The sequence below is a fragment of the Liolophura sinensis genome, chromosome 11 (genome assembly GCF_032854445.1).
Source record: "Liolophura sinensis isolate JHLJ2023 chromosome 11, CUHK_Ljap_v2, whole genome shotgun sequence".
In the NCBI taxonomy this organism is placed as follows: Eukaryota; Metazoa; Mollusca; class Polyplacophora; order Chitonida; family Chitonidae; genus Liolophura; species Liolophura sinensis.
The window spans coordinates 18,540,434-18,612,522 of NC_088305.1; the positions used below are offsets into that span (position 1 = coordinate 18,540,434).

At 39.1% G+C, this 72,089-nt stretch overlaps 2 protein-coding genes across 2 annotated transcripts; both read left to right on the forward strand.

Moving 5' to 3' along the window:
• The first annotated feature begins 49 nt into the window (after nucleotides 1-49).
• Nucleotides 50-934, forward strand: LOC135478139 (uncharacterized). Its single transcript, XM_064758410.1, has one exon. The coding sequence runs from the start codon at nucleotides 50-52 to the stop codon at nucleotides 932-934; it is 885 nt and encodes a 294-aa protein (XP_064614480.1).
• Nucleotides 935-31,939: 31,005 nt separating this feature from the next.
• On the forward strand, nucleotides 31,940-35,376 carry LOC135477929 (heart- and neural crest derivatives-expressed protein 2-like). Its single transcript, XM_064758152.1, has 2 exons — nucleotides 31,940-32,111; nucleotides 34,014-35,376. The coding sequence occupies exon 2, from the start codon at nucleotides 34,258-34,260 to the stop codon at nucleotides 34,885-34,887; it is 630 nt and encodes a 209-aa protein (XP_064614222.1). The 5' UTR covers nucleotides 31,940-32,111; nucleotides 34,014-34,257; the 3' UTR covers nucleotides 34,888-35,376.
• The last annotated feature ends 36,713 nt before the right edge of the window (nucleotides 35,377-72,089 follow it).

The window sequence follows — 72,089 nt, forward strand, 5'->3', positions numbered from 1 at the left end:
AGGTGACCAAATTTTGTAACTGGACTTTAAACTTAACATCTCGTCCATAATGAGCAACGAAGATATGTCTATGGCTCCGGCCGGTTGGTCTAGCGATGTTTTCACGAACTACGATGACTTACAGCTAGGCGGTTTCGATTTGGACCTTGGATTTCAGGAAGGTATACCGGATGTATTTCACGACACTGTCCCCAACCTAGCAGTGGACTTTCACACGTACCCGCCCTCCCATGAGTCTGTAGACCTGATGACTTTGTCGTCAGCTGCAGCCTCAGACCTTTGCGATATCAGCCATTCTCACGCCAGTTCTATTAGTCCATTCCAAGACAGCAGCGTTTCCAGCGTACCGAGTTCATCGTCAAGTCCCGTGCAGTTTGAATCGTGGCCACTGGACAGCAGTCCTGTCAACGTCTTACCGCAGGGCTACCAACATCCCCAGTTTTATGAGACGAACTTCGTAAACGGTAGAAAGCGACGGGCTTGCGACGAACCGTGCCGGTTACCCCAGATGCCCGGCAATGTTGCTGTGCAAGCTGTTAACTTTCCCGTCTTTTCTACCGATGTCGCCAGTAAACCTAAGCGGAAAAGGGTCCAAAACGCACGCCAGAGGAAAGCAGCGAATGTACGGGAGAGAAAAAGGATGTTTCACCTCAACGAAGCCTTCGACAGCTTGAAAACCAAAGTACCCACCTTCAACTACGAGAAACGTCTGTCGAGAATCGAAACGCTTCGGCTGGCGATGACTTACATTTCCTTCATGTCGGACCTACTAGCAGGCAAGAAACCCAGCGAGATCTCGTTGAAGCCCGACGGCATGCTCAGCTCTGACAATTCCTTCACACTGGAAGACTTAGAAAACCTGAAACAATCTATTGCATCTTCGTACAATTCCGATGGCACGGAAAGTTCCGAATGTGGCTCGTCCAGTTCTTGATGATCACGTGAGCACGTAGTTGGTTTAAGCATCATAAGTGCATCAAAGACATTTACTGTTTTTATACACAACACATTCAGTCATAAAGCTTTGAACGTCGCCTCAGGCGAAATTATTCTCTCGTTTTTGTGTCAAGTATTATGCAAATTTAGTCATCGCACATTTATGTGTTTGTCTGAACGTAGCGTCATTATGCACACTTGTATAACCGATATCCGGTGAAATGATTTATGTGAGAGATTTGTTAAGAATTTACATGTTTTTATCAAGCAAGCCTTACAAGTAGCAATGCATGTATCTGTATATAAAGACTATAATTTTGTACAAAGTATATACTGAGACTTTATGACAAAGAGTTTGTATATTTATTATGTGAAATTTTGTACAGTTTGGTTATTATTATTTATAAAAAGCTTCTTCGAATGAAAGTTTTCGACTTGTCTCAGTTTCTTATTGCCTTTCACGTGTTTCCAGGAAAGAAGATTTGGTATACCTTATCTTCTGACCAGTTAGTTTAGTAAATGACAGAATTATTGTGTGCTTTAGATTTGCGTACATGCGGACTGATGCACTGGTTTACGGACTGGTTTATTTACAGCTATTTAACTTATAGGTTTTGTACATATTAGGATGATTGCTTGGTTTGGTTGATTTGCATGCAGTTATGGTGACTGATGCACCGATCGACTCATTTCACTACCATTATACCCACCTGTTGACTGAGTAAAGAATAGAAGGATTGGACGGTTTGATTGATTTGCGCTCATGCGGATTGATAAACTCACAAATTCATTTTAATGTTATTTCATTGACCAGTTGATTGAGCAAATATCAGAATGACATGATGGTTGATATGCACACCCTCAGACTGATAAAATTATCAGCTCATATTAAATGTTTCTTGAAGAGCCGCCCAGGTTTTCAAGCTTTCGTGATTGGCAATTTGAACGACCGCATTTCAGCGGTTGTGTGTGGACATTTGCTAACTATAACATACACTGTCGTCGCTAATCTGGTTTTGCTATATATATATATATATATATATATATATATATATATATATATATATACACATGGCCTAATCATGCACTGATTTTATTGCCATTTTTTTTTTAACTTTTGTGACTTGTCGGTTTATGAATCTTCCTATAGTAAAATCGATAGATAAGAAAAAATTTGCGAAAATTCGAGGAACAGATCCTAACTTGCGTAACCTTCAGCCAAAAAGTTAGACTTGTTAGTTTTTTTGTCTGTTTGTTCCACTGTAAAAGACAACAAAGCGGAAAAAACTGGATACAGCCTATACGGTCTGTATGTGACCCGTTTGTCTCTTTCGTTTAATGGTGATATGACTTTGTCCCCTTTCCAAAGGACTTCTCTGATGCACACACGCATTTGCACGTAGCACGGGACCACGTGGCACAATTTTGTATATGGGAAAGATCTCCAGAAGTTTGTCCATTCAGCCTATTAAGCACGACGTTAAACCCCAAGCACTCATTCACCCACTCACTCCATTCACCCTATCTATCTTTTGGGATGTTTAAAGAAAGTTCGCATTGAGCCTATTCAACTAAGTATATTTATTTACTTATTTATTTATTTCATCGGTGTTTTACGCTGTACTCAAGAATATTTCATTTATACGACGGCGGACGGAGGAAACCGGGCAAAGCCCGGGAGCAACCCACGACCACGATTCTATCAGCACCTGAAACATTAAATTTCACCCCCATCAGACAACATTCTCCTATTGTCACTGGACAGCAGCGATCACGTGAAGACGTGTATATTCACATTTCTTGCAGTCGATACCATGTGTCTGTTGACCAGGTTATCTCCCTTGGTTTCAGTGTGATAACAGTGCCATTAAGTAATAAAATAAATCGGATTCGTGTTTGGAACAAGAGAAAAAATATTGCTTGTCGTTTATCTGTCTTGCAACACCTACATTTGCACGTTTAGAATTTCGAATTTGTATCCGGCATATTTGAAAACTCTGAAATGATATCAATGTACCAGGAACAAATACTGCTATACCACGCTTATCAGCTTATTGTATTGGGATGACTTGAGTTGGATTTGAAGCTATTGTCAAATTGCATGATCTACAACTATATAGTCCCAATGGCCAGCCTGGTTCAAATTTACATTTAAGACTTCCATAACTCCGGTTTCGGCATTTAAGAGCTCCACGTGTATGCTGAGAATAAACGTGACCAAGCTGTGTATTATAAACATGGACGCCATATCGTATATATATGTGTGTAGAAAAAAAACGATTAATTAACCCAAATAAATTTTTGCCAGTCCCAGGAACATTCAGGTAGTCTTACTCTTTTCTTTGTTATATACTGACATTTTATTCAGTATACATGCACAGATTTATCCTGGCGGAAGGGGATGTGGCCAAGTGCTTTTAAGGGTTGGCGTCTTTCGCTAGAACACTCGGCGTGGGTGTGCACACCTGACCTCGGCCAAGCAGCCTGCGGATTAACTCGCTCCCAATATTCGTAAAATCCTAGTGACATTATTGAAAACGAGCGATTATTCCTGTACGGCCATTGATGAATACATGTTGTCTTTCATCAGTATGGCGTGCATATCCATGCTTCACACGTGGAAAGAGGGCCAGTAACTTGCGCAAGGTCGATGGTTTGCCCCCAGGCACTCTGGATTCCTCCAGAATAAAAACTGACTGCCGTCGTATAAGACAAAAGTTCTTGAGGATATGGTGTCAAAGTAAATAAATGCATTGGATAGGTTTGCAGGCATTGCCTTTTCCAATCACAACTTCGTTCCTATCGGCCAGTTAAAATTTTACCTGTAAGCACATGTAACTTAACGCATCGATGAAGGTATGGTAGCCGTATAGCCCCTTCTCGTTAATTGCCGAAGGCTAAGTACTTGCATATTAACGTGGCATTACAGTGGGTACTCCAGTTTCGACGTTATGAATACATGTAATAATACTTTGGGTTTTCAGTTATATGACGACGAGGAGTCATTATTGACGTTACAGCGTCAAGGTGATGCATAAATTTGCTTACTATGTTCTCAATAAAGTCTTGGCGTTCTGCATTAAGGGGATAGTGCGTTGACCGCTTGACCCAGTATCAGTACAATGGTGGGGACGCTTTCTTGCCTTCGGTAAGGCGTCTCAGTGAAGCAGCACTAGAGCGGTGGAAATCCGTCCTGCAACAAGGAGGCACATTGTATGCATTCTAAGGCCACCTTCGTCGCCAATTGAGTGAAAAATTACGACAGTTAAGTAAGACGTTAAACCCCATGCACTCAATCTCTCTCAATAAAGTCTCTCACTATATACTTTGAAAACAACAACAACAAAACAGGGAACTTATGAGGTCAAACAAATATACGAGGGATCAAATATTTGTAATTTTTGTTGTTATATCACTTATACCATTAATAAAATCGATTACCAACTTCGTGGTCCTGGGGCCTTCTGGGTCTTATCTATGTACACAGAATGTTGGCCCCGAGATGAAGCCGCAGACCAGATCAAGCCATCCAAGTTTGATCCATGCATAGGCTGCTCGCAGCTTTTCGTCTTTTTTGTCTCTTTCAATAAAGAGGCGATAAATCAAATTTCGTTTATTTCTGTTTGCGTCCTAAATCTTGTACAAGTCGAAAGCATAAAAGTTTTCTAAATGAGACAAAACTTTTGTCGCTGGACCAGAAATTTGCGACGGCTGAAAATTGTAGACAGTTGTCGTGGGATAAGAAGAAAACGTGAAAAGCAACCACCTGATATAATTAACATCTTGAATGTGACTTTTTCTGATATTGTCGCCCATCTAGCACTCCTATAGCGTGGACTTGTGTGAAGACACGTGCCGAATCTCTCATTTTTTTTCAAAGATAAATCTGGGGATCTCTCTTTTGGCAGGACCGCCTTTCAAATAACAAAAATGAGTTCTTTTTGGGGCATCTGAAGCTTAGAGATTCGGCGAAGCGCGGTGAATTTGAGAGTCAATGGGGCTCAAGTTTTGACCATTCGGTGTATCAATGGGTGGCACAATTGTCCCCTCCCTTGCACTCGTGTTTAACCCCCACTCTTTTATCTGGCTCTTTGTGCGATCAAGTATGGCCTATGATGGCGTCGAGTAAAAAGAAATTCACAAAAAAATGCGCAATCTGCAAAGGTGTCTTTTGCTGCACGGTTACATTTAGATGGACAGCTTTCCCTCGGTCTTTGTCCAGACGTCAGTGGACTGTCTTTGTGTTGTAAAGAGTTCGTGGATATTGTATGCATGCAGAGTCATCCAGAATGCAGCAAAATGACATTAGGTACATCAGCACATCATTCGGGCGAGGATCTTTTTCAAATATGTGGCGATAAAATACAGGGAGAAATGTTAACACACTGTGATTGGTCCTCTGACGGATTTTTTTGCACCTTATTATGTAAATGTTTAAATTAAGAAAACATTTCGCCACAAGGGTGTTCCAGCACTTTAATATTTGACTGGTATACTCAAGAATATATCACTTATACGACGGCTGACAGCATTATTATGGAAGCAAACTGGACAGAGCATGAGGGAAACCCGCGACCATCTGCTGGTTGCTGGTAGACGCTAAGTAACTGATATTCTACAGATGTGATATGCAATTTTCATCCAGTCGTATACAGTTGCGGCTTGCAGAGAAGCATGCATCGTTTTCTGTTATAGCCTTATTTGTCTACTACTGTAGTGTCTTTTGGATGCGTGCACACCAGAAAGTGTGACGCGCCCTACAAGAAAGAACAAATGACTACAGGTCATTGAACCGCTTTGTTAAAGGAGGAAACGGGTTTTATCAGTTCCCCGTTGAAAGAACTATTACGTTCTTCTCCCCATAGCCCAGTACAGTACATGTACATGACTATACAGGCTTATACCCTTCATATTCCACGAAAATAGTCATTTATAGTCGTGTATCACCAGAGGCCGTATACGAATCATCGGGTATGGCAGCGATATACCCGGTGCTGATATGAACAACGTTTATAAACTGCTATCGAGCTACCTCTATGCATTGGCATACTGATATGTTACTGCATGGTGTGCATTTCCACTCGTGACGTAAACAACTATAAATATGAACGCCATACTAAGGAAGTGGTCTTAAAAAAACGATTCCAAAAATCGGGTGTATCGTCGACAGTTTATTGTCTCATCTAGCAACCCTCAATTTATTTATAATTTGGTGAATGATCTCAACACTATATGCATCCTAAATCTAATAAAGTATAAATCTAAACTATGCTGTTTTCAATAAATTATACTTATACTCTGAACGCGTATATTCTGTGTGTTATATACACAGCGTGTTTTAAGGTCGGTGTTACTGTCACTCCCGATATATGTCGGTTTATTTCTCTGACTTTATCATAACTGGCCGTATCGTGTTGGGATTACACGAAGTAGTTTAAGCTTGACATTTTCATAAAGCCCTTTTTCATAAAGAATACTCATACAATCTCAGAAGGCACAAACACCTATAACACATAAAAGATTGAAAGATGTGGGTGTTTTTATATATGTAAGTCGTAGATGAAATGTAGCCTTTACGTCCCCTGAAACATTAATTATATTCAAAACGCATCGCCTTGCCAGGGTTTGGTATAGCACGAAGGCGTGCTTACACTGAATAATATGAGAATGTATTGCTATAGAAGTGGGTTTGGTGAATTTTAATACTTTTGATATAGTTTGATGGACCACAGTTGTCAAAAATCGTCCGGAAGATCCACAAAGCCTGTACAATTCTGCTCGCGTGTGCAATGAACTTTGATCTATCTGCGGTCAAAACACCTGGCAAATTAAGGATGCAAGTGAATAAATATTTGAAGTCAGGTACGTCTTCATTCATGGGCCAAGCCAGCAGTGAATAGATGGCCACCACGTTATGGCACAAACATCCTGTACAAATAGAGAAGAGGTTTGAAAAGCCAAAAGTGAAAATTATCCTCAATGAATGTTAACGTCGAAGTTGCTCTCGAAAACACCTAACCACATTCCTTTCAACGCTGTGTGAAAGGAGTCCATCATGAGGCATTGTCGAAAACTGGGACGTTTTCACTTAACCTGATTCCCTGACAAGACGCGGGGGTTCCGCATGATTAGACTGCATTATAACGCGCTCAGGTAAATTTTAAGGACACCTTTACCAAAGTATATAAAGTTAGCAGTTGTTCATAAAACGTCACTGACAAAAAACCATTGCGGTCGGTACCAGGTATCAGAGTAATTAATTCTGCGGACATATATGTTACATGGCTAAAATGACTTTGATTTAATCGAATGCCTTTGTTTAAGTAACTCTGCACCAGCAACGTCTAATAAATGGACATTTACACCACGGCATTTTTTATCTTCCCTGATTCTGCTTAAGCCATGGTACTAGGGGGTATGTCATTTTATACTGTTTAAGCGTTTATATGAACAGTTAGAATAAAATCCTAGCTGAGGTAAACTATCAATAGAGGCCGTATTTCACCGGCTATATGTGTGATCATTTGCCAGCTATCACAGTGTCGTCGCTGCTCTGTTGTTTCCCTTCACGCTGGACGTCTTTAATTATATTTCTAGAAAGTGTCATATTTATCTTAAGGTCGATTTATGCCTTACTCAAAATACTTCACTTTTGGCATTCTGATGGGAAGAAACCGCGGCCGGGGAGGTCCACGATGAAAATGGTTTATTGTAGATCAATACTGTACCTTGGCCATCCCTGATTTCTTTAGCCACACGTACTACATGGGCCATAATTTCATGATGAGGACTGTAAGTTACACACCGGGCTTGCGCTCCGGTTTTCCATCACGCATAACCATGCATGACCGCCATGTATGAAAGGTGAATGTGCCAGACTCTTGAGTATAAGGTGTTTAAACAGGAATTAATAAACCATAACTAACCAATATGTATTATTACACATTTACAAGTCTGCAATTAACATTTAGTCATATGATTAAAATATGAATTTTAAATCCCTCCAAATTTGCCTTAAAAGTCAATCTAAGACTTTGATGACACAGAGCATCGTCGTTTTGCGCTTACTATGTTACAGCTATGCTAATAGTCATGATGCGTTACAGATGGAACAAAACTTATTCTACAAACAGACGAATATCACAGTTTACTATACTTTCAATTTTTTCGGTTAATATGCAGGTCATAACTCACGCTACCGGTATGTAAAACTAAATTTTACAATACGTCGAGTACATTTTTTCTGCTATACGGCATTGCCCTGCCATTGTGTTTCTCCAGTGGTATATAATGTATCTAAATCTTGTTGTTTTTTTTTTTTTTTGCCTCTGTATCCCCAAAAAGGGCGATTATTCGTTAACTGTCACAAACGACACAGGTTAAGAAGTTAGCTTTCAAATATGTTCAGAAGACTTCCATTGTGTTACATCCGGTGAATTTTTCTGCATTTGAGCTCACACTCTTCAGAATTAAGTCATATTGCGGGGTTTGAATTTTAAATTACACGTGTTTTTTGTCCGTCTGTCCGCCAGTGTAGGTGTCCTCTTCCTTCAAATTTTTATTCAGTATTTAAAGAAGTCAAATACCTGACCACAAAACTCAAACCCAGATGTGACACGTGCGCAGAGAATACATCAATGGTAAATGTAGGACGTAACATATGTAGAAAAGGTTCTTCAGCATTTGCTTTCAAGTCCATCGTATGCAGTCCAGTATACTGAGAATAGGTGAAGTGTCCTGTAGAATACCCTCGGCCAGATACTTAAGATGCGGCAAAACTTTGACGGCATCTGCTCGCAATAACACATGAAGACACGGTAAACGTACAGACAACAACTCCTCGATGTCACAAGACTGAAAAAATTGATAAGTACGACATAAAACCACAAGCATACATACCCATATGCACTATCCCATGCATTTAGTTGCATATATGATTGTTCTTTAAGGTTACGCTGAATAATAATAACGTTCAGGTTTCTGAGAATGGGTAGTATGTCACAATTGATGGGCAGTATGCTAGCCCAGCACAATGACGAAGAAGCGTCTCACCATGCAGTGCGGTCGCTGTGAGTTCAAGTCCAGATTCATGCGTAAATCACCAGTCAAATAATCCACGGTTTGGCAGCAACCTGCGGATAGTCGTGGGCTTCTGTCAGATTTTATCCTGTTCCCTCCGACCATAATGCATGTGATTAATTCCGCAATAAAAAATAACTGCATTGTACAGATATTATAAGATGCAACATTAATCATTAAAATGATACGGAATAAACAAAAATTGAAGCCTTATATATAATTGTTATACTCAATTACTCACATTCTGCGCTATTTTGACTTTCTTGAAAATGTACTTGATTTCCATGAATACATTGTGTATGAGTAAGTATGCTGGATAACGATAACGTAACTCCTATAAATTATTCTACTTCGGATCGACTACGGATTAAATAGTGGTTCGATAACCTCCTCAAATACACTATGATAAATTTAATTATTTGATTGACGTTTTACGCCGCACTCAAGAATATTTCACTTACACGGCGGCATTCGGCAGTATTGTGACAGGAAACCGGCCAGATTCCGGGGGAAACCCACGACCATCCGCTTGTTGTTGACAGACCTTCCCATGTAAGGCCAGAGCATTAGAACAAACTACTCATAGAATGTATTAAATGTGTATATCCTGTCCTACAATATCTTCAGATGGCAGGTTCTCGTCGTGTTGCAGGTTCTCGTGGTGTTGCAGGTTCTCGTGGTGATGCAGGTTCTCGTGGTGTTGCAGGTTCTCGTGGTGTGCCATACGTTGCATCATCTTGTGGCATTTGTTAGACCCTGAATGTTATCTCTTTACATCTTATGCATTGTTTTCATCGGAGTTTTGTGACCTACATTATAATAAACCTTCATTTTTTTTTCTTTTCCAAATTCTGCTTGAGCAATGACGCTGAGAGCCTTTCGTGTTTCTATACTAGTTAGTCAATTGCATGAATGGGTGGGATAAAACTCTAACTGACGTAAACTGACAAGAGGCCGGATTTCATCTGTGTTACCATTTACATTGTGCAACTTATATTAGATCTATTTATTCTTGAGTGCGGCGTAAAACACCAGTCAAATAAAAAAATAAATAAATAAATAAATAAATAAATAAATACTTATATTACATCGTTCTTACTAATCTGACTTTGTTTTCATGAGCCGCCGGGTAGTATACGTTAAATTATAACCAATTAAATATACACCCGCATGCATTATGAATTCTGTTACATTGCGAACATGGAACGCCCAGTATGACTAACGATTAGTATATGTCCGTTATATAGGAGGTTTAGATAAATGAACTGCTTGCCTGAAGTGACCGTTATATCCATGTAAATTATATTGGTTGTTTGCCTGAAGTGACCGTAATATCAGCGTGAATTATATTGGTTGTGAGATTAACAGTGTCAATGCCTTCATTCTTAAGCATACACAAAAGCTGCATGACACAGTCTTTTAATTTAAGGCTGACAAAATAGAAATTGATTAAAGACGATATTGTCTTTTCTTCTGATTTATTAACATCGGCCGAATAAACTGTCTGAGATGCCGTCATTGTGTTCTCTTTGTGTCGCCCACAGCTGGAGCAGATTGATAGCTAATTGAGATCCCTTCCTATGGTTTGTTCTCTTGTCCACTTCTCCGCTCACCACTATTATTGCACTGCCAACATATCGCCTGCCAAATGATGTCTTCCTTTCCCAAAGAGCAGGGGCATTTCTATGGCCACGCGTCCACAGCCCGGCCAATGACGGAAAAAGAAAGCCTGTATCCATTCTATAAACACTCAGAGCAGGACATATGAAGCACTACTTCTCCCAGCGAAATGGCCCATAATGGGTTGACACTTGCGCTTCCAGTCGCAGATTTCAAAGTCTCCTCTTCCTTTGTGATTCGGTATAAGATTATACCGTCTTTTCACTCACGTCCGATATTCATATTGAATGTATCAACATTAAATCAGAAGAAGGAATAGAAAGACGAGATCATTGGATGAGACGCACAGCGGTTGGACCTGACGCTCGTGGGCTGTCTATAGAAGTGATACAGTCTTTTTTTTATAAAACCTCCACAACAGCATATTGAATCTGATGTCATCGACGTCCGCTGATATCAAAAAAGGCTTTAATGAATCCGGCAGTCGCTAAATTATTCGGTTATCTTTAAAAAGCGTTTATTACAGTTTGAGTGGCTCGATCTGTAGGAAAACACGGCTGAGATTGACCCGTCTAATTAGGGAAAACGAGTTGATTAATTTAGGCTCGTGCCCGACCGTAACCTCCATGCTCGCGGAAACAATCGATTTCCGGTCCTCGATAGCCGTTTATTTTCTGCTCTCTATTGAGATACGTTCTCTTCACCCCCACCCACTTGCCCCGCTCCCCACATACTTGAGCCGTCCTTACGCACATTTGCACAGTCCACCGGTTAATTTGCCGACAAACGGATGGTTAGTCTCAGTTATTACTTCCTTTGACACAAAACCCAGACTTGACGACCCGCTTCATGGGCACGTCTTATACTAGACCCAGCCGAAGCAAACATTGCAGACTCCAAGTACCTGCACGTGCAAGTTCAAACCAGTTAGAATCTCGTCTTCAACAAAATACTGTATAATTGGAAAATCTGACGCATGAAATCTTTGTTGGAGCATTTTTTTTTTTTTTTTTAAAATACGGTCAAACGGTCATCGTGCTTGAGCTAAATACTCTTCAGACGATACGAACAACTACTGCATAGTGAGTAAAACCAAAGAAGCGACAACGGTTTTGTCTATGTAGTTAGCAACACACGTGACTCCTGAAATAGACTTTTGCTCAAACTGAGTACATGAATAAATGCATCAACTTAGATACCCTCTAACACCTTTGATTAAGATGAATTATAAGTTTTATCTATTTATGTATTTTATTGATGTTTTACGCCGTACTCAAGAATATTTCACTTATACGACGGCGGCCAGCATTATGGTGGGAGGAAACCGAGCAGAGCCAGGGGGAAACCCACGAACATCCGCAGGCTGCTGACAGACCTTCCCACTTAATGCCGGAGAGGAAGCCAGCATGAAATTATAAGTTTTTAAATACAGACATAGTAATGGCAATTTATTAGACCTCACTGGTCTACAGAATTACTCATAATGTTGTTTTGTCACATTTAACGAAAATAACACGAAAACAATACACACGGACAAGGCTTTGCGCATACTTGTAGTCCATCAACAAGGGCTCTGGTTTATGTAGTTATACGATATATCCAACGCACTACAGCAATGCGAGCTCTTTTAAATCATTATCGGGATTTGCATGTCATTTCACGACAATATCCCCGTCGTGTCCTGCTGTGTGCAATAAACGTCGTCATGTTTGATGTATCGTTATATACAGGTATATATGATTTACTGTTATTTCCAAACGGATACTAATAATATAGCTGTACATGTTAAAAAAACAGCACATTGCACATTTGGGAAGGTTTGTGGAAAGCTTTATAGGTACAGGGGCCAAAATAAGCAGCAGTGTCTTAAAGAATATCAATTCACTTAAGTGCAACTACATGTACTGAATTGAACAGAAGGTCTGTGTTTGTTTCCTATGCACTGGTACCTATACTTTCGAAATCGTCTATATGCATAGTTTCTGCAGTAGTTGGACCTTAGGTTTTAGCTTCAGACCATTACTGTGAAAACCAACGATTATTCGTCGGGAATAAGACCTAAGAAAAACTTCTTGCTAAGTTATCTTTCCATTATAATTTTTTTTTCTTGTACAATCCCCAAATGAGCAAAAAATACAACTACACAATACCCAGATTGTGAGGTGAATATTTTGTGTGTGTGTACACATATATTGAATAAGAATTTTATACGTTCCTTGCAGGCACATTTTGATGTTCGTGGCCACTTTAATGTATTTTTCACGTGTATAATATCAAATATATGCAATCTTACAAAAAAATACATTAAAATGATTTTTAATCAGAATATTATGGTTTTAATGTAACTTTTGATTCCATCGGTTTCTTTTTGAAGAAATTTTTTTTCGAACCAAAATATTTTCACTAAAGAATGTGTGCAAAATGACATGTAATTCACTGGTGCTGGTGTCAGTTCTACGGACGCCCCACTCTTCCCTTATCCTATTTTCAAACTTCAGTGTGGTTGGAATCCTGAATAGATTGAAAAAAAACACCAACTTTCCCAGGACCTTCTAAGATTTACAGGCACACATCTTGTGGTAAGAACTTCAAATAGCTCCTCACTCCACCTGAAGACAGTGACTGAATACAACGATGACGCAACGGGGCGGTACTTTTGTCATAAGCTTGGGTCACACAACACAGTCAAACTCGTAGACTTTAGCACGGATTAGCTCGCCGGTTATAAATTCTCTCCACTTGAAGAGATCAACAGGTACGGTCATCAAACCCTCCTTATAATTGTGTTTCAACTTAATTGTTTGCCTATCACCTGGGTTTTCTCTTTTTTCTTCTAAAAGTAAGAAGATTCCTGCTCCGCCCTGTAACTGGTTTCAAGCGCTCAAGGACCTTTGCTTTTGTCGCCTCGATATACAGTCGATATTGTCCGGGAACATTTTAAGTGCCGATCTTTTGAAGAGACGGAATTAGGCGGGGAAGACAGCGTTAAGCGTAGGACAAAGCAGCGATAGATTACACATGCGCAAATCGTTCATGTGGGTCCAAGACTTGAGTTTTGATTTGCGCAAGACCTCCGGTGGCGGTTTGTGTTGAACGTTCTTTTGGAAATTGGTTTTACGATCGATTGCTGACTCGCTACGTCCATTTTGGTTAGCGTTTTGATTTAGGAATGTATGTTTTGAAGCCTAGATCCGAACTGAATAGTGCTGGGGCACTGATTGGGTAATAATTCCTACCAGACATTGTCTGTTGTTTATACACTGTAAATTTCTGCACTGTAACTTAAAATATATTTTATGCATCGGATAGAACTGAAAACCTTTTTGTCCCCTTCCCCTCTACCACATGGCGATTACCAAGAAAAATAAATGCTAAGACCGCACTGCAGCAACAACAGCTCAAAAAATGGTGGTTATTGCGGGATGATATCTGTATAAAGATCTTGCATGGTACCGCGCGAGAGTTTGGAGATGTGTATTTTAGGGGTTGGAACTCACAAACTGTCTGGTCCTCGGAATAAGCGTGCATATACATGACAGCATTTCTCCCTTTCATAAAGAAAACTTTATTATGGCAACCATGACGAAGTGCTGAATCTGTACCAGCCCATGTGGCTGCAGTCCACAATTAAATCCTCATTTACTTACATGTTAACGTTTGTCCTCAAAGCATTGTCCCTAAATCTGCGAGCCATGAACTCTTCGGGCTTGATAACCATCGTCCCCTAAGACAACTCCATCCAAACTTTTGATAGAGGTTGACACATGACATTTTTCACAAACAGCTGATAGGGGTCAATCTTACTCAGGTAGACAGAGGCCGGTGAATCAGGACTTTTCACTACTTTTGCCTAGTGTGCATCCGCCTCCATTTCGTGAAAAACATTAAAATTTAAACCAAGATTGAAACTTTGAAGCCTGCTCTGTAAAATTTAACAAGCAGAAAAATTGAAAAAGGACAATCCAATGGACCAAAAGAGAATATATCTAAAATACCAGTGAATCGCATTCGTAATCCATGCAGCCGGAAGCATTAATTGTGGACTGCAGTCTTTTGATAGGAATCCAGTATGGCTGACTGGTTATTGTTTTGATAGAATGATGACGTTACGCACTGAAAATTACGTGACTAGGACACAGCAATAGGTACAGCCTATATAAGCGCCATTAACACTGAGCTTCTCCACATTTGCTTGTGTGTTTTTTTTCTCAATTTTACTTAAGGTCATGGAACTATAGAGGATGTCATAAGGTAAGAATGGCGCATAATGTCAAAACAGACATTTGTATGCCAGTCATCAATATTAAAGTACTGTCCGGAAGTAAAAATTTTGGACGAAATCATGAAAAGAGAAGCAAACTACAGTTTTCAGCGAGGATGGAACAACACAACGAATGCCATATAGAACGCTATAACTCTGTAACGCTATATAGTTTATTTATGAATGTGCGGATCTCGGTTGCGCTTTGACTGCTTATATATCTAACGTCTGATATCATGGCAACTTTCACAAAACTCCGTACGAAATTTTTCAGGCCTTGTTTAGGTTATAGTGCCACATGGCGACGTTATTTACACGATAATTTGCAAAAAATTGATTTACGAAGTTTTTTGAAAATGAGCCCTGGTCCGTAAAGCCTGTCCCACAAGCCACACATTTGACTGCATTTGAGTCAGTGACAAATCAGTACACGTATTTACAGGTACAATTTTTAATGGTCTTACTTCTGGAGCGTGTGTCTTCTGTCCCTTCTTTAAAGTTGAACTCATTGAGGCGTTACCTTTGTTCATCAACCACGGCCTCTATCATGCTGGCATTTATTGTGGTATTTTATCATGACTCTAGACAGACCTATATACACTGTTAGTTGCACGCGACCTAATCTCGTTTTCATCTTTACGCTTTTTGCGTTCCATCTTAACACCCAGTTTTATGAGATCATTCATCTATATGTCAGCGCTGAACAATAATCAAATAAATAAATAAATCTTGGTGTCAAAAATATTCATAACAAAATTAAATGGGGAAAACGGTATACGTCTTGTGGATCAGATTTCAAACGGTGGCGTTAATTTTGCTGATTTTTTTTTAAAAAGCAGATAAATTATATGATCTTAAATATAACTAAAGGCCTGATTTCTTCGTGAACTGCGATCACGGCCTTGTAGTGTCAGACAGACAGGGTCAAGGATAGGTAAATTGCCAAAACCTTTTGTTATTTATAGCTTCGCGCAAATGAACACCTGAGTCTTGCAGATTTCTCGATAACCTTCCGATCTCTGCGGATGAATTCGCCATTACGAAAACGGTGATTCGTCTTACACGTACCCGAAAAGTTTTGTAAAAGTTGTTTGTCGGAGTATCATTTGTAACCCACATTGTAATCTTCAAAAATAATGCTACCTTTAACCTCACAAGGTGTTACAAATGCCTCACGAGGTTTTACAAAAGCCTCACGAGGTGCAATGTTTATCTCCGAGCTGTGTCCGACTCGGTCCGACTTCATCGCCCCATAAATCTCGCAACATAAATCTCCCCCATAAATCTCGCCATTACATATATGAACTTGGAGCGCCCGCCTCGAAGTGGAAAGATCCCTACTTCAGTGGCGCAGCATTTGCTGGCATGGACACGCCCTGCCACAATGACCTAGTTCCTTTCGTCTTCCTACATAATATTTTTGTGAACATGACTCTCTCTAGTGTGACCGTTTGCGAAGGTAAAACACCGCTAGTCTTCCACCACTCCCTCCATCCACAAAACTCATTCCCAGCATTACAAGTATAGATTACACCATCACATCACGTTAAGTAACTACAGTATATTTCTTTAATACAGTCGCTTGTATTCAGTTGCCTGTAAAATCAGTCATGCTTTCTACCAAAATTGACTTTATCCAGTGATACGTAACAACACAAGCTTTACACATGGGTATGTTCGGAGTTCATATTCTTTGACAGAAAACAAAAAGTTAGAACACATTTCTAAGTCATAATGTTAAACTACATAAGCTCAGATTGGAAACTCCGTAATATACAGGTTCAACATATCAAAGAGTAGAGCTTGAAGTGTCATTCACGAAAGGCAAACTGGGTAGCGTAATTGACTGATTTTACAGACATCTGAATACAGGCGCCTGGATAAAAGAAACAGACTATAACAAGTTTATGAGATCAATAAACTCGTTGAAAAAATGCCAATACATACAAAACTGATATACGAATAAGTTATTATTATAAGTGATACATTTGGTGTAAATTTCAAACAGTAACAGGCTACAGGGGATTTGACTAAAATATTGTCGCCTTTCTTGATCTTACTATAACTCACGCCTTGAACGAGCAAATAGACAGTAATGTCCCGAGAGGCGCTAAGAGGGAGTGGAAGGCATGGGATTAAGACTGTGCTAATCTCATTTGCTGGTGGCGCCTTTAATTCAGCACAGTGTGCTGAGATTACACTGTTCATTGTCGCGCAATAGGTCAGGTGTCAATGTGTCCTTATTTCAGGTGATGTTGACAATAGTTGCACACCGACATTCGGTTTTTAAACATGTTGAATTCATTGAAGGGCGGGGTAAGAGTTATAGATGCGATTAACAAAGGAGCTCGAGAAACTTAGCAAACAATTCTATGTGAAGAATTGACCTGGACGCCCCAGGCATTTTGGGAACGCAATCAAGCTTTAATCAATTGATTCCGTAACAGTGCGAACGTAAGTATACACACCTAATGGCGAAGTACCGCTCATTTTAGCAGGGCATCATTCCTACATCTTAATTCCCTCTAAATTCTTCTGTCGATATGCGTCATAAGAAAAGATACACAGTTTCATTAAAGCCGTTTAAAGACATGTTGCTAAGATACATGATTTTCCGAGAAAAAATAATAGGCTTGCAACATAATATATACTCTTACGTAAACAGTTTAATGACAGTTTCCGGCCTTGTTTAAATACATTTTTTAGATTCAACCGTTGCCGGGAAGACAAAATGGTTAACTATAAGAATTAATTCCTCGTGACATTTTAACTTAGATCATAAGGAAAAGGCAATTTTAGACAAACAGTAGTGACAAATAGTTGTTTTAATACAATGCTCTTTTGCTTTGCGAAGATTATCGCCAACTTCTTTTTTTTTCAAAGCTTAGAATTTTCGATATCGATTTTCTTCGGGGTCATATGAAATGTGTACATTCATGTCACATTGTGATATTGTGACCTCTCCAGTCCTTCTCTTCAGCATTCATATAGACAGTATCAGAATGTGAAGTCACGTAAATGATGGCTGGCTGTCGCACTAGCAGTATAGGGCAATAGGATACAATTTTTGTACAGTGATGGTGCCGGGAATCTGAATAGATGGCTTAATATCTCTTAAAACTAGCACGTGGTGCATGGTGCAATGAATAGGTGACGTAATAATGTGAAAATCTGGCATGAAAGATTGTCACGCTGACCATTTGATGACACAAAGATTTGCCATGCCATTTTGGTGCGGACGGTCTGTCGCTTTCTGATTGTTTCAACCTCGAAGAGTTAAGTAAGGCGTCTATCTACATGTTTCTCTAAGCTGTGTTCATTCCCCCATCCCGGCAACTGAACTTATCCCTTCTCCCTTGTGGCGATATCATTTAGCACGAATTAAATATATTTTAAGAGTATTCCGACTGTGCACTTTAGCTGAAATATCACCGACGTGGCGTTAAGTAATTAACAGTCGGATTCATTCAAGAACTCGCTGCGGTCATGATGTCTCAATTGACGGATGATGTATATATTTATTTATTTATTTATTTATTAATGTTAATGCCAATCCCAATGTAATGAGTTTGGTATAATGAAAATAAATAAAGACTGTACTATTAAAGCTGGCTATAAACTTCACTCACATGATGAACACTGTGTTTTATTTATTTATTTCTGTATTTATTTATGTGATTGGTTTCATAGGACATATTCAAGAATATTTCACTTATATAACAACAGCGGACAGCATTATGGTGGGAGACAACCGTGCAGACCCCGGGGGAAGCCCGCGACCATCAGACCTTCCCACGTCCGCAGGAGAGGACGCCAGCATAGGGTGGACTTGAACTCCCAGCGACCGCACTGGTGAGAGCACTGGCCTGATACTTGAACTCATCAGCTCTATTATGCAGACACGTCAGTAACAAAGTCCAATCTTCTTTTAACACCCATACAAAAATCAGATACACATACACTGGCTATTTTGCAAATTTTTGCATTTATTTGGAAAACAACATACTGCACTTCGCAAAATCCCATCAATACATCCGTCATATGTGAAGTCGATAAAATGAGCGGTTGTGGAGAAAGTTGAAGGACACAGACAAAAAATACGTCCATACACTGTGACAACTTCTTCAGTGGATGTATACGCTCGTCAGACGATAACGCAGCAACCTGCTTTTCTTGAATTGATTGAGTCGTTTCATTTTCCAGCTGGCGGCTATCCAGTTTCTACATCTGGCACTGTAAGCTGTGTCTATATGTTGGGGAGCACATGGCATTAATCCTGGATGTCATCTTTTAGATCGCTTTGCGAATCGAAGAATGGGAGACTCGCTCTGGATCGGTGAGGTAGAAGCAACCCTGGTGAGCCGTCACAAAAGCAGCTGATGGATTCAAACACGCCAAAGATTAATTTTAAATCTTAAATGGTATAAAAAGATCATCCTGCTCAGATGTCTGTGCACAGCCGTTATGCTCTGTTTGCGTAAACAAAACCAAACGAGAAACGATGGGATTGTATAGACGTTATCGTCAAATGTTCTTCGGTGTATATGAAATTCTATCAAAACTCACGCAGAGTGCGAGTGATCTTTACCTTTGACAGGACATATATAAAGAAATAAAACGAATAGCAACTTCTACCGTTTTTTCTTTCTTTCTTTTTAAAGTTGAAGTGAAAGAAGGCTAACAAATAAAGAAAGGTCTATTCGACGGAAAAAAGAAAATTGTGTTTTTTTTTTTCACATTTTCATTTATTTTTTATTAGAGTGAGTGAGTGAGTGCCTGGGGTTTAACGTCGAGCTCGACTTTTTATTAGATGTTTGGTATAAAATGAATTCAGATGACTCCATTCTGTGATGGGCTTTATGAACCATGGAACGGGTGTTTTGGGTACTCTGACGTCATAAGAAGTTTTTCCTAAACTAAACATAGATTTAATTTGGGAGGGGGCTCTTCTTATTCATAAGTGAACCGCTACGGCGGAATTGTGGTTAAAGCTTTCACCTTGAAGAGGGGGGATTAGTGATCAAACCCAGGGTAATACCAAAGACATTAAACATGGCACCTGTTGCTGCCTGGCTTGGCGCTCACCAGCAAACAGGACTGGTTTACCCCGGTGTCAGTATAATATTTAGGGTCGTGTCTTCGGCATGATATTTTAGTGACTCGCCCTGCCACAAGACTTTATTTATTTTATTGATTGGTGTTTTACGTCACACTCAATAATATTTCACTCATACAAAGGCGGCCAGCATTAGGATGGGAGGAAACCAGGCTAAGCCGGGGGGAAACTGTCACAAGAGGACACCACATATACACGCAAACACCGAATGACTCCTTGCCGAAATATTACTGAAAAACTGTACAAAAAAGTAATACCTAAATTACAAGCATAAAATAATGATAAAAATATATACACGAGAGGATTTGTACGCAAAATTTTCAGTTGAATCTAGCTTAATTATTATTTTTTTCCATTAGCTTTAAGAACAGCTTAAAGATTTCTTCATATCTCCCAATTCGTATTCGCGATTGTTCATTAATCAGCTCAATCTTTGTCTGCACTATCCATCTGTTCGTCGATCATTCAGTTTCGGACCGTCTGTCTGTCTATCGGTCGGACATTCAGCTGGTCAACTGTCGGACATTCTGCCTTTTAACACGGGCTATTCATTCAACTCGCTTTTTTTCATGACGTTATCGGAGGTATGGGATAATTCAGGGTAATTCATTAGCACAGACAGATGGCTCAACAAAATCTAAATCACAGCTTTTAACAGGAGACGTACAATCACTATTCCAGCGAGCGCTTTCACGACAATTATTAAGAGTACTAATTATGGCACTGCTCGTTTAGACTATAAAATGCTCCTTGAACATCACTTGTCTCCTACCAAGTGTACATGTATTTGTATGCCACACCTGAGAGAATTCTTAAGTAATCTGCCCAAGGTCGGTGGTTTACTTTGACCCGTAAAGGTGGCCAGCATGGTGTATGTGAAAGAAAAACATATATGACTGGCTTTAAGCAACGACTAAATGAATACATAAATAAATAATATAAGAAAAGAACCTGCGACTCTCACCTTTGAACGGTCATTTTTATCCATGTGCAAAATCACCTCCAATGTTCAATAATTTCAAAATCTGAAACTCTCGGTCTTGCATTTGATAGCTCAAATGCTGACGGAAGAGAGTCAAATTGACTCTCTATAATGTATTTCATCGGCGATTTCTCGCATTCTGTAGCTGCACTTAAAAACAGGTTTTTCACAAATTATGGCAAGATGTATGTCTTAATACGAATTATTTAGGCTTATGAGGGATGGAAACCTATCATGAGGGACGTCTGCAAAAATTCAATAACGATGGCCACCAATACAACCCAGGCCTCAGTCTGACTAGGATGTTCACAATGTCCGGAAAATGTCACTGGTTGGCTTTTGATATTACTCTCGTGTGGGTATCAACCAGTGTTACAAGAAAACTACGTGACAAATGTAACAGCTAGTGTACAAACACGTGTTGAATTACGAATGGAACAGTTAATGGGCAAATACATGTTTAATTACAAATGGAACAGTCAATGTACAAATACGTGTTTAATTACGAATGGAACAGCCAATGTGCAAATACGTGTTTAATTACGAATAGAACAGCCAAAGTGCAAATATATGTTTAATTACGAATGGAACAGCCAATGTGCAAGTACGTGTTTAATTACAAATGGAACAGCCAATGTGCAAGTACATGTTTAATTACAAATGGAACAGCCAATGTGCAAATGCGTGTTTAATTTAAAAAAAGCAGCCAATGTGCAAATATGTTCTTAATTACGAATAGAACACCAAATGTGCAAGTACGTGTTTAATTACGAAAGGAACAGCCAATGTGTAAGTTCGTGTTTAACTACGAATGGAACAGCCAATGTGCAAATACGTATTTAATTACCTGTGTTTGAATTTGTGTTTAATTACGAATGGAACAGCCAATGTGTAAATATATGTTTATTTACGAATGGAACAGCCAATGTGTAAATATATGTTTAATTACGAATGGAGCAGCCAATGTGTAAATGTATGTTTAATTACGAATGGAACAGCCAATGTGCAAATATGTGTTTAATTACGAATGGAACAGCCAACGTGCAAATACGAGTTTAATTACGAATAAAACAGCTTATGTTTAAATAGGTGTTTAATTACGAATGGAGCAGCCAGTGTGCAATTATATGTTTAATTAAGAATGGAACAGCTAATGTGCGAATACATGTTCAACTACGTTAGAGTACTGGTGGTTTTAAAAAGCTTCCAGAAGTAGCCCTTCATTCTTTCAGCGGTTACCCATCGTACTCCCCCACCCACACGTTTCAAACACTTGTTACGTTCCCAAACAAAGCGTTTATCGCTGCCGCATGTAAAAGCTAGTAATTATTTTCTAGGGAATAACGGAACAATTATATTACCAGAATGAAGGGAATAACAGTGCGTATAACGCGAGGCGGGGAGCGGAGTAGGGTTAGGGGGCTGCCGGGCGGAGTTTGATCAAACACGAATTCAATGCGATTTTTGTTTGAGCGCCGTTCTGTCGAATGAAGTGGTAACGGGGGCCATTAGCTTGTATGTAACACCAGTTCTATATCTCCTTCATGCTACCCCACCAACGCCTACGCTCTCTGACCTACCGCCCTCATCTTGGCGACAGGTGAGGGTCCTAGCTCAGTCTCGGATCTGGATAGTGACGGTCCCAGACAATGTTTCACATGTGTCTCGAGATCGCTGTCACCTTACCTACACGACCCTCAGTTTTTATTATTTGTATTGCACAACGGCGCACGAGAGAAAACAACGCGTTTGCTTACAGCTGCGTTATGGTTACAATAGCCATTTCTCACCTGTGAAGCAAAAGCTAGCTCAAGTTGTCTGGTCGCTATACAACCTGCCAAACAATGCACCCTTGGCTCGATTCCTCTGATTTAAATGGATACACAATCGCTTCTGATAGGCTGGAGTGAGAAAGAGACAAGTCCAGGCGATGCATAGCCTAAGCTAAATTTTAAGTATGACTGATTTATTCAAGCGTGACCAAAGCTACAGAAGATAATCCAGGAAACCTTAAGTCCACCGCCAGCCAATCAATGTCGACTCTGTATCTCTTTAACTCACGTGGGGAAATCTTTGTTTAACAGACAGATAATTCATATTTTTATCTTAGTGTTTGCCAAAAGTGATAATTAATTCGTTTCTCATATAATCTAAATCTGATTATCATCAAATCAAGTCGGGCCGGAAATGTCATCGTCCGGTCATGATGAGAAGAGAGAATAATTTATTTATTTATTTATTTATTTATGATGTTTGTTGTTTAACGCCATACTCTTAACGGAATGACCCTCCCCCCACCCCCCCACCCGCGGTACCTTATCCGCATTCAAATAAGGCTTTATAGCATTATGGATCGCCTTAGCCCGTTTCTGGTCCCTTCCCATTTTTAGCATGTTATATTGTTTGAGTAATGTGACTCAATATTTTGAGTAAATCTAGATCAAAGAATTCTATAAATTGTTGTTAAAATCACTGCATATTTTTAAGGGGTTAACAGTTGAACAGTTAGAATAAAACCCTAACGGAGGTAAATTGACCACAGGCCGGATTCCTCTGTTATGTGTGGCAATTTGCAAACTAACAGATGTACTATAGTCAGTAGATTTACTCTCCGTGCTGTAGTCTTTCTTATTCTGTTGCCCTGTTTCGTCCCCACTGCACCCAACTCCAAGTTTGTCCAAACGATTCCAAGGGACTGTATATGTATCACACAGAACGGTTAAATGTCGACGAAAATACACTGTGGAATGTAATTTCTTTTTTCCCATGTACGATGCTTAAAACTTGAGCTCGAGTGTTAAAAACAGTCAACTCTGTTTACAAAGTCGCTTAGAGCCTAGTCGCAAATCTAAGCCCACATTTTGCCCGTTGTCTTTTACACGTTTAGATCCTTAATACAATGTGGACCTACTCCTCAACAGGTTTAGTTCTTCAACGTATTCCTAAACACATCTCTTGATTCGCTCGGGGCGAAAACATGTTTGGACGCTAATTAGACGTCGAAGGGAATGATTATTTATAAAATGATTATACGTCTCCATTCACCTGTTCATCAATCCATACATTCATTCATTTGTTTTTTAAATTTTCTCGTTTTTCTTTTCTTAAGTCGTCTTTTGTTCGTTCGATCGCACTTTATTTATTTTCTCTGACGCATTTATCCAGATAAATATTCGGTAATTAAGTCAATATTTCTAACAGTTTATAGTCAGCCAGTCCGTCAGTCAGACAGGCAATCAGTGTGCTAGTTAGCCTGTATGTCAGTCCGTCAGTCAGACAGGAAATCACTCCTAGTCAGCGTGTAAGTCAGTCTGTCAGTCTGTCAGGTAATCAATCCCAGTTAGTATATAAACAGTCCGTCAGTCAGACAGGCAGTCAGTGTGTTAGTTAGCCTGTAAGTTAGTCGGTCAATCAGGCAGGCAATCAGTGTGCTGGTCAGTCTATCAATCGTCAGTCAGTCAGACAGGCAATCAGTGTGCTAATTAACCTGTATGTCAGTCCGTCAGTCAGACAGGAAATCACTCCTAGTCAGCGTGTAAGTCAGTCTGTCAGTCTGTCAGGTAATCAATCCCAGTTAGTATATAAACAGTCCGTCAGTCAGACAGGCAGTCAGTGTGTTAGTTAGCCTGTATGTCAGTCCGTCAGTCAGACAGGAAATCACACCTAGTCAGCGTGTAAGTCAGTCTGTCAGTCTGTCAGGTAATCAATCCCAGTTAGTATATAAATAGTCCGTCAATCAGACAGGCAATCAGTGTGCTAGTTAACCTGTATGTCAGTCCGTCAGTTAGACAGGAAATCACACCTAGTCAGCGTGTAAGTCAGTCTGTCAGTCTGTCAGGTAATCAATCCCAGTTAGTATATAAACAGTCCGTCAGTCAGACAGGCAGTCAGTGTGTTAGTTAGCCTGTATGTCAGTCCGTCAGTCAGGCAGGAAATCACTCCTAGTCAGCGTGTAAGTCAGTCTGTCAGTCTGTCAGATAATCAATCCCAGTTAGTATATAAACAGTCGGTCAATCAGACAGGCAGTCAGTGTGCTAGTTAACCTGTATGTCAGTCCGTCAGTCAGACAGGCAGTCAGTGTACTGGTCAGTCTGTCAATCTGTCCGTCAGTCATGCAAGCAATCAGTGTGCTAGTTAGCCTGTAAATCAGTCCGTCATTCAGACAGGCAATCAGTGTGCTGGTCAGTCAGGCAATCACTCCATCAGTCAGGCAGTCAGTCAGTGTGCTAGTCAGTCTGTAAATCAGACCGTCAGTGAGGCAAGCAATCAGTGTGCTATTCAGTCTGTATATCAGTCCGCCAGTCAGGCAGGCAATCGGTGTACGTGTCAACGTGTAAGTCAGTCCGTCAGTCATAGAGAGCAATTAGTGTGCCAGTCAGCCTGTATGTCAGTTAGGCAGGCAATCAATGTGCGAGCCAGCCAATCAGTAGGTCAGCCAGTAAGTGAATCAGTGATGACTTAATTCATCCAAGCAATTATCAGTGTGAGAGTGAAACGGTTTGTCACTGTACACAGTATGCTAAATAAGATGATAGCACAGCATTTTGAGTAATTTTACACCAGTGACATCTAATAAATTGCAGTTAATATCACTGCATGTTTTTTACCTAATTCTGCTTAAGCCATGGTTCTAGAGGGCGTGTAATTTGCTACTACTTATGCATTTACATGAACATTTAAAATAAAACCCTAACCGAGGTAAACTGAGAAGAGGCCTTATTTCGCAGGTTACCAGTGACCATTTGCCAGCTGTCATACTTTCGTCGCTGATCTGTTTTCTCTCACTGCTATACGTCGTAATTGCATTGTCTATAGCAATCAATTATTTTTGGGGGCTTCCCAAAACACCGTTCAACACAAACCACCAAAGAAGTATGACACAGTATATGGAGTATACGAAATTAGACTGGATTCATACAAGAGGAAGAAGTAAATAATTTTCGATTATTACGTGACGCAAAGAATGTCCTTGGCAAATGATTTACCATCTAAATCAAATCCTATTTTATACAGTTCATAGTTAATCAAAATGTGTGTTGCAATTTTTCATATATCCGACGTGGCGATCTTATTCCACACTGTGGATATACGAATCCCAGCTCGGTCTTAAGCGGATTAAGACACAAGTATGAGCCGATATTAAATAAGAGATTCTGTGTTTTCCATATTGAGAGATTCTGTGTTTTCCATATTAAGAGATTCTGTGTTTTCCATATTTAGAGAAATTCTGTGTTTTCCATATTGAGAGATTCTGTATTAAGAGATTCTGTGTTTTCCATGTTGAGAGATTCTGTGTTTTCCATATTGAAATATTCTGTGTTTTCCATATTGAGAGATTCTGTATTGAGAGATTCTGTGTTTTCCATATTGAGAGATTCTGTATTGAGAGATTCTGTGTTTTCCATATTGAGAGATTCTGTATTGAGAGATTCTGTGTTTTCCATATTGAGAGATTCTGTATTGAGAGATTCTGTGTTTTCCATATTGAGAGATTCTGTGTTTTCCATATTGAGAGATTCTGTGTTTTTCCATATTGAGAAATTCTGTGTTTTCCATATTGAAATATTCTGTGTTTTCCATATTGAGAGATTCTGTATTGAGAGATTCTGTGTTTTCCATGTTGAGAGATTCTGTGTTTTCCATATTGAAATATTCTGTGTTGTCCATATTGGAAGATTCTGTATTGAGAGATTCTGTGTTTTCCATATTGAGAGTCTCTGTGTTTTCCATATTGAGAGATTCTGTGTTATGCCTATTTACTTAAAGAACAATGTATTCATTGTTAAATTATAACAGATTCATTCATATTTGTTAGTTAGATAGACATCATGCATTTTACTGTATTGTAGTTTGGTATATGTAGAAATACACTTTCGGAAGTACAAAACAAAATAATAATTTTGATGTCAATATTCACGTTTTTCTGATAAGAAATTAAGCAGAGTACTAGTGTATAAAGAGGGAAGAATTATAATTTGTCAAGTGTTAAAAATCATTTAACAATCAGACAAGATACGAGCCTGACACCTTTCAACAGGCCACAATTTGCGTTGTTCTTCGCAAATAAGGAAAAGTTGACTTGATTATTTTGCCAGAAAAGCTCTTTAATTACCGAGTGAAGAAATCGGTAAATGAGCAGGGCGACTCCATAACTTGGTGAAAAAATTTCCCACGAGTGTTAACCGCCCTTCGCTTCTGAGAAGACATCAATTCCAGTGATTTGGACTAGAATCCCTATGTTATCTAATGTACTATATCGTATTACAGCTTAAGGTCCTTACACTCCACCCCTCGGGCAGTTTCCCAGGTCAGCGTTTATCTTCTTTAAGCACCTCACTTATCGGGACAATGGGTGTTTTGATTAACACCTTGACCGTGTTACGCGGTCCGTTCACGGACGTGTTAACAAGTGGCTAATAGCCTATTCCCTAAGGCCAAGTGCCCTCACAGAATCCCGTGCTTGGTCTAACGGGATCTGAACGAGTAGAAAAACAGAGCACGATCTGAACTATCACATTGACATACGTGTATCCGGACGCAATAATTTTATCGGCTGGATTTGTTTAATTGATATCATTAACTGCTGTGTGTAGTGCACAAACAGGCGGTGGCTTCAAAGGAATGCCTTTAAATCACCTGTAATTTAAGAAGAAACCAATTACGTAGTAAAGTTGACGGTGGGAAAAGTAACTACGTAACCTTATTCAAGCCTCCACGAGTCTGTGAGATAAAGATCCATGACTGGATTTTCCTTCTCCCCTCAGAAGTTGAGAAATCTTATAACACGTTTTTTTTTTCGTGATATGCTGAAATTTAAGGCGCAGCTGCATTTCCGTTTATTTGTGTTTTTGTATCTTTAGCAAATACATTTGTTCAATTCCCGTTTAAAGGATTAGCCTCATTAACTGTCGACTCAAAAAAGAGGGCAAGGCGTTCAGTGGCAGGGTATTTTAGCAATCACGTGTTAATCAGCAGTCTTTGTCTGTATGCTTGTTTCGATGGACTTTCACTTTCACATGTCTTTAAGTTGACAGTAAATAATTTTCAAAGGGAAAATATATGCTCTACGCCCGACATATACTTTGCAAAGCACATATTTGCCCCAAGAATTACTCATTTGTCTTATCTGCCATTTAACAGCATTTTACTTGGTGACAGAGAGTAAAACGTACATATATTTTTGTCTTTTTTGTTTTTTACATATTTACAACGTGTTTTCAGTAAACTAACTCCTACACTATAGTTGCATACATTTTGACTATCACGTTTCGTTTTGAAAACATTTAATTATTAGAAGAATTAGAAAGTACATGTATATGAATATACAACGAATAACACGTGATGCACCAGTTCAACATAAACAGTCCAGGTTTGATGTGAAGAGGCAGTCAAATAAAACAGGTTTCATCACCTCCATATCTACACAAATAGTCTTATACTTTGTTAGAAACACGATCTTAACCTCAATGGTGTTTCACTTGTGCCTTGTTCCCATTTTGCATATGTACATTAAATGTCGAAAACATTCATCATAATTATTTTTTTTATTAATGCTTACATTACATGACTATTAAATTTTATAAATACATGTCACATATTTTGAAAAAGATAGGTAGTTAAATAATTCAAAACTTTTTAGTATATTTTTTATGGTCAGAAGTTGCGATGTTCTCATTATAAACTTCTTTGTTAAATGCAGATACTTTACACATGGCGATATAATGCATGGGTACCATTTCTTTCATATTTTAAATTTATTTAAATATTTATTCAATTTTTTATTGGTGTTTTATGCCGTAATCAAGAATATTAATATTTATTTAAATATATATTTTCTCTGTGTGTTTCTTATTACAAAATTCATATTACAAACTTTTCATTATAATTGATTACATTGTAATTATTTCTAATGTAAAGTAATATATTTTAAGTCTAAGACCTAAGCATTAGTAGTGTACATGTGCGCATGACACATTAACTGTTCAAGTAAATGCTAAAACACTAGCAAATTGTACCGTCAAATAGCACGACAGCTTAGCATTGGGCTATATACACAACCATGCCGTGTGTTATGTGCACTATATTAGACGTCGCTTCTCCAGAATTACTCAAAATACTCAAATTATTGCCGTCATACTGAATATACTGGTACATTAAAACAATACAAAGAAACCAGTCCTCCGAGATGCTCAGCCTTCCAGCAGAATTACGTTTTATTCGGGAATACGGTATACAAGTCGAAGGGCACAGAGAGTAAAATCAAAGTAACGGCGACCGTTGAAATACAGTCTCTTATCATTTTACTTCTGTTGCGATTTTGTAAGAGCCTTGCATGGACAGGTGGACATACGGATTAATAAGTTCACAAATTGCCGGTAATGGATTTTATTTCAGAACCCGGCGCCGTATAGATCTCAATAGCTTGTTTTTATTTCCTCTAGAGCAGCTTTTACGCCCCAAAGAGAAAGCTGGTATCCTTTTTTTAGTTTTATATATTATGTTACATATTAAGAAATAAAAAAAACAAGCGTTTGTAGTATCATTTAAACTGGGCGGCAACCCCGCACTCGATGTACCAGTGATTGGGAGTCGTGTCTTGTTCGACCAACCCACGTCCTGCATCCCCAATCAAAATTAATATGAAGACGGCTGTATGATACTCATTGGTTGACCAACTTCCTTTAAATACAAATTAGGGCCGAAATAAAATTTACCTTTAATAACTGAGCTCCTCTAAGCGGATCCTTTATGGCAGTATATGGTTTATGCGTGTGTACATATATCCCATAATACATTTACACAATCAACAATGTCCAGGTGTTTTTCTTTCTTTTCTTTTTTCATTTATGAGATGTTTCTTATCGCTTGAACAATTTTAGTATACCCAATGCTTCATGTCGCCTCTGAAGTCGCAGGGCTATTTTATTAGATTTCTATGGTGTGTGATGCTTTAATCTATCTGCACGTGGCGTCTGATCACTAATCTTAATCCATGTATAAATATAGCCTGTTGCAGCCTGAGCGCAAGCCGCTGTGTGCGCCGGGGAGAGTATAGTTGTACAGAGTCTCCGTCTACGATACAACGTTAGCACACGTCACTGTGTGCCCCGATACAAAGCAAGTTGCAAGACTGTTGTTACAGTAACGTTTTGCATCCACATGAAAAGGCATCCTGACTTTCCTCCTTAAACATTTTCAAATCATATTGCAAAATGCGATATTAATGGAAAATATGCCCAGCTCTTTGCAGCGTTGTAAAAACTGCGTCACTTAACTTTGTACATACGTGTTAATCACGCTGCACTATCACTCAGTGCCTAATATATCGCTGATTCTTTTGAAGGCGTATCACTTTGACTGGTAATTAATTTAACATTATAACTACAGTGGAGAAAGACATTGGCTGATGTTGTGTGTCTATAGAATATACATGATTACGTACCTATAACATCTATGATGAAAATTAAATGATTTGTCGTTACTTTTCTTTATTCCTTTCTCTTTCATTCATTTTCATTTTCATGAAGAATTTTTCAAAACTGTTTAAAGACATCACCACATCGTGCTGGGCTTCATCTCACAGGCTGGCGCATCCAACATGCGTAACATTTACTTATTTGATTGGTGTCTTACAGCATACTCTTAATATTTCGTATTAATATATCATGAAGTACTATAATATTTCACTCATACGACGGCAGGCAGCATTATGATGCGAGGAAATCGGTCGCAGGGATCGAGCTTGAGTTGTACTTGAACTACAATGACCGTTGGCGTCTTACGCCATACTTCACAATATTTCACTTATACGATGGCAGCCTTGGGCTGGGGAAAACCCTTCACCATCTGCAGGTTGCTGCAAAACCTTCACAAGTACGTCGCAAGGAAAAGAGTTTGAGCTGTACTTGAACTGCCAGTGACCACATCGGTGAGTTGGTGTCTTACGCCGCACTCAAGAATATTTTACTTATATGGCGTTGGGCAGCATTATGATGCAAGAAAACCATGCTACAAGGCTATCCATGCATTATACAATCAAATCTGCAATGTGGGGTTGAATTCTGGTCCAACGTATAGACTTCATTTCAAACCCGGGTCGTGTCATACCAAAGAACAAAATGGTGCTTGTGGTTGCGAACTGAGTCGTTAGAGAAAGGAAACAGGACTGGTTGGCCGGATGTCCGTGTAGTGTGACTGCTTGGGGTATCACATGGTATCTTCGGCATGATATACATGTACTTCAGTGACGGCAGCACCTTGACGGCATGAATTCACCCTGCCACAAGAAGACTCAGATATATTACTCAGATATACACCGAATCACTCCTCGTACGTCATATGACTGAAAACAATTTTTAAGTAGGACGTAAAACCCCGAGTATACATTGAAACATGCAAAGTAATAGAACAATCCAAAAAGAACTGAAATAAGTAACCAGGTATAACAATATGATAGTCAGTGCAGCGAGAATAAAACCAAAACAGCGACGACAGCGTTATAATTGGCAAATGGCCACAAGTAAAAGCTGAAATTCAGCATCTTGACAATTTATTATTTTTTCTTGTAAAATCTCTCTCCGGTCGTTAGTTGGGGAGCCCGCCAGGAACACGCAGATGGCCGTGGGTGTCATCGGGCTTTGCCAGGTTTTCGCCCACCATAAAGCTGGCAGCCGTCGTATTAGAGTGTTGTGTAAAAATCAATCCAATAAAAAAATAAAAAAATAAATAAACATATAAACAAACAAATAAATAAATGAATAAAACAAGTCTAAAACCATTGTGTGTAGTTCACATTTTAGTCAAATGTGTAACAGAAATAAACTGTTGCCATTTGAATTATGTATTGACTGAACTGCTGTTTACGCCACAGGCTGTCACATATGATCACGTGCTTGGTTGACCAGAACAAAGATGGCTGAAATTACGTACAGACTAGGACGATCTTGTCAGGCGAGGACATCAAGCTGGTCTAACTACACATACAGTCATAGTTGGTCCATATTTTATTACTCTTATTGATCTTTTCCACAGTCTGGTAATTTTACTGACTGTGTACTTACTCTATATCGCGCCTCGTGCCATGGCATCACCATACGTAATATCATGCGACACACTCGGTAAGCATAAATACAGCCCTTCTTTGATAGAGACTGTCGTAGGTTTTCAGGTTGCAAGTTTAAAAAGTACGGTGTAGTCTTTACTAAAACCCCAAACCTGTTACCTCCGGATCTGCTATATTATGAAGGTGGAATCTCAATTATTTATTTGTTTTATATTCATATCTATCAAAGCAAATTTGAACGAATTCCTCCTACAAGCATTCCTCACTCTGAATTATAATATCTATACCTCATTCCAGGTCTTGTTTTTTCTACCACCATCAAACATTGCTCAGTCTGGTCATGCATGTAAAAAGTCTTACTTAAAAAAAACATTATTAGAGTTTAGAGTTCGAACTCTTTTATAACTAAAGGTAAAAATAATTCTATATTTATTTATTTATTTATTTATTTATTTATTTATTTATTTATTTATTTATTTATTTATTTATTTTTTTATTTATTCATTTATTTATTTATTTATCTATTTATTTATTTATTTATTTATTTGATTGGTGTTTTACGCCGTACTCAAGAATATTTCACTTTATACGACGTTTACCAGCATTATAGTGGGAGGAAACCGGACAGTGACCGGGGGAAACCCACGACCATGCGCAGGTTTCTGGCAGACCTTCCCACAATAATCCTATACTGATCCACCGTAGTCTCTCATACATGATAGGCAACCCTTTTTTTTTCACTTTGCTACATTTACCATAACATGGTCGTCAGGAAAGGAGTAGACGTACGATGGGCAAAATTGAGAACTAATGGTTGGTGAACTTAAGAAATTCGTGAAGGCATGTGATGTCGTTTGTGAGAAAGGTAATCGGTAAATCAATGTCAACAAAAGTTGCATAATATTTTTGACACGTCACATATTTCATAAGACTATTCTTTAAACCTTGGGAGAGAAAAGTTTCGAATACGAACCTCCCCTATCGCATGTCCTTCTGCATGTTTACCTTTTGCTTTGAATAAAACAAATGGTATTCAATCTGGCAGCCTGTTGGCTTTTAATAATTCCTGCAAAACGGTCCTCGTCCGGGAGAGAAAATGAATGTTTTAAACACATCTGTTCGCTATGGCCTAATCAAAATGTTAAAACGTATAGGGTATAAGAAGGGAATATACGAGAGTATATAGGCATTTCTGATTTTTCAGCTGCATGAAGAAAAACGTTCTTACGACAAAATGAACTGTTTTATTAAAACAAAGCCTTTGGGAAAAACTATGTATATACAAGTGAAACATCTATGGATAGAAAGAATTAGTTCTGATCTAATAAATTTGTTTCAACCAATTAAACCACATTCATTTTGATAGATTTTGTGCAATCGAGAATCATACATACATATTGCACTCTTGGATAATTCGATTTTTTTTTTCGATTTTCAGCGAGAGAGTTTCAGTTTAGTTTGTACATATGCATGTAAAAGTAGATTTAATTTTAATGGCTCAAGATAACCTCATGGTGAAAAATAACGGTAAATATCGCGGCGTGTTACCACGAGTAGCTGGTAACATGTGTGAGTCAAACACGTGACTGTATGGTGGAAGATATAGGAGAAAAAGTATTGACAATGATTTCCCACTGAGTCTATACTTAGTTAAGCATATTCATACAATACGCAGAGAAATGAAAAAGGACGATAGTATATGAATCGCATTTTGCGACCTAACGCAAGAGTGATCCGACTGCATAATTCCCAATCTGTGACCTCTAAACTCTCGAGCTGATGCACTATAGGTTGTGAAAAATCCAGATTACAGGGCCCAACTGAATCTGTGATCAGCGTGGCATCAGATGTGACGTGTTTATTTACAGTCAATCGACATTTCGAAAAGATGAACGCATGTCCCTTTTCAATTATCTGCTTGTTTTTATAGATTGAAATCTTGTACAATCTGTTCCAGAACAATAGCTCGAAGGACGAGTGCTTCGAGGCGCAATCTGGAGCAGAACAGGCTGGTGTCCAGAGAGTAACGAAGTATCTCTATAACTACTGCCTACAAGCTGATACCCGGAATATTTCCTAGACCACGCCTTGTTCAGAGGACAAGCAATAACCATTTCAGTACAGGTTTATTAAAACCTTATAACTGACAATCCTGAAGTCTCACGTCGGCGTTCGCCGCCGCCAAGGAAAACTGTACGGAGATGTCTTACCATACAGAGGCTGCGTTAAGCATGAAGACCACTGACGGTATGATGCCGGACAACGAAGGTGGAGCGTACGGTTACAGTCTATCTTACCCGTCCCAGTACGGATCCAAATATCACCGTTACGGTCTCGAACCCACGACTTCGGAACACTACAATTACCCGTCGGCCGTTCAGGGAATGACCCCATCCGAGTTGATGCCGGGATATACGTACCCCATGTCTTTCGCATCCATGCCGCATTTCCCCAGCGCCTTGTCCCCTGGGATGGACCGCTACACCTTGGGCCCCAATGGTAAGCCCAAGAGAAGACGGGTGCAGACTGTGGCGCAAAGAAGAGCAGCGAATATCAGGGAGAGACGACGAATGTTCAACTTGAACTCGGCATTTGATTCTCTACGAGGTAAGGTCCCAACTTTCGCCTACGAGAAGAGACTGTCCAGGATTGAAACTCTTCGCCTGGCCATTACTTACATTGCCTTCATGGCAGATCTCGTTAAGGGCAAAGAACCAGACAAGATAAAATTACACAAACTGAAAACAGTGGCTTTGGACGATGGGAAATATTCGGACGATGAGCACTCCATGGATGATTCCTTAGATAAAGACCCAGATGTGTCTCCTTAAAAAGTTCACAGCTTATTTCTGACATCGAAAACAAAATATTACATACAAGTTCGAGAAAACTATTTTCGGGACTTTGTCGTGAGAGACAACAACAGTTTTCAGTGATCGGGAGAAGTGCAGTGAGAGGGCTAAACACAGTGGGATTGTGTCATATGTGAAATATTATGTGAAGTTTAAAGTGTTTAATATTATAACTTGTGCAAAAATTCGTCACTTGTATTTAACATTGGAAGTAGGAGCTGAGACGTGCGAGATGAAATCTTGAAAGTTGGGCGTCGAGGCCGGAAATGTGCAATGCCATCTTATTTATACTAAATGTATGTATATATCTTTATTTCATAAATTCTATTTTTATTTCCATTGACATTGTGCTTTGATAGTGCCGATTTTCAACTGAAAATGAGCTACGAATTACTGAACATTGTATGTATTTATTATTTATTTGCATGCAGAGGTCTCGAGATAAGTAAATCACACGAGAGTGTTATAAACGATAAATACTTTTTTCTTTGTGTTCTTTTCTCGTAAGAAATATTCTACGCAGTCTATGTACATACTGGTTTTCTTTCGTGTTGGATATTCACTGCAAACAGGAAAACGCCACCGCGAGTTCCTTAGCAGGTATTATTAGTGAAACATTTCAGCATAAACTGCATGGGGGTTTCTGTTATAAACTGGTTAACAATTTTTTCAGGTGTTTGTTTAATCGTATATTTTGTTCAAATTTATCACACCATAACGCCGAGGCACGATCGTTCAAAGAAATTAAATTAAAGTGTGTTAAAAAGATCACAGATGCTGCAAAATATTTTTTCATCAAAAAGCTTTAAAGTAATTAGGAAATCAAATAAATCCTCAAAAAACTATAATATTTCAACATAAATTGATGATTCCATCTTATAATATCTATTGCAACGTCTGTTACAAATATATTCCGGCTCCTTCAGCATTAAGTTGACGGAAAAATGAAGTTGTGTATTTTTTAGGAAATGAAACAAAATATTTATTATACTTCGAACCGTTGTCACCTATAGACTGAAGCTGCATCACATTCATTGCTGCAGAGGGTATCTGTGGCCGAGTGGTTAGCTCGCTGTCACAACACAATGACCTAAGAGCCTCTCACTAATGCGTTCGCTGTGAGTTTAAATCCGGCTGATGCTGATTTCCTCTCTTGTCATATTTACGTTGAAAGATCTGTCAGCAACCAGCGGATGGTTGTGGGTTTATCCTTGGTAGCCATTTAGTATAAGACTAAACTTATGTCTTCAGAACAAAACACTCCATTTCTGTTTTTTTTTTCTATTTTAACACATTTTATTTTTATTTTAGCAAGCCTGCTTATTGGTAACATCTGTGATCGAGGCGCTGGGGGAATGTAAATTATACTTCTGTAACCGTGGAGACCCCCCCCCTTCCCACAAACCTCCCCTCAACGTGCATACACTTAAATACCCGACCCCTGTACCATATGTTCTCGTAATGCTATGGTTTATTCATTCATTCGTCAACTCATACTGACCATGCAGGGCCCATTTACAGATTTGATATACCAATAAACAAAATTTGACTTATTTATTTATTTTTTGGTCTGACACTTAAAATATTGCTCTCCGTGTCATAAATATCGCATGGAGTATATACAAAACCCCACGACCATCCGCAGGCTGTTGCAGGCCTTCTGACGTAGGTAACATATGTCCAAGCTAATATGCATGTATTTCAAAATGTACATTCGTTTGGTTGCGATAGGCTTTATGAAAGAGAAATTCCACCATTTTACCGTTGTAAGACTATATTTGAAATACTTTCTCACCTTAAAAGAAGTGGCTCTAATATGACTAATCTAGATAGGGAAAAGACAAAATGTTAATCTTAACTGTTTCCGAATATACGATTTCTGGAGAAGAGTGTTTACCACAAAATAAAGGTTTAACTAAATGAACACAATGTAACACTTTTACAAGTGTCAGTAAACGATCAGGAATGAGTCTCTGCATATACTTGTGTGCGAAAAACAATATACCGAACTGAGTCACTCTATTCTCCACGTTTGTAATTTTTTCAGATGACATTTTAAAAAGCCATGAAATCACTGCTATAATTTGTCTAATTGTTTATTTGATCGTTGTTTCAACGCCATATTCAGTTAATTCTCACTTACAAGATGGCAGTCAATTTTACAGCCGGTGGAGTACATGTTCGGGACAAACCACCGACCATTGGCAAGTTACTAGTAATCTTTTCCACCTTTGACGCACAGGTATTTTGAGCACAATATTGTTGGATGAAAAGTGGTTCTTACCGGAGTCGAACACTTATTGTCACCATGGGGTCGTGGAAATAGAGTTAAAACTACACTGAGAGAAAACTTTAGGTCAATTGAGCTAATTCATCTACGAAAACCGAGTTCATATGACCTGGCCCCAGAGTCACAAAGCAATCTTAGACTACTAAAGTCAGACTTAGTCTCAACTTGTGGTATAATTTCTGAGCTAATTTTTTTAGCTTAAGGGATGTAAGTGTAGGACGAATCTAAGTATTAAAATAACAATTTCTAAGGTAAGCTACAATTGCATAACAGTAAACGCTTTTGAAGTTAAGTCTAAGTCTGAATTAAGTCTAAGACAGTTTCATGATCCTGGGGCCAGGTCAGTTGAGTCATGAAACTCGTCTGATTATACTGGTAACTCACTTGGATAGCCGGAATACTCACAGGACTCTTTCACGACTAAACTAATCTGGTGGCTCACTTTTCTGAGTTGAACTATCTCGATTGCATAACTCAGATTTTGATTCAGTTGACCCAGACTTTTCTCTCAGTGTATAAATATTTCAACACTGGCACTTTTCCCGTGCAAAACGATAAATACCTCACGCGAGCGTTATGATAGTGACTAAAATTTTAATAAGGAAGAAATGGGCGTAAATCAAAATATTAAGATAGTGTTTCACTCCAACCTTCACAATATGAAAGACTACAGATTAACCGATTAAAACCATACAGAGCAGCGACAACAGTCTGATAGTTTGCATATGGTCAGACGTATCGGGTGGAATCAGTTAGGGTTTAACCTGCCGACCAATAGCACCATTGCTTAAGCAGAATTAGGGAAACGGCACAGTGATGTTAACTGCTATTTATTAGATCTCACCGGTCTAGAATTTCTTACTGTTAAAATTAGGTTAACAGCTACAGAGTCGCCACCCACAAGAAACCATCTTTGGCATTCTGGACAAGGGGGATCGACAAGCTCTGATCGATGTTCGTTCTCTTGAAATTGGTTAAATGTTGGATTAACTTTGACTGGCCAAGGGGGTTTGGTCTGAGAAGCTACTCTTACTTCTCCGGTCGTCAATTATAAATGGTTATCAGTAGTCTTTGTCGATGCTTGATTCGGCAGGGAACATTGCCAATGGAAACCCAGTGGGTCCGACCTTTGTACACCCTTTTGTTCCGGTCAGCAACACGTCAAAGCTTCAGTACTGATCTTCTTTTGCTCTTTAAACAAAAAGGTTCTGTAGCACTACAGCAAAAGAGCAGAGTGTTTTAACACAACTTGGAACCGGGCTGTGTATAGGTGAAAAAAACTATTCTTTATCTGTTGGGATAAATGTTAAAAACAAGCGTTTGAAATGCTAGGTGTCCTCGTATGTTACATACACAATGAAATCATGTGACGAAATGACGTCATAAAATCATGTTACCGTTATACTAAGACGGGGTGATGTTACTGAGAAAGTTATAAAGACTTCAAACATTGTTGTTTTTTTTTGGGTAGCATCATAAGTGAAATAAGCACATATCTGTATTAGTTTTGATGCCAAAACATAAACTGATGTCAATATAAAAACATCAGTTAAAAAAGAAAAAAATGACCGCTATCGTATAGGTAAAAACTGCTTGACCGAGGCGTTAATCCATCAATCAATAAATACAAATAAAGAAGGTAGGTCTCCGTCAAAATATGTAATACAATGTGCTAACGATCAAAAAGTCCTAGATATACTCATGCAAAACATGCGCATCCATAACAAAAGTAAGGGTCACACAGTTATCCGGTGACAAACATGGAAAACAGATGTTGCTAGCGTCGCCTGACCGACGTGCATGTATAATAATAATGATGATGATGCTGATGCTGATGATGATGATGAGGAGGAGCAGGAGGAGGAGGAGGGTAACAAAAACAACAACAAAAACAACAACAACAACAATAATAATAATACAACTTCAAATCAGACTTTCAGTCCATAGAAAGAGGGTGATAATTTAGGGTAAGCGTTAGAAGAGCAAGAGCAATTCCTTGAATAATTATGGAATTGTAAACAGAACATCACGCCATTTATTACGCACTGTGATACATGTGATTTCCACAGATGTTTATAGTCATAATAACTGAATTTTAAAACAGTTTGGTTCAGCTCGTACAGTACATCGTTTTCCGCGCTAACGCTGCAGTGTTTCTGTACTATACCTGTAAGTCTCCAGTCAGCACCCGTATGTAAGCAAATGTCAGAAAATAGCACATATATGACATTAGACTTTAAAGGTGGAAATGAGTTTTGAGAGTTCGTCATTTAATGTGTTGGATGTGACACTCAACGCTTCCCCCGCTACAAACTTTTAAGTAATGCTATATTCATAAATAAGGACGACCAGCATTATAATTTCTCATCAAACGAATATTTTCGAAATTGAAGTATTTGTACCTCCCCCCCCCCCCGATCCATAAACTAACAGACAAACAGCAAAACCATTCTGAAGATAGTCCACAACCCTTTCTATATCAAAGACCGTTATACCATGCAAATTAGCCTGCATCTGGTTCTATGCACTACACTTGCCCGATACATGTGGAAAATTATAGCTTACAATTTTAGCGTATTGAGATGAACAGATATGATGGAGTTAAAATAAAATATAGTATTCATGATCGGTATCAGCAATTTATCGATTTAAACTAGTGGCTAGTGTTTCTTCTTTCTTTATTTTGCATTTTGAAAGCCTTTAACACTACTGAATACCCGTTCACGTGTTCATGTAAATTTCACACGAGCCGCAAACTGGCATGACAGGTAATTTACCAACACCTGTGGCTTCCCTGTAGTCTGAAAACTGCATTTTCGACTTTACCTGTAGCGGCTAATCTAGACAGCGCTGCAACAGCTGTGCAGATAATTCTGCAATGCCCTTAATCAATTGTCGGCCATAATATGACGGTGTTTTTGCTAGGATCGATCGTCCTAAGAGAAGATATGCCTATATTTTAAGTTAAAGCTCGATAAACGCTTCGAAATATCCGTAACATACGACGCTATAAATCAAATTGCCTTATCAACATCTGCGCATGCGCTGTTTGGCGGTGCACAGTCATACCCTACGAAGTATTCCCAAATTTCGGGCCATATACACATTTGTAATCACAAAGTTTTAGAAGTGGCATTAAATATTTAAATAGAGCCTTATTTTATACTGAGCGCAAAAGTCACACAGCGTGGACATATTAAAAATAACCTGTTAATTTTAACGGAAAGTCTGTTGTCTGAGTAACGCCAGAATGCACAATGTATTCTGTGTTTATTAGATAATACTGTGTCATATTCACCATAATATCATAAACCTAGGATAATCTTTATGATAAATTAATGGAATATGTGTGTTATAGTTAACGGAATAAAACAGAATATAGTTTAGCATTAACAGACTTTCTGCTGAATTTAACGTTATTTTTGAGAGAAGCAAATTAAATAGTTTAACTACTCTCTACCTAGTATGTGCCTTACATCCGTACGGCATCGCGTTGTGGTCATTGGTGAGAGAGAATCCAGTCAAATATAAGTTATAGAACAAAGGTATCGTCAAATCATGGTATGATGACACCAAATAAGCTGATTTATATTGCTACCAGGTGTTTATACATCGGAGGTGAGGATTGAATTGTATCTGCCAATTCTGCTTGAACTACACTCAAAAAATTAATCTGTTAACAGTCTGTTATCGGAGTGATGCTAGAATACATTCAGTTCTTGCAGTAGATTATTCTGTTAAATATGACACACATATTCTGTTAATTCACCATTCTATTAGACGAACGGGATATTATGTTGAATGTGACACAATATTGTGTTATAATAACAGAATAATTTCTAGTATCACTCAGACAACTAACTTTCTGTTAAATTTAACAGATTACTATTTTGAGTGTAAATTAGGCATAATGTGTAATAAATACATGAATATGATGACGACAGAGATCTCATTTATAAGTTTATTTCATTTTCTTTACCAAATAACAAAAGAAAGCAAAAACTTTAGAAAATAGAAAATATTAAATGATATTTAACTCGGTCTTTTAAATTTGATTAATGTTTAACGCTACACTTATTTTTAAATCACTTGTACGATGTCGATCAGTTTTATGAGTGGAGGAAATATTTGTGCCCGGGGTAAACCACCTACCATTGGTACGTCACTGACGAACCTTCCAGCATGTCAACTGCGGATACATACATCACATATTGGCGGACGACAAATGGTCTTCAACGAGCACACTTGCGTCATCCACCAATGTGCTTACACTCATAATCTTATCTGTTAATTTTAACAGAAAGTCTGAGTGATGTTACCTGAGTGATGTTAAAATGTAGTCTGCTGTTGTAACAGGTTATTCTGTTAAAGTAACAGACATATTCTACGAATTAAACATACATATTGTATTAGGCTAACAATAATGTTCAATCTGATTATGCTGAGTATTATGCTATAATAACAGAATACATTTCAGCATCACTCAAACAACAGACTTTCAGTTAAAATTAACAGATTAATTTTTTGAGCGTGAACAGTCTCGGACATGCAGTGTTAGTATGCATATGCCATAAGCATCTTCTAATTCTTTGTAATTTCAAACAAAAAAACTTAACCTGTTGGCAATTGTGAGATTATCGGCAATTCAAGAGGTGCTGGAATTTACATCAAATCTTGTTGTAAACCACGGTCTGAGTGACAGAATTTCTGACTTTCACTCGAACTTTTTTATTTTCTTGTATTCTCACAACCCATCTCTGTTCGTACTTTGCTCTACAACCACAATTCGGATGATCGTGGGTTACCCCCTGTTTTTGATGTGTGTAAGATTTCGCATTTTCTCTCGCATTAGATTCTCCACGTGTGGTTTCTCAAATAATGGCAATAATTATCTAGCATTTTCAACACGTTTATAAGAATACTTGTACACATCGCTGAACATGTTCTTAGATAATTTATTTATTATTTTAACCTCATATTTTCACCCAACTGAATCTAATTTGTTAATAAATTAATAATGTTGCTGTTTTTTTTTTAATCGAGTGGTGTCCGAGTAGCAGCGACGACAGTGTGATAGTTTGCAAATAATCACACGTAATCAATGAAACACTGCTCTTGTCAACTTTCCTCTTAAAGTTTTATTCTTAATGTTCATGTAAATGCCAAAAATGTGGCAACTTTTTACACGCTGTTTATATACATAACTTAAGCAGAATTAGGTCAACAAAATGCAGCGATGTTAAATACAGTTTGTTAAAGTTTACTGGCCTTGAATTTTTCAAAATGCTTTCATCATATCATTAATAAACGTTTATCATTAAAACTGTACATATGGACCAGGCCTCGACATTCCTCCCCCACCAGCTGAATCCTGGTTTTTACAGGTGTATCATACAGAAGAGGGTAAAAGCATTCTTTTGGAACTCTAAGGAAAACACGAGATGCAGGTACATTCCCAGCCTTTGCCAGCTATCACACTCAGGTCGCTGCTTTGGTTTTCCTCTCTATGATTTACGTGTTAATTATATTGTATTCCTGAAGAAACAAGGATTCTGCTGGTGGACTAAGCATCCACGAGGCTCGCGGCCACTTTTCAAAGCACCATACGTGATTTTTTATCGTACATTTGTAGTACAACTTCCTCTTTTAAAGTCTTAGATGTGACTCGACCGATAAAAATGGAGAAATTTTTTTCCTCAACATGTGTGTTCGTGCTAAGTGCGAATTATATTTCACACCAAAAAAAAAAATTTTAATATCTTTATAATTAATCGTTATTCTATTTACGGACGTTGATGTTAATTTTACAACGGCCTGGCATAAACGGTTTTAGTATCCACAATTCACAATGACACACAGAACGGAACAATCTTAAGGGAGTAAATAAAACCAGCATGTCAATAATTCTATTGGTATTTGGGTGTTCCCGATGGGGTTAGGGACAATTTAGCTTCCTTGCAGGCCTGCTGTGACTGATTGACCTTGAATGGCTAAATGGTGTAATATCCACTAACAAGCTAGACAGAACCAGGTAACATATGTCACGGTGAATAGTTTCTGCTCCGAATTATACAGCCCTGAATTGGGAGAGTGCATCAGGCGGAGTACTGGTGAAAGATGTTCCCAGGACGCCAGAGTATGCTTCCCGCTGAGCCCTTGTGTAGTGTCAGTTAGTACTGGAGCTAATCTTATCAATGACTATAAACATATTCAAAGTACGCTTCGGCCAAGGCGGAGTGGTGTCAGCTTGTACCGCTATTTCAACAACACATCCTTCTGATCGATAATTTACACACATTTAGCTGATTACTTCCCAATTTCTTTTGGCGCCTCTGTTTAGAGACGAGAACAAGACGGCTTGAAAGGAAAAGCCTGTGAGGATTTGATGGGAGTTGGGGTGGGGGAGGGAAATATAACGGATCATCATTGAATGCAGCCCTTCAAACGAATAATGATTATGCTAATGAAGTGTCTCGGCGAATAGGGGGAGCTGTGTGAGATGTACCCCGTAAGAAGTCTTGCAAGTGTGACCAGCTGGTTTTTAAACAGAGAACGTTGCTTTGAAGTAAAAGATGGCTGTCTTTTACTTTCAGTGGATCCAGATTACCGTGTGAATCTCAGTAGATCTTGGATAGAAAGCATACCCTATTTATTTATTTGATTGGTATTTTACGCCGAAATCAAGAATACTTCACGTATACGACGGTGGCAAGCAATGTGGTGGGAAGAATCCGCGGGGTTGTTGACAGATCTTTACGCTTACGACCGAAGAGGCAGCCAACATAAACTGGACTTTAACTCACGAATACTGATGGGGCGCCCCTGATTTACTTTGCGGCGCGAGCTGGCTAACCACTCAGCCATGGGGGTGTCTGCAGTCTATTTAATGCACGAATGTAAAGCTTAGATATTTCTGTCGCAAAACTGACTCCAAAAAATTCGGTTGAAAGAATAAAATCTGAAGTAACAAACGCAAATACGCAAAATCTGCGACATCCCGCAAGATTTGGTGTTCAGCCCACGCGTTAAGTGAATGCGCCATGTCAATAATTAGGATGTTAAAAGTTTGAAGTAGGCCCATCTTTACAGAAAGGGTGTCCCAAAAAAATTTGGCCGGCGGATGGATATACCGACTGACAGCTGGACAGAACGACGTAAAACACCGTTTGACCTGGAGCTAAAAATTCTGAATTTACACAGAAAGAAAAACAAGAGGAAGTCGTGGAGTTACTTCTCAGATGTTCAGTTGGTGTGAACAGGAGATCCTTCAATGACGTCATGTCCACTACCACGTGATATAAACAGTGACATGAACTCCCAAACTAATATAAAAGGCTACATAGAGCATGGAGTTAGGATTTTCTAATTGTACATGTAAATGCTGAAACAGTACCAAATGATACGCCCCCTTGGTACCATGGCTAACCGTACCAAATGACACGCCCCTTAGTGCCATGGCACACCGTACCAAATGACACGCCCCCTGGTACCATGGTAAACCATGGCAAAATAGAGTATTGAAGTTAATTGCAACATACTCGATGTCACTGGTCCTTAATTGCTCAAAATGTTGCATTCTCGAACAGTCGAATTATTTTAAATATACAGCTTAGGATAGCTTAGGAAATGTTTGTTATGTCTTTTTTCTTTTTAAATATCAACTTCAGTGTTCAATACTTTAAAAGAGTAGTGGACTCGCTCTTGCTGTTCATGGTTTTTTCTATCTTTTAAGGTCGTTTACTCTGGGGTAGTCCTTTATGTCATCTAACGTGCGTTGAAAACCTCTTATGTACCTCCAATATTTAGTGCAATGTGCCAATGTTCACCAATATTCACCAGTAGCTCGCAAAAACTGGATGTGTTCCGCTTTCGTCCACACTTAGAACTGATTTCCATCATAGAGGTTAATCAGAGTTGAGTATGGTGCTATCCAACATATAATATAAATAAATAAATAAATAAATAAATAAATAAATTTCAAAAGAATGTACGGGCACACTGGAATCAAGGCATACGCTCATGAGAAGATCAGAAGTTATATTTTAAATTTTAACATGCCGTATCAAGTATTTCAATATATTTTGATCAGCTTGATTTGATCAAGTAAAAGTATTTCCATAGTTTAAAGTCCCATCAGCAGTAATTCAACAATATCTCGGCGATAATTGATAAAATGTTCATTCTGAATTCACCTGTAAAAAGTCTAAATGCTGTGTTCTTGTTCAAGCCGTTAGTTTAACGATGGTATTAACACAATGCACTGTTTAAAGATCAGAGAAAACTCATACTGTAGAGCATTCAGATTTGCTCTCTAAAAATGTGTTGTATATTCGATACAAAACCCGAGGGTTGCAAAACATCCTCCAAATACGAAAGTAATTATACAGGTATCTGGTATTGCTAAGAGGTAAAAGCATTAAATTATCAAATTACATTTTAAATTACACCCTCAAAGAAGAGAAAAGAAACCGCAGAGCTGAATTGACGGAGTCACTGTGACATGACTGTCTGGGCTGGTCGCGTTACCCCACTGAAGCTTTACAAAAAGGGTGCACTACGGGAAGAGAGTGGAGGGAGGGACGGGGAAGTGGTGAATGGGGTGGTGGCTGGGTAGGGCGGCATTGTTGGCTTAATAGATAGCTGATGCATGGATGTTGTAGATCAACAGAAAACATATTTTAAGGCCTTTTAATGCTTTTTTTATTTTTTTTTTTTACATTTTTTCATTAAAATGCATTAAGCCAGTTACCGGTGCAATGCTCTCCTTCTGGGCAAGAAACTCACCTCCGACATCCAAAAACTGGTAACCGTTTAACCCAGAATACGGCGAAACATGCATTCTGCCTGAAATAAAATTGATTTATTGTGCTATGATAAATCTTAAGACGAAACAAAGGCAAAAAATACACTGTTGACCACAGACTCTCTTCTGTCTTCCTCTCTGGGTTGTATTTTTCAGCTATTGAAGTAATTACATTTCTTCTTGTATCGTTCCTGAATAAAAGGGGAAACCATGAATAATCTGACAAGCTATACAATACGACTGATATTGTTTATCTTACATGTAAGAACAGTTGTTGATTTTTCAATACCCACGCGTTTAAAATCCTCATTTGTGATTGCTATAAATGCTATATACGTTACGGCGATCTGTTCGGCGAAACCCTCCAGAACACACAACAAAAGGTTTTGTCGCTCTAAAAGCAGCAGTAAAAGCTGAAACTTGAAATGAATGTGATACCACGATTGCGCTACCAAACTGATTTTAACACGAACATGGCCATTTATAATACACAATACGTTGGGTGAAGTCGGTGGCACCGGATGTGATACCTGATGTGACACGTGGTGGGTTTATATAATGCTGTTGATAATTTATTTGATTTATTGGATTGGTTTTTACCCCGTAACACTAAAGAATGATTCACTTATACGACGGCGGCCAGCATTATGGTGGGAGAAAACCGGGCAGAGCCCGGGGGAAATCCATGACCATCTGCAGGTTGCCGGAAGATCTTCCCACTTACGTCAGGAGAGAAAGCCAGCCTGATCAGCACAAATGGACCACACTGTTCAGGGGATCCTGGGTCATTTTGTCGAGCTGGCACGCTAACCACATTGGCCAAGTCCCCCCCCCTATCCCCACCTCGGCGGAAAATAACAGGAGAATAAGGCAAAATGCCCGAAGACAAACCAAAAAAAATGAAAAGGGTATATATTTAAAACTTGTTGGTTATCCGGTATAATTCCTGACATTTATTGATCGTGTTCAATATGTATTTTGTACAGCGTGTTGCGTGCTCCTGTCCGTTGTACAAAGTTTTTAATCTGATCACTGAACTTTGTTGATCTAACATATAAGCATAACCTTTTTTGTGCACCCCAGAGACACCTTAGAAGGTTACTCTTAGCATTTTGTAAAGAGTTATTGGTGCGAGACCTCTAAAATGGTTTAGTTTACATCTGTACACTAAACAAATCTGTGCTAAACCACGGATAGATTATGCGTCAGCTGAAAGAGCACGCGCCCATCGTTTTTGAGAAGGCTTTTGATTGGCTGGCAAAGTTCCTATTTTATTATGTAGTCAAACGACAAAGAACGACAGAACTCTTGCCTGTAGGATTAGTAAAATAAAGTGAACATAAAACAGTCACGTAACAATACGCACACGCAAGGAAGGATCTGGACGATACGATATAACACATGGTTTAATATGTGTAAGCTATGAGCAATATCGATTTAGTGAGGATTGTCGTATATAACGAACTGGAACTGGAAAGTTCATTAAAAAAGAAAGTTTTCTTTTGGTATCGCTGTACAAAATTCAGCTCATATCAATGCACATACGGCTTTTTTTGTTTTGTTTTGCTTTTTTGTTTTTTTTCGGTCTCAGTGATAATCCCGGAGGAGAGTATAGCTTACCGGTATTAAAGTAAGTGATATCTGTGTTTTGTTTGTCACAAAGTTGCGCTTGACGAGAGTTCACCTCATGGTCCCACAACATTGTTGGCCGCCGTCGTATATGATGAGCGAATGAATGCTTGGGGTTTTACGCCGTACTTAGCAATTTCTCGGTCATATGACAACAAGGGGTCATTAAGGTTGTTTACCTAAACTGTGTCTTCTTGTGGCTGTGGCATATGTAAGTAAAATAGTCTTAATGGAGAACAGCGTAAAACATTCATCAAACAAATAAAAACAGATCTTTTATCAGTTGTTTGTTGTCCATATCCTTGTGCTATATACGTCTGAATTGTTGGCACTCTCCTGGACTATAAAGAGCAAAAAGCACTGACTGAACCTATCCCGCACCTGACAGAAACATCACTTAATATACACAAAAAACACCTAAAAGTATTAAATTATCAAATCATGTTTTAAATTACACCCAAAGAATAGAAAAGAAACCGCCAAGTAGAAATAACGGAGTCGCTGGGACATGACTGCGAGTTTAGATTACCCGTATTAAAGTAAGTGATATCTGTGTTTTGTTTGTCACAAAGTTGCGCTTGACGAGAGTTCACCTCATGGTCCCACAACATTGTTGGCCGCCATCGTATATGATGAGCGAATGAATGCTTGGGGTTTTACGCCGTACTTAGCAATTTCTCGGTCATATGACAACAAGGGGTCATTAAGGATGTTTACCTAAACTGTGTCTTCTTGTGGCTGTGGCATATGTAAGTAAAATAGTCTTAATTGAGAACAGCGTAAAACACGCATCAAACAAATAAAAACAGATCTTTTATCAGTTGTTTGTTGTCCATATCCTTGTGCTATATACGTCTGAATTATTGGCACTGTCCAGGACCATAAAGAGAAAAAAGCACTGACTGAACCTATTCCGCACCTGACACAAATATCACCTAATACACTCAAAAAACATTCGTGGTGTATGAACACAAATTTGTGTTCTTTCCAACAAAATTTGTTGTGTCATATTTGAACAACTCTATTTTGTGTTGAATTAACACAGATGTCTTATTTGTGTTTTATTGTTTTGTGACACTAAAATGTGTACTTCATATTTACTGACCACATGCTTGTGTTGAGGTAGCACATTTCTGTGTTGAATGAAACAAAACAAGTTGTTGTGTTAGATTTCAACACAAGTGTTTTTTGTGTGTACATTGACTCTTGATCATTTACACCTAACGTACACACATCTGAATTGTTGTAATCAGTTACCTTCAAATTAAACCCTAAAATTGCAGAAATAATATCATCTAACATTCTATAATACCCCTCCTATCATGTTCTATAGTCTTGAAAAACAAAGCAAAAAGAAATGGTCAAGATATGTTTAAAATTGATTTGACGATGCAAAGGTTATTCCTTATATTCGATCCTGTATCAGACGCTTAACGGTTTTATCCTTACCACGGCACAAGTGTAAGAGGATAGGCACAAATATGTTGCTACAGTGACTATTCATAGAAAATGGTCTTTAATTTCCAGTATATCTGAAAGCATTGGTTTTCTTTTTAACATTATTCTTGGTGAAATGTTTGACTTGCCACCTCACTGGAAGTTCAGCAATATTACTCCGCGCTTATGCAGTCACCCATAATTGACATGTATGCGACAGACTAGACTATACTGTACACTTCACACGTGGGTTGACTTGTTGGAAATTATGTCTAGTTTTTAAAACATTAAAGAAAACAAGAACAAAAAATAAACAATAAACCAAATACATGCATCACAAAATATCCCAAAAATGTTTCAAAAACGCATCCTTATATTTTCGTGACTTTACACAATTGAGATATTGCAGTTCAAAGTAAAACTACTAAAGCTAAAACGCGAACATTCAGAAAACTGAAAATCAAAATTATCAATCTCAACCAAGCATTTTCGAGTTATTTCTAAAATTCGACACTACACCTGTATCCGTTGTGGGGTCATGCGATCCCAAGTTTGCCTTTTTGTCATCTAGATTGAATGAGGGCAAGATACGATGGATGCCACATCGTGTTTCCGGTTTCCTGTAACTAAAATTACTTTATCTGTTGTCTTTTCTCGTGAGAAACGGGCCTGTGTGTGCAAGAGGACATCTACGTTCCCCCCGAATTTGCGTGTGTTAAAAAGCAAGAAAATAAAGTCTGCAACTACAGCTTTCTGTTATAGGAACATTCAATCCCTCACCTGCTTCCCCAGGATGTATGAACACTTAATATGACTGACCCCATGGCCAAGCAACCCTTTGATGCTTGAGCCCATCGCTGGTAACAAAAACTCAACACTGGTGATTAATAAGGTTGGTTTGTTTGAACGGGTAATCTATCCGTAAAGAGAATTGAAGGCAAAACAAGGATACATTAATGAGCCCAGTCATTATTAGGTAGAGAGAGTGGGCGAGCCGCGCTCGAGTGTGGCTTTGTTTCGAGGATCTTGTTTGCCCAGTCTGGGTCGTTTTTTAAACGAAAGGTAAACATATTCGTGGTCGAATATCGCCACTACGATTGACTTGAAATTAAGTGCAAGTTTATCCATTTTCAGTTTCCGTTTTTTTTCTTCTTTTTTTTTCTCTCTGCCGTTTTTGCACACACTGCATGCGGTAAAAAGTGTAGTTGATGTTAATCGGAATCTGTCTGATATCTGTCTATAAATAACTTACGACTCAGGATTCTCTTTTTTTCTGGTTTTATCAAATCAAAAGCAATGGTACACCCGGAATCTCACACTATTAAAAGTAGTGTTATAAAGGGGATTACATTTTGGATCCTATCACCGTCTGTTTTATTGCAGAGGCGCACGCAGCAAACTGGACACACCGCGTGGGAAAGTTAAACCAGTAACTTGCCAGAGGTCAATGGTTTACGCCGCGCTCTTCGTTTTCCCCCACCCATAAAACTTACCGACAATATATAATTGAAAAATACTCGAGTATGGCGTTCAACAATTATCGATTGTATAGATAAATAAGCATTAATTTTATAAAAAATGCTCCACGCGTTCGACAACTTTTTGCAATGCTCACAAAGCCGTTTAGTGTCTTATAAAATTACAAGCAAGGTAATTACAAGCGAAGTATCAATAATTAACTGCATTTTTGGTTTACCATATTCTGCTTAACCCTTGTTGCCAGGGTGTGTATCATTCGTTACTAATTAACCCTTTTACATGAAAGATTAGAATGAAACCCCAACAAAGGTAAACTGACAAGAGACTATGTCAACTATCACACTGTTGTCGTTGCTCTGGGTTAACTTTCTATAGTGTAAGTTTTTTTATATTATACACGATTGAGAGAGAGCTCCGTGTGTTATAAAAATAAATCATTTATTATCATAAAAACGTGGCCTTTTATTGTAATTTGTCATTTTCACATGCATGTATTATTTGTTTCCCGAGCAATTCGAGTAATGCACATTGTACCAAAGAAATTGGATGTACGTTAGCCCACATTCACGTTTTTTGTAAGGCTAAAACGATCAGTATAAGATTCGTTTATGACGGTGTCTTGAACGATCCATTGAATGTTTGGTTTTTATTTCTTAATATGGTTTAGAATCTGCCCCAGCATATAAAAGTACAAAAAAAGTTTCTTAGCTTTCATCTTGGAGCGTAAAGGTACAGTTTTCTACATGTAAAAATATTAACAAACCTGCAATCATGACACCAGTGGTGGTAGCTGTCTAAGAATTCCGTGGGGAGAACAACCCTCAAGAAGGGCGCTAAGCTGGTCATGTTAAGCTGGTAAGTTCATCATCGACGTCTTTTTCGAAGACTTCCACCCACTGACGGAAACTATGCATAAATTAGAGGGGTAATTAAGAAATATATAACATGCCTCGAAGTGCATTTTTTTAAACTATTTATCTTGACATAATTTTCTTCATTTCCATTAAAACCATAAACTGTGCTGTAGGGTCCCTTTCATATGACCATTAAAGAAATTTCTAATAGCTGAGATCCTTTCCCTAACTAACCGATTGACCCAATTTCATTTTCCAAATGACCTTTAAATAAATGTTAGTCAGTCATTAAATCATTGTATCAAGCATAGGTGTTTAATACCTCATCCGCATTTCTGACAAGTTTTGTAGCTTCCAAATTTGAAATTTGACACCTTTTAGCGATTACTGTAAATTTGGGTCGTGACTTTAAATCACCTTGTATGACAGCGAAGACAGAGACCAGAGTCGTTTTCCCTTAAATGTTATGGTAGATTGAGGTCTTTCCATCCTTAATCTCGATATTGGCGTTTTCCCCACAATTCTGAGGAAGTCTTACTCGGTAATTAATTTCATTTGGCTGTGGTGTGAGGCGTAGAAAGGGCACACCTTCGTTGTTTGGGTGCCGTGACGTATATCCAAGGTCTTGACTTTGATAAAGTCACCTGTTGCAGCGCCAAACGCCGACTTGGACAGAATTTATGCAAAGCGTGTCCGATTACAATAGCCTCTCCTGTGCGAGGAGGAAGATTTATTGAGGAGCATTTCTGTAAAGAGTACCGCCTACCCACGCCAGTCGCCTTGCACGTGTCTGTGTTGTTATGCGTCAGTAACCGCTGTCCAGTTTGGTTAACAGCTCCCGTCTCCCATCAGATATAACGGAATAAAAGTGCTGTTACTCGTAAAAATGGGTTCTGATCCACCACCCAGTGTTTCAATTTCTTTTGGTCTGTGTCAGGAAAATTCATTACGTAGTTTGTATAACGCGCTATTGTAATCCATGGTTTAGTCCTTTTGGCTATACCAAGTTAGGGGCCACTTTCACAAAACTTCGTAAGTCATTTTCATTTACGAGAAAAGATATGAACAATTGATTTACAGAGTTTTGTGAAACAGAGCCCGGTTTTATTAATTATACACAAGAATTAATTAGAAAATATATATTCACATTTACTTCGCAGCCTTACGTAGTGTCATTTTGACATTTGGCTAGATTTTCTACCCACATGTGTCCTATCGGTGAATTATTTAGCACCAGAAAGCCCTTCTTTGAGACACTCACTTTTTATATGACTTTTTACGTGAGCATCTTAATTATTTCCCTCCTCTCCGGCCGTACGTGGGACGGTCATGCAGCAACCTGCGGATGGTCGTGGGTTTTCCCCGAGCTCTGCCACGGTTTCCTGACACCATAATGCTGGGCGCCGTCTTATAAGTGAAATATTCTTGAGTACGGCGTAAAACACCAATCAAATAAATAAATAATTATTTCCCAAATACAAAACCCCGGTTACAAATTGATTAATATGAATTATTTATATGGCGTATGAATTGAACCCTTCTGCATATAACTGGTCAGGCCTGGACCCCAACAGAGAGTTTACCCAAAGAAATGACGTTCTGCTCGTCTCTCTTTTTAGTGCCTGCTCAAACCGTGTTTCCTATAAGTTTAGTGTACGAATCAAAAGTAATTCCTGTCATCAGAAACGCTTTGGGAAGTTCAACGAGCCCAGCGGTGCTTCTCTCTGACGAGAAGCTAGGGGAAGGAATCACAAATGCTGTCAGAATCGAATCACATTACATAGCATTTCGAAGGTCGTAGGTTCGAATCCTTGAGTTTTTTTTCAAGCTCTGTTATGTTTCCTTGTCCCATTAACCTCGACATCGTTACATATCAAGTAAAATATTCTTGAATATGGCATAGGTCATCAGTGAAGAAAACACGGCATTAAACACATCAACACGTATGCTTCGGTATTTACTTATTTAGATAGTGTATTTCAACAGATATATGTTCTTGACTACGGCTTTACCGTGTGGCTTTGAGGTCTTCTCCACAATTACGAAACAAACTGATTTGTTTGACTTGTCTTTTACATCGTGCATCATACTGACCTGTCCCCCTCCGAACCCACTATATATGTACAAAATGAGACAGGCGCGCCATCATAGAGGACAGTGGATATAGCATGGATAGTATACCGTTTAATAACACACCCCCCCCCCCACCACCACCACCAGCTCCCCGTCCCCCTTTCCAGCCAACCCTATATAATCAAGAATAAGAATAAATCTGAGAGCCAAGGGTGACATTCGTTACTCATACCACTCGTCAACCGTTTAAAAGGCGATATTCTCAAGAAACATTTCCAAAAAAGGAAAAATTTAAATAACTCATAAATAGTAGATAAAGCTTATATATGAGAGGGGAATGGTGAACATTTTTCAGAGATGTAGGTTAAGCGGTCAATGTTCCAGGCATGACATCATATTCAAAGTTTTGAAAAACAACAACAACACGTCGTTGGAGCTAAAATGATAATTCAGTATCAGGTTGAGTTTCTACATTATCACGATACCACCAACCGATCGTTCGCATAAGCATTGATGTCTGAGTCTCTTCCAGACATGGGGCAAAATGTTGATGATAATTTCAAGCGAGCATTCATGAAGCGTCCAGCTGTTACACGGCAATATTTCGTCTGAGCTCGGTGACCGACGAGTGTAGAGTGGAGAATCAATACAGCTGAATGTTAACCGTTAAGTCTGGACCAGTGCATGATTGGAAGAAGAAGCAGAAAGAAAATAATATCCGGACATGAATGATGGATTGTTAATAAACTTAAGCCATGCTTGGAAGACACCGGGAACCACGATGACTGCAATAGCAGGCATGTGACGCAGTTTGATCGTCAGACATTTGACGTTGTTGCAAGGTGGGAAACTGCAAAAAGAGTTTTGCGGTTGACCCACCAAATCGCCAGTGTACGCTCTCCTCGCTGACTCCGGTCACCAAGGCTTGTGATTCCCGGGATTTGCACTAAACGTGAGGAACCGGACTGTACTCGTTGGTCGGGTGCCGATACTATACGGTTGGATGGGGTGTCATGTTTGTTGGCATCAGTATGGCCTTTGTCTGCTGCGAAATGCTACAAGGAGACTCTGTCGTGAAATATTGCCGAAATAATGTTGACAAAAGCCCAAACCAACCAACTAGTGGATCTAGTATATGTTCCATTTGTATAATCAAGTCCGAAATGCAAAGTTTAATTCTTTTCAGTCCGTTATGTGTACTTTTAGGCGATTCGTCTAAGCGTCATTTTATTTGGATAAATCATTTTAATTGACTTTACATACGTATAAAAAAGGCAGAAAATACTGTTTGGTGGGATGAAATGATCCAAAGCTAGAAGCAATGGGAGTGCAACACTCCCATTGGATCTATACTCCATTTGTCTTTATAAAGTATTTATGATATATTTTAATGTGGTTAATTACCGCAAAATAGTGTGTGTGTACACAAACTGTGTATAACGTTTTAAAGATGTACCTGATAGATTACTTTTTATGTGGCAGTTGAAAGTCATCAGAACATACTCCTTACAGCGCATGCGTCGCTCTATACCTTTCGCTTTGCATCACTGCTACCACTAGTAAATTTTGCACAAGGTTACTGGATTCACGGTGATGTCATGTCATGAAACATAAAAAAATCCGTCTCACCTTTGTCTCTGATAATACTTTATTCACATGCACTCTCCTCATCCAGAGTATGCAGAACATGATTATGACCAAAACTTGAAACAATTTTATTGATGAATGTCGATTGTTGTTGAGAAGACAAGTGATGAGTCTAAGCCTAAACCAGCCAACGTGAATCTCACAGGCTCCAAAGATCAAACTTGTCTAATGGTGGGAGTGATGTAAATCGAAATTGTAGAGAGCGACGCATGCGGTCTAAGGAGTATGACGGTTCACAGATATGTTCTATAATTTAAAAACAAACAAAACGCTAAAATGAACTATATATCAGATGAAAGACCGTTAAACAGTATTAAAGAAAATATTTCGATTTGTTTTTTTTCTTAGATTTTTTCCAGTCTAGTAAAATGGTTTCAAAACACCAGATTGCACGGTGGTCTGTACTTGCTCATAGGCTATTAGTGACGTCACATCCATATTTTTGACTTGAAATTGTTGGTTCCAGGGTCCATTCAGCCAGCATATTCTTAGATCTACATGTGTATGCACAATAAATGATGAAATCTAACAGCCTGTATGGGTTAAGTGGCAAAAATCCGATGTGGCTTCACTGGTCTCAATGTGGTCAGAAAAGGGCCAGCGTATAATTCAAGTTTCAAATACATTTTACTAGGTTGAAAAAATAGTACAAAAATAAATCAGCTCTTCTTCTGGACAGTGTGTTATGGTTTTTCGATTGATATATACTTCACGTTAGCGTTTTTCTTTGCTTTTAGAAAAGGACATTCTCCAGTTTGAGTTGATATTTCTCGAAAACACGATTGCATTACTGTGAATATGTAAGCATTTCTGTTATAGGTTGTTAGGACATAATATAACACTAGCTCACAAATTTTTAGCCCAGTATCTGCATGGTGTCACCACCATCGGCCACCTATGCGTTTCCTTTTAAAGGGGAGGGGGGGGGGGGAGAACGTGTAACCTTGCGGACAGTTTGAACGACATGTCGTGATACTGGTTAGGGGGCATTTCGAAAGTGGAATTCAGATATGTCAGTTATTTCCCGTGTACTTGAATGATTAAATCAGGACTGCAAATTGCCCATCTATCGCTTCCTTCATCAGATGTTTATTTATTTATTTGTATCATGTTTTTAGAAGCACTTAAGCATATTTCACTTACACGACACTTGCCAGCATTACGGTGGGATCGTATGATGTTGTTAATAACCTTTTGAATTAATTGAAAGACATGAATCATTTAACCTCATTTATGTAGAATATCCACTATACTTTTCAACAGGCTAAGTATAAATTTAGCAAGACAAGGATGTCTCTAAGGCAAACGTGGGGTTTGCCTTCGTTTTCCTAACAACCAGTACTCAATATCAGGTTTGCTAACCAATCAGCCATTTCCTGATGCCGACAGCGATTTGCCGGTGGAAAACTGGCCGCTACAGAAGGGCCGAACAAACAAAATTTAACCTCGTAGTCTTCGGAAAGGTCTCATCTTACTTGAGATATTGAAGTGGTAATTGAGCAATAATTCAAGTGCAAAATCAATTCTTCTTCGTGGTAGAATGTCTCGAGCGCACGCGCCCTCCCACTGTTTGTGCACACGTCGAGTGAAGCCACGTGATCGCGAGCTTTCACGTGAGCTCCGTCTCGATGCACTCGGGTCGATTTCGAATGTAACCAAAAAGGGTTTGGATAAAACTCTTGGTAAATACTGCAGCTTTGTGGAAATCCAATATCTTGCGGGTATACCCGTGGCCAATTTTACATTAAATAAAAAGTAAATGAAATCGAGTTTTGTGAACACAAAGACCTTTTTCATTTGTCCTCACATTTCGACAAAACCGTCGTGTTACCAGAACGCTTCAATACACAAGAAAACTTTTAAACGGAAACGAACTAAAAAAAAGTATTCTTTAAACAAAGACGTGGCTTACAGTTTACCGAGGCCTTTCATACATCAGATTTAGCGGTAACGAACTCTTTCGCGCACAAGAAATATTATAGCCATATTAAAAAAATAATGTGAGCATCAAGTGCAAGAAAAATCACAGACACTAGGAAGTTTACTCAATTTCTACGTCGTAGCAACCGAGGTCAGGAACTCGTGTTAATTCAGTGCAAACAGAGACCAAACGGTTATATGCTATATCTAGCCCTTTTACACCACCGTCAGGATACTCCGTCAGTATCGCGATGATTGCCGGATAACGTAGGATATTCTGTCGGTGATGCACGAATGTATCACGATGATTGCTGGACAACATAGGATATTCCATCAGTAATAACATGAATGTATCGCGTTGATTGCTGGATAACGTAGGATATTCTGTCGGTAATACACGAATGTGTCACGATGATTGCTGGATAACGTGGGATATTCTGTCGGTAATACACGAATGTGTCACGATGATTGTTGGATAACGTAGGATATTCTGTCGGTGATACACGAATGTATCACGATGATTGCTGGATAACGTAGGATATTCTGTCGGTGATGCACCAATGTATCACGATGATTGCTGGACAACATAGGATATTCCATCAGTAATAACATGAATGTATCGCGTTGATTGCTGGATAACGTAGGACATTCTGTCGGTAATACACGAATGTGTCACGATGATTGCTGGATAACGTAGGATATTCTGTCGGTAATACACGAATGTGTCACGATGATTGCTGGATAACGTAGGATATTCTGTCGGTAATACACGAATGTGTCACGATGATTGCTGGATAACGTAGGATACTCTGTTGGTGATACACGAATGTATCACGATGATTGCTGGATAACGTAGGATATTCTGTCGGTGATACACGAATGTATCACGATGATTGCTGCACAACAAAGGATATTTCCTCAGTAATAACATGAATGTATCGCGACAATTTTAACAGGAAAAGATGAAAATGGAAACTTCATTTCACGATAACTTCATATCACGATGGTCGGTCTTACATGATTAGCTGGTTAATTTATTGATTGATAGATTGGATGCCTGATTGAATTGCGTTCAAAAGAGGAGGTGGACAGAGGAGCGACGGAAGCCCCTCCCCTCCCAACTCCCACTCCCCTCCCCCCACGACATAAGTCAAAATAGTGAATACGCAATTTCAGTCGCCAGGTACATTTATGGTATATTTGTATATGTGTTTTATTAAACATAAAATGGCTCACTTGTACAGGCACTTTGCAACACACCCACTTGAAATTGAATGGGTACATTTGTTTACCTCGATATGCTTGACCACATACTTAAAACCGAAATGTTATATATAACGTCATCAATGCTAAATCCAACATTTCGCCATAGTGGGCGATTTATAATGCTAGCTAATCATCTCTATAGAGTTAGAAATTTAATGACTTACAAAAGATTTAGACAATTTTGTAATGTTTTGTCTGATAAACAGTTTTATGTGCTGTGCTTGGCAATATAAATGTTACAAACCTTGTGATATAACATCATGTTACAAATCTTGTGGTCAAACATCATGTTACAATCATACACTACACGATGTAAGACTGTAAAATGTTGGTGCTCACATTTTACAACATTTAACCAGTTGTATCTTTTTAACATCTAGCAAATGTTGACAATTAAACAGGTGTGTTTTAACAGAGTATAAACACGTACACACCCGATGATACCTTCTTAACTTTCGAAAATAGGTGGACAAATTTCCATTGGACTAAGAGTGATATCTACTTTATATAGTGATTTTGTTGAATATACATGTTTAAATCTCTGTGTCTTTATCTATACCGTCACAACTCGACGATCCACGCAGGTGAAAACATATACTACAATCTCCCAAAACAGAAACACAACGGTGGCACATGAGGGTGATATCAGACGCTAAGTTGAAAACGTCCACCTATCACCTGGTGTCGTCGCTGAATCAGCTTCTGTTGCTCATATTATGCTTGACCTTCCTATTTTCTCATTGTGTAACATGGCTGAAAATGAACACTTATTTAAATTAATAATCCTGTTTTAAAGGAAAATATATTTATCGTGTGAAAATTCACTTTTTGGCAGCCATAGCTGTGCTACTTTACAGTAAGGATTGAATCCCATATGATATGTCAAACTTGTCTACTTCATGCAAATGGGCAATAATGTTTACACTTACAGAAAAAAATGTCCGTCTGTTTCTATATGTTTAACCAATCAGGGCAGTGGAAACAGATTGCTCACAATCATTTTTATATTTACATCTATACGCTTGAACGCTAAAAGGACGTGTTGTTTGATAGAAATCCGTGTGCATTACTGACCTCATGAAGCCGGCCCTGTCACATGCATGGTAAAAACCTGACCAGTTGCCCGGATGCTGCCGCAAAATAGATTTATAATATACAAGTCTATATCGATTGACCGGCAACAGGTGGTCGTCAGCGTTAGCAAGCCTGGAGGATTACTGCCCTGTGCATGCGCAATTGCTGTTATAGCTGGCTACCTGATGCGCTTTTGATTTAGTATGCATGTCCTCCGAGGCCCGGCCGACCTACGCATCATTGCTGTCACAGATGGCGCTATACGACGGGCCCCCTGTCGAGTCTCTGTATAGTTCACGTGATCTCACTGTGTTGCCGAAAGTAAAGGTGACTTGCAATCGATGTGGATGCTATATATACCGCTATTCTATTGTTAAACCAAAAATAATACAAGCATGTACATAACAGCAGAATACGTTACGAGAGTCACATAAATAAGAATACACTTTGTTGCTATAGATACCAAAGTTGTGACATTATTGCTATAACTGACTTTGGCTGTAATTTACAAAAAATACATACGTCTTTTTTCGACCTTTAAAAAAGTAGACGGTTGTGGAGAACAATAACAGCGTAAAGCTAATTCCTTAAGCACATTTCTGACTTCAGAACGATAATTTCAGAACTTTATTATACTCTATGTAGAATCAAAGTGCATTCCTTTTTTTTAAGATAATAGTGTCAAAATTTCAATTTCCAAAGTTACTTTCGAACTCTTGTCGTGAGAAGAACACTCTCTGTCACCCAGATATCCTACTGGTTTCTCTCCTAAAATCAACAGTATATGTTATCATGAAAGAAAAAAAGTTGGGCTTTTTACTCCTGGATAATGTTTTCGTATTTCAAAATAGGAAAATTCGTTGTAATATCCAGGTAAACATTCCTCAAAATTCTTTGATACAGACTTATCATTTACGCAATTGATCTCGTGCGGGTAGACTTTTCTTGCCCTTATCAATTCAGCCCCTTTGTTTTGCCCCACATCGCTGTACCTTGTTGGTAATAGATACGCCTGTCAGCAAACCTCAGACTTCTGTCAACGCCCTTATCTCTTAAGTGTAGTTTTCGAAAAGGCTCTTAATTCTTCTCATATATCTGAATGGCCTTATTCACAGCGCCTAAGTGTTCTACCAGGTATCTGAAGGGCTACCCTGTCTTCTGGGCTTCGACGAGCGCTGACAGGGGGGCAAAACCACTTCGCCGGTTATTTAAATCCAGGTAGGAAAGAGGGCCTCGAACACATTAGTCAATTCATGTGTCTAAGTTGCTGTCGTTCAGGAATTGATAATTTATGACGGACTCAAGTGCTGAGCGGCCATTTTGCCGCTGTGCACTGTTTACTTGCGACTAGCTCACCTATACGGGCTAGAGCACCGGGCTGTTTTCCGACTCAGCCTACCTTTTTGTCGAGTGGGCGTTCATTGCGCGTGTTTTCAGGCCGAACCGGCTCCTGCCACTTCAAAAGAAGCGGGCCTCATCAGCATATGAAGAACGTGCGCGCGTGCCGCTAGGTATAACGTGACAACCTGTTGCTAGTCACGTGCACGTCTTAGCAACACGCACGCGTCGAGCGCATAGCAACAGACAGGCGAGCTTGCCATACAGATCCGCATCAGTAATTTTTCTTCTGCACTGTTTATTTCTTTCTGCATAAACACAATAAGAGTATTAGGAAAAAGGAGGCTTGTAATAAATTAAATGTGTAAATGTATTTCACGGTGTTTTTTTGGGAAGCTGACAATAAGCTTTCAGTCACACCATGGACAGCCAACTCATAAAACTAGTGACTGTTGTGACGTTCAAACAGGCCGTTCATGGCAAAGTTCCAATTTTCCATTCTGAACTTTTGTGATGGTGAAGCTTCAGTCCAGCAGGCAGATACAATGGTGACTTGGTAAATGTACACTTCTAGAAAGTTTGAATCCGTGTTTCTTCTAGTTTTAATAGACAAAAGTCGGTAGTCGGAGTTGTGCAAAAACGTGGTACGAGAATTGTTACACGAAACAAGCTGTTTTACAAATCGAAAGGCAAAGTTAAAAAGAACAAAAGATTTTGATATAGTTAACAAAACTAGTGTACTTGTAATTTGCAGTGGAGTGTCTGTGATAACACATCAGTCATCTGAATGCACGTGTGGCTTGTACTACAGTCTCAGTGATAACCCATCAGCCATCTTAAATCACTTGCACCTTGTGCTACTGTCTCTGTGATAACACATCAGCCATCTGAATACACATAGCTTGTACTACCGTTTCTGTGATAACATATCAGTCATCTGAATGCACTCGTACCCTGTAATACAGTCTCTGTGATAACACATCAGTTATCTGAATACACGTAGCTTGCACTACCGTGTCTGTGAAAACACACCAATCATCTAAATGCACATGTAGCTTCCACTACAGTCACTGTGATAACACACCAATCATTTAAATGCACATGTAGCTTGCACTACAGTCACTGTGATAACACACCAATCATATAAATGCACATGTAGCTTGCAATACAGTCACTGTGATAACACATCAGTCATTTGAATGCACTCGTACCTTGTACTACAGTCTCTGTGATAACACATCAGTCATCTGAATTCACTTGTACCTTGTACTACCGTCACTGTGATAACACATCAGTCATCTGACGACTCACTGTGCGATTGTGCCTTGTTCATCAACACTTGCACTGCTCGGTTGTGGGTCAACACATTGTTGATCAACATTGTGCCATTGTGCAATAACATTGCTTTTGCCTCGCATTTCATCTCAAACACGACAAATTGTTGATTAACTCGGTTGCAGCATTGTGCAAGACGATTTGTTACAAACATTGCCAGTTCAATGCTACATACTCATGCTGGCCTTAAGACAAACGTTACCAATATTATGCTACTTTGTGATTTAAACCTTTTGACAAACGTTGACAGTTGAATGATACATAATGACATTAGCCCCCTTAACAAATGTTGCAAGTTTTTATGCTATAGACTGATGTTGACCGTTTTGGTGAAGATGCCAGTTCAATGCTGTCGACTGATTTTGAATTTTACATGAACGTTGCCTGTGTTATAATTGGGTGATAATGTATTGACGTGTTCATCATGGACACCGTCGGTCTCAAGTCACGCGGTAATACTGGCCTTTTGACCAACCGTACCAGTGTTACACAGTAGAATAACATTGGTCTTTTGACAAACGTTACCCATGTTTTATTACAGGACAACATTCACCTTTTGACAGACGTTACCATTGTTATACTACGAGATAACATTGGCATTTTGACAGATGTTACCAATGTTATACCACAGGATAACATTGACCTTTTGACAAACGTTATCAGTGTTATACCACAGGATAACATCGGCCTTTTGACAAATGTTACCTGTGTTACACTACAGGCCAACATCGACATTTTGATAAACGTTACCAGTGTAATACCACAGATAACGTCGACCTTTTGACAAACGCTATCAGTGTTATACTACAGGATAACATTGGCATTTTGACAAATGTTACCAGTATTGTACTACACGATAACATCGACCTTTTGACAAACGTTACCACTGTTATACCGCAGGATAAAATTGACCTTTTCACAAACGTTACCAGTGTTATACTACAGGATAACATCGAGCTTTTGACAGACGTTACCAATGTTATACTACACGATGACATTAGTGTTTGACAAATGTTACCAGTGTTATTCTACACGATAACATTGGTCTTATCACAAACATTACTAGTGATATGCTTCCCTACCGGTCATAAGAAGGTCTGGCACCAAACTGCGGATAGCTGTGGGTTTCCCCCCGGGCACTACCCGGTTTCCTGTCAGCATAATGCTGTCCGCAGCTGTATAAATGAAATAGTCTTGAGCTCGCCGTAAAACACCAAATAAATAAATAAATAATTCACTGATCTCCATACCACTGCCTTTAAATTCAACTACTTTGACCCCATCTGAATGCATGCATGATTAGGATTTTACGTCCTACTTCATGTTTTTTTTTCTTTCAAATGACCACGAGGCATTACGTCATTAAGCCTATACTGTGTCTAAGGGGGCTCCGTGATCGAGGTTGTTAGCGTACCACCTTGGCGCAATGACCCAGGAGCCTCTCAGCAATGTGGTTGTCGTGAGTTCAAGTCCAGGTCCTGCTTGCTTCCTCATCAGCCATACGAGGAAAAGTCTGTCAGAAACCTGCGGATGGTCGTGTGTTTCCTTTCGCCAAAATTCTGGCCTCCCACATATAAATGAAACATTCTTGAGTGCGTGTTTTACGCCGTACTCAAGAATATTTCCACTATACGACGGAGGCCAGCATTATAGTGGGACGAAACAGGGTACAGCCCGGGGGAAAGCTGACAGACCTTCCCACGTACGGTCTTGAATAAATAAATAAAAAAATAAATAAATAAATAAATATGTTGTTGTGGAGAACGAGTCCATGCCCTCAAAATGCTGCTGCCACTGAAGTATTATGCCATAGACACCGGACATGACACCCCACCCAGTCACACTCTACTGACAATGGACCGGCCGGTCCTGTTTTCTTGCTTTAACCTCTTAGTGCTCTGCACCAAGGGAGGCAGTATTTGATCACACGTCTCCTGGACCTTACGGCGAACACTCTTTCCATCAGGCCACCGCAGCGTCAAAAGGGAAGCAACTCGTGAACGAATTATTATACCTCGGAGCTTAATTATGTTTGTTATACCCGAGTGACAGAGGTTTCATTTGCTAACTATCACACAGTCCTCGTTGGACTGGTTTAACCCTCTGTGATGTGGAATTTTGTAATGCTAACGATAGCACACAAGATGAAACTTTACTATTTCCAAATAACCACGCATGTCTATTTACTTTTTAATTTAGTAGAGTCTACTGCCAGTAACTGACCGCAGTGGTGGCTTAATGGTTAGATCGCCCGACTCTTAAGTCGGGAGACCAGGGATAAAACGCTCTGCTCGGTTCACACAAAAACATTAAAAATGGTACTTGTTGCTGTATAGAACACGGAAACAGGGCTGGTTGGACAGGAGTCAGTATAATGGGACTGAATTTGGTGTCCTGGACAGGAGTCAGTATAATGGGACTGAATTTGGTGTCCTGCCTGGTGTTTTCAGCATGATATTGTGACTGTAGCATTTTGGCGTCATGAACTCGCCCTGTCACAAGAAGACGCAATATACGTACACACACTCCTTGTCGTCATATAAGTGAAAAATTGTTACGTATATACATACATACCCAAGCACGCACACATATACACACACGCACGCACGCACGCACGCACGCACACATACAGACGCATACACGCACACAAAAACGCATACACGCATCCATCCATCCATCCATCCATCCATCCGTCCATCCATCCATCCATCCATCCATGGCTCAGTTGGTTAGCGTGCTAACGCAGACCCAGGGGTCTCTCACCAATGTGGTCGCTGTGAGTTCAAGTCCACCTTATGATCGCTTCCTCTCCGACCATACATACATACATACATACATACATACTCAGTTATTTACTTACTTACTTACTTACTACCGGTAATGTTTTCCCACATATATTTAATAGTACAATTCTCATAACAGGCGTTCCAGCACTTCTACGACTCTGAAATTGTGAGAATATAAACCTTATTTCTTATGCGGTTATTAAAACATTTCAATGACCCTATTTCCTGGGTGGAATCACACCTAACGCCTTAAAAGAGGAAGCTGTAGCTCGGCATTCAGGGGATCGGCATTGCAACGACTGGTTGATCCATATCAGTATAATGGCTCGGGTGGGACAGCTTACTTGCCTCCGGTAAGGCGTCTCAGTGAAGCAGCATCAGATAAAAGAGCGGTGGAAATCTGGCACATCACGCATACATCCACTCTAAGGACCCCTTCTTCGTCATATGACTGAAAAATTGTTAAGTACGACGTTAAACCCTCATTCATTCTAATGTTCATGCTCCTGATAGCGCACTCACCGCTCTATGCGTTTGCTTACCATCACTGCCACCAACAGCAAAATTTGTATAGAAATCTTGAACAACGACGAGGTCTCTGGGGTCGCGGTGATAAGGTAGGATGTCATGTCAGAAAACAAAAACAAAATACGTTTGTTTTTAATACTACTTTATACGTATTCTTTATGCATATTGTTTTTATCTAAACTGTCTGCAACATGATTCTAATCAACACATGAAACAGTTTTTTTTTGCTGAATGCTGATAACATATATGTATTTAAGCGCGAGAACACCAGTAATGAGGCTAAGTCTAAACAAGCCTTCGTGCGTCGCACAGATTCCAAAGGTCAATCTTGTCTAGTGGTGGCAGTGATGTAAAGCGAGTGTAGAGGTAGGCACATGTGCTGTGCGGAGTATGGCCATTAGCTTGCATGGGAAGGGAAGCAACTCGTGAACGACGTACTATCGAACAGAGCTAAGGGACATACAGTGTTGTTGTATATGTTGTATGCGATGACGACACAGCATTTTTAGTAATTAGAGAAACATGACACATAATATATTACAATTAATATCACTGCATTTGTTTTTTTACCAAATTAAACATTCAGTCATGGTGTTTGGGGGCGTGTATTTTGACATTATTTAAGCCATTTACATGAACAGGTAAAATAAAACCCACAGATAAACTTACAAAATGCCGTATTTCGTCAGCGTGACAATTTGTGAGCTCTGTAAATCTTGTATTATACCTAGCAGAACACACTTGAGGAGTTGTACACCTGGCTATCCCATATACGCATTGGTACTTAACAAAACATCTACTTACGATATTTTTAAAATACAGTACGAAAAATTCTCAAACCGCTGAAGATTCCTTGTGACTAAATTTACCGTTCGCACAAATTCATTGTTGGCTTTTCTGTTTTCATATATATTTAACATATGATGAATGGTGATATTCCGATGTTCTCCGTAACTCTGTAATTAATCTGTAAATTTTAACCAAAAGTCTGTTTTCTGAGTGATGCTGGAATGTATTCTGTTATCACAACAGATTATTCTGTTAAATATTAACACGCTTAATCTATTAATTCATCATTAAGGTTCCATTAGATTAACAGAATAATATCTTGAGTATGACACAGTATTATGTCATAATAACAGAATACATTCAAGCATCACTCAGACAACAGATGTTTTCTGCCGTACTCCAGAATATTTCACTTATTCAATGAATGTCATGCCATTGTCTAACATTCAGCAAATAGTATCGTCCGAATGTAGCGCAAACCGGAAGTATCTCAATAATGCAATTGCGTGCTGTTTCATACGGAAGTAATTGCCCACTTTTATGAAATTTGGCATAAATACTATTTCATAAATTGACCGTCTAATATGAACAAAATGACTGACATTGTTGGTGAGACTCGAGTCGTTTTACAAAGTGTGCAAATGACGGGTTTCACGAAACTTCTTCAGTTCAGTAAATTGCTTAAGTCATACATGGAGTGTGGCTTGTCGAAAATAATTAAGTCAAACACTACAAAGGTATACTATTATGCTGCTTCACATTTGCTCAAGCAAAAACCTTAAATCAAACACTACATAGGTACTATTATGTTGCTCCACATCTGCTCAAGTAAAAAGCTTAAGTCAAACACTACATAGGTACTATTATGTTGCTCCACATTTGCTTAAGTAAAAAATTTAAGTCAAACGCTACATAGGTACTGTTATGTTGCTCCACATTTGCTTAAGTAAAAAATTTAAGTCAAACGCTACATAGGTACTATTATGTTGTTCCACATTTGCTTAAGTAAAAAATTTAAGTCAAACGCTACATAGGTACTCTTATGTTGCTCCACATTTGCTTAAGTAAAAAATTTAAGTCAAACACTACATAGGTACTATTATGTTGCTCCACATTTGCTTAAGTTAAAAATTTAAGTCAAACACTACATAAGTATGCTATTATTTTGCTCCACATTTGCTCAAGTAAAAAACTTAAGTCAGACACTACATAATTATACTATTATGTTGCTTCACATTTACACAACTTAAGAACTTAAGTCTTTCTTAACTTAAAAGATTGTCTCATGCGCCTTGCCTTCCATTCACATATTTGTCTCTCGTCTCCATGGATTACTGACTGTTTTGATATGGAAGCCTGAAGTGCGTTTTTGTAAGCAGAGCTGGTGAGCATCCCAGCGTGGGGAACCTTTCGCTTACGTTGTTTATGTCTAATCTAAAATAGGTAATGTCCTCTCAGAAAGCCCACTAAATGATACATCCAGTCCGAATGGTGTCGATACTGCCCATCACTCGAGGTCCGGACTGGTAACGTTGATCTGTGCCACGGTGTTAACTTCCGCAGATTGCTCACATGTGTCATCACTGAAGATTTCAACACCATGGTCCATCTAAGAGAGTTTGAGATGGTTGACCGCCTGTTCTCCTGGTCGGTGGATGCCGAGAGTTTGTCTGCATTTTTGGCATCTACAGCGCTTTCATCGTTAGCTTCAGCAGGTTGGCATCCTGTTTCACCTCTGTCAGTTGGCATGAAATTGCCAGACTCAGTGGGTGTGTTACAGCGACTTGCAGCTTTTGAGCATACCACATGAAGAAACTGGGCTGCTGGCAGACTTTCCCACGTACGGAAAGAAAAAGAAGCCAGGATGAGCTAGAAGAGAACTCTAAGCAACCGAATGGGTGAGGAACATACTACCACTCGACCACGTAGGCCTCCGACAGTAATTTAATACCGGTTACTATTGAAAACATCCCCTGGGGTGAGGCCCGGTTGTGTTATTAGATATTAAATGTGACGGCAACGCAGTATTTTTTCTAAACCAGTGAAGTCTGATAAATTGTGATTAACATCACCGCATTTTTTTCCATCTAATTCTGCTTAAGCCATGCTGCTAGGGGACGTGTAAATTGCCACTATTTAGGCATTTACATGAACAGTTAGAATAAATCCATGACTGAGGTAAACTGACAAGAGGCTGTATGCAACAGGTCACGTGTGGCCATTTGCCAGATACCGCGTCTCTGGTTTTACTCTCTACACTGTAGGTCATTAATTATATATTACAATTATCGTTTCAATATTTTTAACACAAGAGCTGCACTACAATTGTTATAATCGTCAGTATCAGCAGTAATTAGAATACCGAAAAGCCAGTGAATACACAGTTCATTATTTATTGGCTATAGACGCTTTTGCTTTCTCCAGTTGTATTGTGCGACTATTGTTTAGTCAATTAATGTTGCTTTTATTTTTTTTACATGTTTTATCACAAATCTCTCAAGGCATCTCTGAAAGTTTATTTTTGTAGTTTACATGTTTTATACACGAATGTCTATATGATTCTATTTAGGAGAAGATTCGCATATGATACAACATCTAACATCCTGAAACATTTCATGGAAAATCTAAACATTGTGGTGCAACACCTGTCTAAGAGTGCATTTGTCAAACCCGTTGCATTCGTCCAAGCCTACATATCCATTCTGTATGACAGGAATCAGAGTTTAAGACAAACAATAACACTTCTTATTTGTGAAAGTTACACATTTTTTACGATAGGTGTCCCTTACTTAGGCATTACTTTATAAGGCGTGACTTGTCTAAGACTTGTCAAAGCCGTGCATTATTTCAGCGGTAGGGGTGCCTTGTTTAGGGCACGTATTTTCCTAAATGTATATCTTATTTAAGACAAACATTGCTTCTACGATCTGTAGACATACCCCTTGTCTAGGCCACACATCCTTTCTATGATAGGGAACCCCTTGCCTAAGCCACACATTCCTACTAAGACAGGAAAACCCCTTGTCTAAGCCACACATTCCTTCTATGATAGGGAACCCCTTGTCTAAGCCACACATTCCTTCTGTGGTAGGGAACCCCTTGTCTAAGCCACATATTCCTTCTATGATAGGAAAACCCCTTGTCTAAGCCACACATTCCTACTATGATAATGAAACCCCTTGTCTAAGCCGCACTTTCATTCTATGATAGGGAACCCCTTGTCTAAGCCACACATTCCTTCTATGGTAGGGAATCCCTTGTCTAGGCCACACATTCATTCTGTGATAGGAAAACCACTTGTCTAAGCCACACATTCCTACTATGATAGGAAAACCCCTTGTCTAAGCCACACATTCATTCTGTGATAGGGAACCCCTTGTCTAAGCCACACATTTCTTCTGCGATAGGGAACACCCTTGTCTAAGCCACACATTCATTCTGTGATAGGGAACCCCTTGTCTAAGCCACACATTTCTTCTGTGATAGGGAACCCCTTGTCTAAGCCACACATTCTTTCTGTGATAGGGAGCCCCTTGTCTAAACTAGGCGTCGAAACAGACATCCATATACCAGCCTTCAACCCATAAGGACATTCCAGGTCAATAATCGCAAGGTCAATTCCCAAGACGATATATAACAATGTGGAGATAACAATGAGAAGTACCTCCGCCATGCTTTGTTTGCAATTGTTCATATAAAAGCATCATGTCGATGATTGTTTGTTTGATGTTTTTCGCCTTACTCGAGAATAATTCACTTATGCGACAGCGGTTAGAATCATGGTGAGAGGAAACGGGGCAGAGGCCGGGGAAACCGACAGCCATCCGCAGGCTATTGGCAAACCTTCCAACGTACACCCGAAGAGGAAGCCAGCATGAACTTGACATGAACTAACAGCGACCGCAATAAAGGGTTGGCACGGTAATCACTCGGCCACCTGGGCCCACATCATGTCGATGTAATAAACATGGGCGCTTATATAATCTACAGCCCAAGGTTAAATTCAATCAGATACAATTATGACACAAATTGTCAGAGAACTTAAATGCTTATGCTTATATACAGACCAACAGAGTAGTTTGGTGCGTGCGTTTTGTAGCGATGAAAAGGCATGATATGACATCAACGACACTTTTCATTAACAACAACAACAAAAAAACCCTGCCATGTAATACAAATACTCTTGGGCATTATCTTACTCCAATGTATTACCGGGTTATAGTTCATGTAATGCGAATTCTCACCTCTCAACGTGAACTTAATTCAAAATGGTAGAACTGACTATCTATGAATCTATGCGATAACGTGCAAGTCTTGCTCTAAAGTGTGATTTGGCCTTTCATGATGGATTTATTAAATTCGACAGATTATTTTCTTTGGAGGTGTCGTATGTTATCGCAATGTGTTTTAATATGACGTGTGACTGGAGCAATGGTATTCATAAAGGGCTCCTCAGAGGGGCCCGCAACTGGTGTAGGTAATTCGATCTGTACAAAACTAATACATCGGATTCATTTCAGCTGACTCTGTAAAACATAACGACTTTGTTTTTCTTATCGCGATGGCCTGGCTACTGCGTGATTTCAGTGTTATTACACCTCCGAGGATTTGACAGGCTCTTTAGAATTAATACGCTGGGGTGTATTTTCATGTTAGAAATGACAATGGCCCTGTCTCATAATGACCACACTCTCCCAGCGCATGCGTTATGATCTAGTCAGAGGGGCCAAGGACCACCAGACACATTCGAGGGATTTGTTGGCAAATATGACAGACGACAGTTCTCACCTCTGTTCTGCCAGAATGCGGTATGGCAAAGTTCTGCGATAAACGGGCTTGGTGGCCAGTTTTCTGTGCGCAATGTTCAGTGGAATATTTCTGTCTTTCAACGTGTATGCTGTTCAGATGAAGGCGAAGCTGGACCTTAGTCAGACTCAAGGTGAGATGTAAAAAACACACACACTTTAATGACCAAGTGAGTTTCTGATTTGGTCATTATATTAATGTCCTGGCTACCCCTTAAGCACTACATATACTATAATATTTTATTACGATAAAAATGTGGCTCTTTCAGTTTTTGCAGCTCAACATCGGTTGGTGTAGCTAAGAGTGCAAGTTATGCAAAACTAAATGCTAAATTTTCTTGCGCGAGTCCTTTTTCCGGTGCAATGGCCATTCGGATACAAGTTGACAATTGATGATTGTTTTATTGCAAAACATGAACAACACCTAATAGGTATGCCAACAAGATGTCTTCGCAACGGCAGGGTTGAACAAGAGACTACACATATTAGATCCGAAATAGCTTGGAGAAAATGTTGGTGCAGTACTAATGTTGGCCATGCAATTCCTCCTTTCACTGGAACCTTGGTGACAATAAGTTGGCTGGAGACCACTTGCCTTTCACCTGTATGACAGATATAATTAAGGGAAACCGCAGAACAGCGGCAACAGGGAGATAGCTGGCTGATGGTCAAACGTAACCTGTGAAATACGGCCTTGTCAGTTTACCTTAGTTAGTGGTTTATTCTAACTGTTCATGCAAATGCTACAGTAGCAAACCACACGCCCCCTAGCACCATGGCTTAAGCAAAATAAGGTAAAATATATGCAGTAATGATAATAGCAATTTATTAGACACCACGTATCTATAATTTCTAAAAATGCTGTGTTGTCATCACATTTAACATACAATAACATTAAAACAATGCCTCGGAGATGTTTACTTCACCAGCAAAATTCTGGTTGTTTAATACAATACAATTAAAATGTACAACTTAGAGAGAAAAACCACACCTGGTCAGTTTACCTCTTTTGGAGCTTTATTCGAATTATAAATGTAAATGCTTAAATGGTAGCAAATTACACGCCTCTAGCACTACTGCTTAAGCAGAAGTAGGTTAAAAGTGCACTGATGTAAATTGTAATTTTTG

Coding starts and splice junctions, on each gene's coding strand:
- LOC135478139 (XM_064758410.1), top strand. CDS start 50: ATGAGCAACGAAGATATGTCTATGGCTCCGGCCGGTTGGTCTAGCGAT.
- LOC135477929 (XM_064758152.1), top strand. CDS start 34,258: ATGTCTTACCATACAGAGGCTGCGTTAAGCATGAAGACCACTGACGGT.